At 40.5% G+C, this 60,948-nt stretch overlaps 1 protein-coding gene and 1 pseudogene across 1 annotated transcript; one reads left to right on the top strand and one right to left on the bottom strand.

Annotated features, from left to right (window-relative positions):
• The window catches only part of LOC121437403, a 6,178-nt pseudogene extending 1,500 nt beyond the window's left edge, over window positions 1-4,678 (bottom strand).
• Window positions 4,679-11,419: 6,741 nt separating this feature from the next.
• LOC121437399 (hypoxanthine-guanine phosphoribosyltransferase) lies at window positions 11,420-48,334 on the top strand. Its single transcript, XM_041637280.1, has 9 exons — window positions 11,420-11,602; window positions 23,335-23,441; window positions 26,586-26,769; window positions 33,163-33,228; window positions 38,183-38,200; window positions 43,007-43,089; window positions 46,545-46,591; window positions 46,758-46,834; window positions 47,704-48,334. Exons 1-9 carry the CDS (start codon window positions 11,561-11,563, stop codon window positions 47,749-47,751), a joined length of 672 nt encoding a protein of 223 aa, XP_041493214.1. The 5' UTR covers window positions 11,420-11,560; the 3' UTR covers window positions 47,752-48,334.
• The last annotated feature ends 12,614 nt before the right edge of the window (window positions 48,335-60,948 follow it).

Genomic DNA, 60,948 nt, shown 5'->3' with positions numbered 1-60,948 from the left:
CATCCGGCAGCATAGCTGTCTGGAAGTCCATCCCCTGGGGATCTGGCACCTCTGCTTTCTTTACAGAAACATCATTAAAATTAAAAAAAAATAAAGGAGAGAGGAAAAGAATATATAATAGGCTGGGGGTATAGCTCGGTGATGGAGTACTTACCTAGCATGCAAAAACACCACCACTAAAAATAAAAAGTTACTCCCGGCACACTCCTTTAATGACCTCGCTCAGGAGGCAAAGGCAGGTGAATCTCTCTGAGTTTGAGACCAACCTGGTCTCTGTGAGTTCGAGACCAGCCTGGTCTACAGAGCTAGTTCCAGAACAGGCTCCAAAGCCACAGAGAAACCCTGTCTCGAAAATAAAAAAAAAAAAAAAAAAAAAAAAAAAAAAAAAAAAAAACCACAATAAGTTCGGGGCTACATAGCAAGAGTTTGTCTCAAAAAGCATATATTGTAATACCATGCCTTTTTAGTGTAGTGATAAGGTTAGAACCCAGGACCTCGCACATGTTCAGTACTGACATCATGGGTCATGGAGTGGGGAAACAAGGCTTGGGTAATAGTAATAAGGATAGCTGCAAAGACGGGAGGAGCATGAGATAACACAACTGAAGTTCATTAGAGTCTAAACTCTTTAAAAAATATATGTTTAAAAATGTATATGAGTAGCCGGGCGGGGGTGGCGCACGCCTTTAATCCCAGCACTTTGGAGGCAGAGGCAGGCGGATCTCTGTGAGTTCGAGGCCAGCCTGGTCTACAAGAGCTAGTTCCGGGACAGGCACCAAAGCTACAGAGAAACCCTGTCTCGAAAAACCAAAAAAAAAAGTATATGAGTGTTTTGTCTGCATGTATGTCTGTGTGACGTGTTCGTGATGTGCTCTTGGAAGGCAGAAGAAGGCACTGGGTCCCCTGGAACCGAAGTTACACGTGACTGTGAGCCACTGTATAGATGCTGGGAATGAAACCTGGGTTTCCTGTAAGAGTAGCCAGTGTTCTTAACCACTGAGAAATCTCTCCAGCCCCATAGTCTGTACTCTGCACATTGCACAGCATGCTTTGGTGGACAGATGCTTGGGAAAATCCCCACGTACCTAGAGAGCCTGCTAAAGATAACATCTGGATGTTCTGTAACTGGAAAAAGCAACTGACTTCTCAGGTCTCAGAGGGCAGAGATAATGTCAGTAACTACAGATTGGAGATAGATAGCATCGGAGCCTCCGTACAGGTTGAGGGCTCTGTCCTACAGACTCCTTCCCACTTCAGGTGCCAATTCCAAGTCCCAGGCTGTGGCCTGTACTTCTGACCAACCAGCAATTAAGCACGTGTTCTCAAGATCCCCTCCTCAGATTCAGTTATTACTACGACAGTTCACATGGTTCAGGGAAATGTGTATGCTTAGCAGTTTAGTCTAAATTCTAATACAAGATCTACAAACATCCAGATGGATGGGAAGTAGGGTGGGGTATGTGGGTTGGGCCTTGGAATGTACATGCTGTCTCTGGTCACACTATTCCCCTAGCATCCCAGAAACACATGACATTTTATTGTTCAAAAGTCTTTATTTCTTCCTCCAAACCCTTCCATATACTCCTCCCCACTCTTCTTCAAAATCATGCTTCTTTCTCGCAAATTGTTATTGACTGCATGTGTGTGTGTGTGTGTGTATGTGCGCGCGTGCACGTGTGTTTGTGTATAGGAATATAATCACCTGCTCTGTGGGGCAAACAATTGGTGTGCTCCTCCCTGGGGGAAGACATCAGACAACCTCTCCTGCTTCCAGCTTGCCTGTTTCCTATATTGGTTTGTGTAGGGCTGAGGCCTCAGGAGCTTTTCCCCACGCACTCGGGCATATCTGCATATCCATTGGTGCATCCTTGCAGAGCTCATGTATAAGCAGTCATGCTCGCGAGACTTTCTGGATCTAGCTTTTGGCAGTACTAGATGACGTCTAATCTCAGAGCAAACTCCCTGAGCTGCCTAGGAGTCTTTCTAGAGCAGGCTTTCCCCACATTCCAGATGCCACACGTGGAACTCAAATTCCAAAGCTCTAACTACTTATTCTTCCTGTGACAAGCGTCAAGGCTACCTCAGGTCCTAAGCTTACAGCAGAGGGGGACTACACACCCTATTTGACCTCATCCTGGTTTATACATTTTCCTAGATTCTGTCCAATTTAGAATTTGGCCTAGATCCATCCATCCATCCTCCCTCTCTCCCTCTCTCCCTCCCTCCCTTTCTTCCTTCCTCCTGTCCTTTACTTCTTTCCTTCCTTCTGGGAGGGTCTTGCGTAGCTCAGGTTAGCATCAACCTTACTGTGTAGCTAAGGGTGACTTTGACTTTCCAATCCTTCTGCATTTACTTTCCTTGCGCTGGGATTCTGATGTGGACCACACAAGGCCAGAAGTGGGTATCATATGCGCCCCTCTAGCCTATCCACCGTCCTTTTGGAAGCACAGTCTCTCACAGAACCTGGAGCTTGTGTTTCAGCTCGACTGACTAGTGAGCCCTTGGGATTAGCCTGCCTGTCTCTCCTTACCCGGTACTGGAATTATGTCAGCGCTGATGTGAGTGCTGGGAACCTAAAGTCACTGAGGCATCTCCCCAGTCCAGATTTTCTGTTTTCTAACTACTAATATAAATGTTGGAGTGAAGAAAGTCAGGATGCTAGATGCTAGATGCCAGACAAGGATCTAGGACTGCCCAGGACAGGAACAGCTGGAGAACCTTCATAAACTGGCTGCCCATGCGTGCTTAAGCATTGCCAGGGCATACATGAAATGAAGTCAGGATGGGTCTGGTGAACTGTAACTTCTTAATTCTATCTTCTGCTTTGGCCTTAACTGCTACAGTGTTTAGAACAGAGACCAAGAGTTCTCATTCCAACAAAGAGTTAAACACAGACAAACAAAAATAACCCTTACCCCTTTCCCTAATCCTTTCCAAATATAAGCTAACTAAGATTCCTCTCTCAAGGACAGCATGCAGAGAATTCACCGATAACACAAAACACAAGGAGTGTGACGCAGACTCTGACTTTAGGAGTTAGGGACCTGAAACTCATTCCATTCCCAGGAGGAGGTGAAAAGAGTTACAGGCCACCATGTGCCTTGCTGAATATCTGCTGTGCCAGCCAATTTTACACATGCCAAGGACTGAGAAATACAAGTAGCGGCTACATCATTAGTCCCGAGGCCAGTCCACAGAGGATACCCCATAGGTACATGTTTGGAAAATACATTCAGGAGACAAAGAGAAAAGAATCTTGTCAGAAAACATGTAGCTGGTAGTCTGAAGAGAACAGGTCTGACTGCCCTTGGTCCAATGGTTGTGCCACGCATCATAGGGTACACATCTCAAACTCATTATTTGACTGGTGGGTAATTTTCAAAATTGCAGTAGAATATTTTAGTACAGAAGTTCAAAAGCAGCTGTGAGCTGGTGGGGCATGCCCTTTATCCCAGTACTCAGGAGGCAGACACAGGTGGATGGATCTCTGTGAGTTCAAGGCCAGCCTGATCTACAGAGTGAGTTCTGGGACAGCCAGGGCTACACAGAAAAACTCTGGCTCAAAATATAGGAGACAGCCATGATAAACTAAATAGAAACAGACCACCCAAAGGAAGTTCTTTACTTCCAACCATTATCACCTGCCAGAGTAGGACTCAGCCATGGTAAGTTTAATAGAAGCCTGAGTCTCAGTAGTTAACCCTGAAGCAATCCTGGCTGCAGGAAGAACCACAAACTGAGATTACCCGAGCACCACCCAAGAACAGACCATCCAAAGGAAATGCTTAACGTTCCAACTGTTGTACATAGATCACCTGCCAGCACACTCACAAGGACACCCCTAGACAAATGTCAGCCAATCCGGGGACCTAAAACCTCAGAAACCCCTCACCCTCACCTTTACTGCTATAAAAACCCAACTCTAACTGAGCTCGAGGCTCTTCGTTTATTCCAATACCTTGGACATGTGGAGAGACCAAGTTTGCAAACTTGCATAAAATAAAGGCTTTTTGCTTTTACAAACGGGAGGGGCTCAGTCTCCTTGTTGATTTTTGGGGGACTTCATGGATCTGGGCATAACAAATAAATAAACAAAAAGAAAGGAAGGAAAAAAGAAAATGAAAAAGAAGAAAAGAAGACAGGAAAGCTATGAAAAATGAAAGAAAAAAGAAAATTTTTTTAGAAGCCTAGGTGGTGATGGAGTATACCTTTAATCCCAGCACTTGGGAGGCAGAGACAGAGAAACCCTGTCTTGAAAAGGAAAAAAAAAATTCAAAAGCACCTAAATGATAAAAAGTTAACCACTAAATTTATTTCTCATTCAAGTTGATGAGAAGCTCATAAACATTAACATTTATCATCTACCTTTTGCTGACCACATAAACACCAGAAAGAACATATCTTAAGAGGAAAGGGGATATATTAGCAAACGCCTCAAGACCTGAAACTGTTCGCGCCTGAGGGCCTGTGGTTATTTGCAGATGGGTATACCCAAAGACAATGATTTCCAAAGGGGCTACCACCAAGAGGATTCTTACACACCACCCTGGTAATCACGTTTGCTTAGATCAAATAACTCTTCGTCCTGCTCCATTTCCATAGCAAGTTTCCTTGGCACGTAATGAAAGGTGGCACAATACTTTTCAACGAGTACCACAAGTTTGTCACTGAACTTCATGGCCTAGGTCTTCGACATTTCAACTAGAAAACCAGTTCTATTAATTTATTTGGAGAGAGAGGAGGTTCAGGATTAGAGCATGTTTTTTTTTAACTTTTTTTTTAATATTTATTTTATTTATTTCTTATGTATACAATATTCTGTCTGTGTGTATACCTGCACACCAGAAGAGGGCACCAGACCCCATTACAGATGGTTGTGAGCAACCATGTGGTTGCTGGGAATTGAACTCAGGACCTTTGGAAGAACAGGCAATGCTCTTAACCTCTGAGCCATCTCTCCAGCCCTAGAGCATGTTTTAAATTTGGCTGACGTTACTCTAAAGGCCTGGTGAGTCCCAGAAGGGGGAATCCAGTACATTGGAGACAGCTGACCTTCTGATTCAAAGGCAGCCTGCTGGGAGGATTCCTTCTCACTCAAGGAACAGCAATCTTTCTTCTCTAATAGTCATCATCTGAGGAGGCCCATCCACCCAATGCAGGGTGTGATGGGAAAATATGCTGCAGATCCCTGGCGGCTGCAGCGACAAAAATGCTGCAGGTACCCAGTGGCAGGCAGTGGGCCATGTGGTGACAGGGAGGGGGCAGCAGGTCCGAAGAGCAGCCAGTCCCAGGCAGGTCTCCGAAGGTGGCTGGTCCAGGGCAGGGAGCCAAGTGGACACAGCAGGCAAGAGATAGACAAATAGGCACGCCAAGCAGAGTGAGGTTGGATATATTTAGTGGGTTATGGAGAGGGAAAGGTGAAGGGGAGAAAAGCAGAGAGGCAGAGGGAAAGAGAGAGACAGAGATGGGGGAGACCTAAGCTGCCTCTGAGATGGAAAAAGGAGGAGACTCAGGCTGCAAGCAGGAAGAAAGATCTGCCTGCATCAGCAGATGGAGGAGGGAGTGGGCGTGGCTTGTCTCTTAAAGAGACAGGACAGACCATTACACAGGGCAACCTGCTTTAGTAAAAATCCACTGAGCTAAATAAATGTTAATCTCCTGCAGAAGCACCTTCACATAAAACACCCAGAATGATGCCTGACCAACTACCTAGGGACCAACGGCTGTATGAGCTGACACACAAAATTTATCATCACTTTCTTTTATGCCACTTTATGCCACTTTCTTTATGCCAATTTAGCATCTAATTCATGTAGCTAAAGTTGTATGTTTGTACTGATGTAAGATGTATTGATGTATTCTGATGAAGGTCATTTTAAATAGTTCAACGTCATGGGTTAGAGCACTTGCTGAGCAAGCAAGAGGACCAGAGTTCAGATCCACGTGCTCTCCTGAGTGTCTGCAACCCTAGGGCTTCTGGGGCCAGGAAAAAGGGGAGGATGGGGGATGTTAAAACATGGGACTGGACAGGACTGAATGGAGACAGAATTGTGAAGCTGTATGGCTGTCAGTCTAGCTCTAGGATCAGTGAGAGATCCTGCTTTAAGAGAATAAGGTAGAGTGTGATAGAGCCTCCTCTAGCCTCCATGCTCACAGACACACATATTAAATACACACACACACACACACACCACACACATACAGAGTAAACTATTTTTGGTTTTTTGAGACAGGGTTCGCTGTAGCTTTGGAGCCTGTCCTGGAACTCACTCTGTAAAGCAGGCTGGCCTCGAACTCACAGAGATGCTTCTGTCTCTGCCTCCTGAGTGCTGGGATTAAAGGCATGTACCACCACCACCACCACCCGATGACAGAATAATCAATAAAAAAAAACAATGTTAAGGATAAGTATTTTGTATAATATTTCTTATGGAAATATATGTACATAAATCCATCTTTTTTTTGTTTTTGAAATAAGGTCTTCTGTAGCTCAGGCTGTCCTAAAATGTGCTATAGCCAAGACCAGCCTTGAATTTCTTATCCTCTTTCTTCACCCTCCCAAATGTTGGGATTACAGGTGAGCTCTCACAGCCAGCTCTAGAAATTTGAAGGACTATAACGCTAAGGTTAAAAAGAAAATAAGATTCATGAGAACTGGAGGTCATGGCTTAGCGTGTTAAACACTTGCTACACCAGCATGAGGACCAGCATTTAGATCCCCAGCACCCAGATAAATGTTGGTAGTAGCCATTTGTAATTCCAGATCACATTAGGGAGAGACTGGAAGGCCCTGGAGCGAGCTAGTTAGACTAGCCAAATAGGAGAGCTCTGGGTTCAAGTGAGAGACCCTGCCTCAGTACATAAGGTGGAGTGTGGTCGAGAAAGACACCAATATCAACCTCTGACCTCCACATCCACACATGTGCACATATTCCTCCCAACACACACACACACACACACACACACACACACACACACACACACACACACACACACTCACCAAAAAAGTCGAGGCTCTTGCTTGACATAGGGACCCATTTCTATAATCCTAGCACTTCAGAGTGCAAAAGGAGGAGATGACCCTAAGTTCAAGTCTAATCTACATATGGAGTTACAAAACAGAGAGAGGTTTAAACTAAGAGAGAGGTCTTGTCAAAAAAAAGAAGAGAAAGAAAGAAATCAAAGAAAGTGAATAAAAGAAAAATAAATCTAGAAACTTGTGGGGCAGGAACATATATATTTGGAAATGTGTATGGTGCACAGATAATTCATAATTGTGTACAAACAAAGGCATAAGAGACGTGGTAATTTTTTTTTGCAGTGCTTGGCGTCAGTCCCAAGTCTGGTGCCGATTGGACGAGTGCTCTACTACTGAGCATAGCTCCAGATCCAAGGCAGCGGAATTTTGGTATCCATTGACTCCAAATGACAACATTATTTTCAGTAGATCATATGAGAATTAGAAATAATCACTTCATTGATTTCATATTAAATGGGAAAACAAAACCTTGAAATAATACACTTAAAATTTCAATTTTAAAGATAATGGCTGATTTCAGTAAAAGCACTTTATATGTGAACCAGATGGTTCACTTTCCAAAAAAGCATTGTCTTTCAGCTTGCAGTCTGTGGGGTGTTTTCCACTGCACAGAGGCAGGAAAGTTGCAAATTCCAGGCCAAAAGGGACTACATAGTGAGACTCTGACTCAAAACCAACAAAACCTCATAATCCATTGTTAAAAAATTAGAAGAAAAATCAGCTGTCTTTAATACTAGCACTCAGGAGGCAGGGGCAGGCAGATGTCTTAAGTCTGTTCTACATAGTGAGTTCCACGCCAGCCACAGCTATATAGTGAGACTCTGTCTCAAAAGGGGCTGAGTAGGGGGCACTATGAGATGGCTCAGAAGTTAACAGCAATTGCTGGTTTTGCAGAGAATCCAAGTTCTGCTCCCAGCACCTACAAGAAAGCTCACAACCATCTATAACTCCAGTTCTGGAAATTCAACATACTCTTCTGGTTTCTGTAGACACTAGGAGGATTTACAACAGTTCAAGGCTAGTCCTGACCTACATATTGATACTCTACATCAATTTACAAAAAGAAAAATATTAAAAGAGCAAGCCATGCTTAGTGGAACAAATATTGGAAGCAACAGTATCAGAAGTTCAAGTCCAACTTCAGCTACATAATAAGTTTGAGGATAGCCTAGGCTACATGGGACTCGTCTCAATCCTCCCTCTATATATGGGAATATTTTTATACATGATTTAGGGAAAGAAACAGTAAGTCTGAATCAGGCTGGAGAGATCTGAGTTGTTGAATATATATAATTTAGAAACAATGTGAGGGCTGGGGCTGTTGTTTCACTGTAGAGAGTGTGTTTAGTATGCAGGAGGTCCTATCTTTTATCCCATGCATCTTCAAAACAAGGAAAGAAAGAGAGGTTGGGGAAAAGGAAGGGGAAGAAGGGAGGGAGGGAGGCAGGGGAAGTGAATATCATGGTAGGGAAGGGATGGAAAGGTGGGTAACTGAGTCCATGTGTGCTGTGTGCTAAAATATAACTACAAGTTCCCAGAAGTAACTATCAGATAGATACTATTTCTTAAAAAAAAAGAATAAAAATGTACTAATATGAACTTCAATGTCTGTACCAAATGGATAGGCATTCAAAAATATTCCTATTCTAAAATATATATCAAAACGTTCATAGTAGCCCTGTTTGGAATAGTCCACAACTTGGAAACTACCAACATGTTTATCAACAGAAGCGTGAAGAAGTCTTAGAGGCCAAAGGGATAAATTGTAGGAAGAAATATTTAAGGCAAAACTATGGAACACATGACATTAGCATGACCATATGTTGAGCCGAGGACTCTGCTAGGAATTGTTGAATATATTGTTTTGTTTAATCTTTTGTTTTAAGGCAGGGTTTCATATCGCTCAGGATGTCCCACAACTGCTGACCCTCCTGCCTCGACCTCCTAAATGTTGACATTATAGACATGTGCCGCCATGCTCAGTTTGTTTTATTTACTCTTTACCACATCCTGTGACAGAGACTCATTTGACTATGAAGAAACTGAGGCACACGGCTATAAAAATATTGCCCAAAGTCACGGTGGTAATTAGGAATGAATGAAGTACTTCGACATAGATTTTCCTCAGACCAAGTCCTGATGGGTCTTTTCTGTCATAGCCTCCCGACTCCGCATGATAGACAGGGAAGGCAGGGAAACTCGGGAGGTATGTATGGAGTTCACACATCTACACACACTGAAATTCTACCAGCTAGTGTTTCTTGAGCACCTAATATGTGGGAAGTCCTGTGGCACGTACTTTATTAAATAATTTTTACAACTCTCATACTAATAATTCAGTGTAGTGAAAGGGCCGCATTCAGAGCCAAAATTATTATTCCTAGTTTTAATTTCACTGCTTTATCATTTAGCTTTGAGATGCACTCTCGCCGAGGCTGGCCTAAAACTCCTGGGCTGATGTTCCTATAGCCACCTCCGAGTAGCTGGGACTATAGGCCCAAGTCAGCATGCCCATGTTATTTACATTTTAAATATCATAAATGTTCATTTGTGTGTATGTATGTATATGCATGGGGGGTGCCCTCCTGGTGGATGTGTACATTTATGAGTCGAGGCCAGAGGCTGATGGCTGGCATCTTCCTGTTACCCCCACTCCTTATTTTTAAGAACATTTCACTGAATCGAAAGTTCGCCATTTCAGCTGTATTGGCTGGCCAGCGAGCGTGTAGGTCTGCCTGCCTCTGTCCCCACCAGGGCTGGGCTTATAGACAAACACCATGCCAGGCTTTTCCATGGGTGTTGGTGCCCCTTGTGCTTGCACAGCTAGCTCTATACCCACTAAGCCATCCTCTTAGAAGAAACAGACTTAGGTTCTGAGAAGTACAATGACTTGCCCAGTTTCAAAACTCTGCCATCGCGTCTCTCATACCAATGTCTTTACTAACAGGGAGGCCACTGACTGTGACCGAGAGCACAGTGATGGGCGCTGGAGATGTAAAAATGGGGCCGTTAGGAGTAGTGTTAGGGGAAGCAACTGCTGGCTGCTTTGGAAGGTAAATAGCGGCAGATGTTGTTTTCTGGTTCCACACTGGAAAGTCAGCTGCCTGTAATTCCGGTACTTGGGAGATGGAAAGAAGAGGAAGAGGGGTTCTAGGCCATACTCAGCTACACAGTAAGTTTGTGGCTAGCCTTGGCTATAGGATGGCCTGTCTCAAGACAATCCAATAAACAAAATAGAAGGCACATTCCCCGTAGAGAACTGTAGAGACAAATATAAACGTTAGTAACAGCCACAGTTCCCATACACTGTGGATTATACATATTCCCACACAAATGCATGTGTAATTCTTTAATTCCCACAAAGATTCTGATTATGTACTGTTAATATGCTCATTTCACTTATTCTGTGTTCATTCATTCTTTCTTGCGGTATAGAAGATTGAACCCGGAGCCTCCCACATACTGCGCCTGCACTATATCCCAGGCTCGCTTATTTTCCCCAATCCTTAGCTTGTTCCTGTTTAGTCAGGGTCTCGTAAGCCAGGCGGGGCTGGAATTCACAATTGCAATTCTCCTACCTCTGCCTCCACAGTGCTGGAATTCCAAGCGCGCTTCACCGCACCTGCCTAAAATTGGCCGCGTAAGCAACGTCAATACTCTCTTTGGTAACAAGAACCTCTCTCAGCAATGCTTTCCTTTTACGTGCGCGTTTTGCAGTCATGGGCAGGTATGGAGGCCAGAGTTTAAGGGCGAGTTTTTTTTTTTCTCAATCCCTATTCCACCTTATCAAATTTTATTTTGAAACAAGTTCTTACTAAATTGCCCAGGTGGATGGGATATGCGATCCTCCTCGGTAGCTGGGTATATAACCCTTTGTTATCATACCCAGCTTAAAAATGTTCATTTTATGTAAAGGCAAAAAGCAGTTTGGGGTCCATTTTACAAGGTTACAAAGCAGTTTTTCCTCTTGGATTTGTACCCTGATCTGGCAATTGTAGGGTTGTAGGTCTCAGTTCTTAAAACTAAGTAAGAAGTTTTTGAAAGAACTGGTCCTAAATCAGGAAAATGGAAGCCAGTCACCACGTAGGTCTTGGGAAGGGGACGCCTGGCTCGGGGAACCACGTGGTGAATGGAACCTGAAGAGGGGTCCATCAGTTTAAGGGTCATGAGGAGGGAAACATGCGGACTGAGGTAGGTTTGATTATTTGGAAGTCTTCTGGGCTACTGGAAGCGGGCTGGAGGCTGCGGTATGACCAGCCTCGGAATTTTCCAGAAGAAAATTCCCACGGCCACCTGGCCAAAACAGCCACCAGTAGCCGCTTGTGGAGGAGCGCAGGAGAAACGCCTAGCAGCGCCGCTGGGGGCGGGGCCTGGGCGGGCCGAAGGGGGCGGAGCCTCGGCGGCGGCGTTCCTAAGCGGTTCCCTTGGCGGGCTAGAGCGTTGGGCTTACCTCAGGGCTTTCCCGTGCCGTAGCGCCTCCTCCGCTGGCTTCCTCTTCAGACTGCTTTTTGCTCGGGCGAGATGACCGATTCCGTCATGGCGACCCGCAGTCCCAGCGTCGTGGTGAGTCCCGGGACGCTTCAGCAGAGCCGGCCCAGCCAGGCCCACGCGGCCTTGTGAAGCCGGCCGCTCGGGGGCCCTGAGGCGCCCAGGCCGGCTGTGGGTGTTGGGGCCGAGGGGAAGCCCGGGGGCGGGGGCGGGCACAGGTTCCCGGAATCTTCCCGGAGGTCCCTAGAGGGCGGTGGGCTGCACGGAATGGCGGGGTTCAGGGGTGGGCCGCCCCTCCAGTGAGCCCCCCGAGAGGGCTGACTGCGTGTGGGCCAGGAAGGTGGAAATGGCGTTGGGCTTGACATGTGTGGCCAGAGGGCACGAGGCGGACAGCTACTTCGAGAATGATTCGGCGTGGGGAGGGCAGGGGAGCTTTCTCAGGAGAGACCTGGAAGTTTGGGGCTTGGCGGCTGGGGAGCGTTTCGGAGCACCGGTGCTCCGGCATCCAAGACAACAGCATGGGAGGGCATGTTCGGGCCTGGGCTTTGCCTCTAATTCTGCGTATGTCATAATTCATTTTTATGGAATGCGCAATTGCTCCAGTGGATCCGCGCTGCGGCCCTGGTAGTGAAAAATCACGCTCATTTTCCACCTGCAGAGACTGGCGAAAAGGCGGCTCATTTTTCCCACGACCCATATTGGATTTAGATACATTTGACTTGATGCCCTTGATGCGGTGTGGAATTTGAAAAAATATATGGATTTAGTTGTTAGGCTCAAGGAGATGCTTTTTTCCACAGTCAGCCTCTGATATCTTACCTCATCGCTCATTGGTTCCGGTTTTTTAACCCACCAAGCTGCCCCCCCAACCCCGCTCCACTGCCTTGTTTGCTAAAGTAACTTAAAGCTACTGCCTCCGATTAAATACCTTAGCCTGCTTTTATTGTGAGTATTGCCCCCGCTACTAGTTAAATGCCACATCCTGCTTTCTTTATGTCAATGTTGTAGATTTAGCGTTACCTGGTTACTTGTTGATTGTCTCTCCCACTTACACAAATTGTTTATTTTGATGTTTTCAGGAAGGGTCTTACTACGGAGCTCTGGCTGGTCTGGAATTGGTAGTACAAACCCCCAGGCTGAGCTTGAACTTGTGACAGTCCTGACTCTTGCCTCCCAAGTACTGCACCACTGTGCCCTGCTGGATTTTTCTTTTCTTTTTTCCATGCTAGGAATTGAACCTGCTAGGTGGGTTGCTGGTCCTTTATAAGGTCCTTTATAAGGGCAGGAATCACCACTGTAGCTTTAACACATAGCACAATGCCTGGGTTGTGGGAAAGTTTTCATTAGTAGTTTGTTCAGTGAATTAATAACCATTTGAGCCCTAAAAAATGCTGTCTCATAATCGTGTTAGGCCTTGTGACTTAAGGCAAAAACACTGTGTTCTTAATGACCCGGAATCCTGCTGGTTTGGAATATGTTGTGTGTGACTTTCAGAATCTTCAACTAGGCTCAAGCTTTCCTTTTTCTTGCTGCGTAGCCCTTGATGCCCTTAAGTAAACCAGGCCTTGAACTTACAGCCATCTTCTTGCTTCTACCTCAGTGTGTGGTTTACAGGCAAGCATGTGCCATCATCTGGTGCTGGCTGCTGGTGATGTTGCAAGGACTGTAAGACAATTTATGCAAATAAATAACGGTTTCACAGTCCCTAGGTGGGAATAGCAATAATAGCCATCATTGTGTTTACATTGATAATCCTAATTAATTTTTGTAATAACCCTGTAACAACGGTATGTTCCCATTATCAGACATAAGTCATACAGTTATTAAGAGGGGGAAGAGAGCCCCCCCAATTAAGTACTAAGCCCTGGTTCAGGTCAGCACCAAAAGCAAGGATAAATTTTAGAAGGTGGAGCTCTGCATCAAACCTAGCTCTGTCTCTGGAGCCTATGTAAGTAAGTACCACCATAAGATCTAGTAGATGCTCAACAAATGGCCCTTACTTTTATTCACTTACTGAGGAGTTCTACAGATGCTTTTAAGTTTTGAGATATGGTATTTATTCAGTGTAGAGTTAATTAGTTTTTACTGTTACTTTTATTCACTTACTGAGGAGTTCTACAGATGCTTTTAAGTTTTGAGATATGGTATTTATTCAGTGTAGAGTTAATTAGTTTTTACTGTTAGGAGTGACTATTCTTCGTTTTGTTTGAACATCAAGAAATTCACTATATTTTTAGTTTGTAAATTCCTGTTCCTTTTTTTTTAAGTTTCCTTCCCCTAAATTGTCTGCATGTTAGGAATAACAACAAACATTTAAATCGTGCTTACTATGTGCTAGTTGCTATTCTAAGCCCTTTAACAGACTTGATTTTTCTTAATTTCTAATTTTTTTCTGTATATGTCTGTTTTGCCTGCGTGTACAGCATGTGCTTGTCCTGTGCCTGTGGAGTCCAGGAGAGGTCATCAGATCCTCGAGAACTGGCATTACAAGATGATTGTGAATTGCCATAAGGGTGCTGGGAATCGAACCTGGGTCCTCTGGAAGAGCAATAAGTGCCCTTAACTGCTGAGCCATCCTCCAACCGTACCTGATGTAATCTTTAAAAGTATTACACGGAGGAGTTAAGCAATTTGCTTAAATCATTCAGTGCTACTTCTTTTTTACTTTCATATTTCCTTTTTTCTGGCCCCAGATTCTATCCTTAACCAGTAAATTTAAGTTAGGAGTTGTAGTAGATTGAATAAATATTATTAAATACTTTCTCTGTCTTAGGCATTGACAAATGTTTTTGCAGATTTTATCTAATGTCAATACCCTAAAGTTGTGTAATATGTGACCTGTCGTGTAGACTAACATGACTGTGGTGACACAGGGAGACGAAGAAGTAACCATATGCTAGATGCCCTTCATGCAATTGGCCTCTAGATGGGCTTGGAACTATCTGCTAGAAAAAGCATCTGGCCTTTTGCAAACTAATATATGAAACATCAGGTGTGTTTCATATATCATATCTTTGAATATCAAAATGGTTCAGATAAAAGTATGCTATACTAACTGAACTTTTACCTTGCTAAATGATTTTTTTATTGATGTTTTTTGAGACAAAGGCTCACTATGTAGCTTAAAAAGTGGCCTGGAATTCACTATGTTGCCCAGGCTGGCTAAATAAGCTAACATAATCCTCCTGCTATATAGTCTTCCATGTTCTAAAATTACAGTCATGACCCACCACACTGGCTTAAAGGGGTTTTTTTTTTGTTTTGTTTTGTTTTTTTTTTTTTGTTTTTTCGAGACAGGGTTTCTCTGTAGCTTTGGAGCCTATCCTGGAACTAGCTCTTATAGACCAGGCTGGCCTCGAACTCCCAGAGATCCGCCTGCCTCTGCCTCCCGAGTGCTGGGATTAAAGGCGTGCGCCACCACTGCCCGGCAAAGTGTTTTTTTTTTTTTTTTTGAGATAGAGACTTTGTATGCAGTTATAGGCTGGTCTCCCAACTCCCAGTCTTCCTACTTAGCCTCCTGAGTGTGGGGATTTGAGATAGACATATTCCACCATGCCTGGTATGCTACTGAGAGAGGAAGAGAGAAATATCTAACTCCTTGGTGATCTTACTCAGGGTCTAACATGTATTAAGCTTATGCTTTACTACTGAGCTATACCTTTATCTACCCACTACTTTTTTCATTTGTTAGGATTTATTTCTGTTTTATGTGTATGGATGTTTTGCCTGTATGTATGAATGTGCATGATTAGCATGCCTGTGGAGGTCAGAAGAGGGCATTTGATCCCCCTAGAACTAGAGTTAGAGAACGATTGTGAGCCTTCATGTGGGTGCTGGGAACCAAATTCAGGTCCTCTGCAAGAGCAACAATTACACTTAAACACTGAGCCATCTCTCCAGCCTGTTTTTTTCCTCAGAATTGGTTAAAGTGCTGTGGGTTTTTTTTTTTTTTTGCCTGTCACCATTTTATTGTTATCAACAGTATTTAAAATAACATTCATTTATAAGTAAGACCAAAATTAACTATTTATGATCACCAAAAAATGGGAACAGTTCCTCTTAGAGGTTTCTTTCTGTAAATTTTATGCTGTGTTTACCTATATATCTATCTTAATTATTTTGTATCCCAGTTATTATAACAGGAAAAGAACTAGTTATATCAGAAAAAAAGATGTCTACAGTTTTATTATTGTTGCTTTGGGCAGGGTGTCTTTATTGGGCAGTTGGTTTATTTTAGTTTGAGACAGATTTTCTTTACATAGGCCAGGCTGATCTCAAACTTGGAATCCTCCTGGCTTAGTCTCTTTAAGTGTTGGGATTATAGGTATGTACTGCCTTGCCCAGCTCTTGTTGTTTTCATTTTACTTTTTTATTTTGAACTTTTTTAGATGTAAGAGGGGAAAAATCAGCTAATTTGTTTTATTATTATAATGACTGTCATTAATTGAATTTTCATTTTCTTTATTTTTGTGCAGAGTTGATAATTCAGACACTTTACAGGTTTCTTAATTTCCATCTGTTTTTTAAAGTTTTCACTTTTATTTTGTCTTTTGAGACAGGGTCTCTCTCTACATAGCCCTTCCTGTCCTGGAACTCACTCTGTAGGCCAGGTTGGCCTTGAACTCAGAGATCTGCCTGCCTCTGCCTCCCAAGTGCTGGGATTAAAGGTGTGTCATGTGTCACTACACTTGGCAAATTTCTACTTTTCAAAAATTGAAATAGAATTATATCACTTTCCTCTTTTTCTCCCTCCAGCCCCTCTCATTACCCTCCCTAGGATCCCTCCAATGCTCCCACTCTCAAGTTGATAGCCTCTTTTTTTATTGTTATATGCATATATGTATGTATTCATATGCATACATATATATTCTTGTTCGTGTGTAAATGGTTACAAGATTGATTGCTTGGCAATAAACAACCAATAAGGGGGCTCTTCTCTGGGAGCAGCCAATTTTCCCAGCAGTTACTAGTTGCCTGTAGTTCTTTGTCTAGGGGTGATACCCAGAGAAATTTCTTTTTTTTAGTATTTATTTATTTATTATGTATACAACATTCCTTCCATGTATGTCTGCAGGCCAGAAGAGGGCACCAGACCCCATTACAGATGGTTGTGAGCCACCATATGGTTGCTGGGAATTGAACTCAGGACCTTTGGAAGAACAGTCAGTGCTCTTAACCTCTGAGCCATCTCTCCAGCCCCCACCCAGAGAAATTTCTTAAACTTGGAATCCTCCTGCTTTACTCTTCTGAGTGCTGGGATTATAGATATATACTGCCATGCCTAGCTCTTATAGTTCTTATTTTTATTATTATTATTTTTTTTAATTTTTGAGACAGCATGTCATTATTTAGCCCTGGCTATCCAGAAACTATGTAGATAAGGCTGGCTTCAGCCGCAATGGAAAGTCAGCTTCCTCTGCCTTCAAAGTGCTGGGATTAAAGGGCATGCATTACCACACTTGTGGTTTTTAAAGATTTTAATTTTTTATTTACATGTGTGTTTGCGTCTGTATGTGTGTGTGCAAGCACGCACACTTGTGCTTTTGCCACTGTGTGTGGAGGTCAGAGGACAACTTGTTGATTCTTTACCTCCATCATATGAATCCTGAGGATCAAACTCAGATCAAGTTTGGCAGCAAGTGCTTTTATCCACCATGCCATCTCAGCAGCCCTTAAATACTATTTTTGAAGAGATGGGATCTGGCTTTGTTGCCAAGGCTTTAATTTTCCACTTAAGTTATTTTTCCATAATTAATTAGTCAATGTTCCGTGGCATTCTTTTCCCCTATAGTAAAAGGGGAACTAAAATGCATTTGTTCATATGTGGATTCACTAACATTTATAGAGCATGTAAAAGTGTTAATTACTACCAAATAATAGTAATATTGAGACTCAATTGTTACTTTCCTGTTGGGACTGCCAAATTATTAACTTTTTAATAATCTGCTAATATGAATTCAGATATTTCAGATTGATGTGAAACTACCTTCATTTTTTTTAAAAATTATTTATTTATTATGCATACAACATTCTGCCTCCATGTATGTCCACACGCCAGAGGGTGCCAGATCTCATTACAGATGGTTGTGAGCCACCATGTGGTTGCTGGGAATTGAACTCAGAACCTCTGGAAGAGCAGCTGGTGCTCTTAACCACTGAGCCATTTCTCCAGCCCCCTTCATTTTTTTTTTTTTATCCAGAGTGAACATACCTATTATTTTACCATGCACATTAGTAAAATGAAAAATTATGATATTAATTCATGTCCTTACAGATATAGTAGTTACAAGACCTATTTGCCTAGAGTGGTTATAATATATTCTTGGGCTGTAAATGGAGACCGCTTTTATTTCCTGGCCACCCAGACCTAAATAATCACACAAAAACTATATTAATTACAACACTGTTTGGCCATTGACTCAGGTGTATTTCTACCTAGCTCTTACATCTTAAATTAACCCATTTCTATTAGTCTGTGTATCACCATGAGACTGTGGCCTAAGGTTCAGGCATCTTTCTCCTTCAGCAGCTACATGGCATCTGCCAGATTCTAACTTCTTTTTCTCTGTGTTCAGTTTAGTTTCCCTGCCTAGCTCTATTCTGCCATACCATAGGCCAGAGCAACTTCTTTATTAACCAATGTTAATAAAACATATTCATAGCATACAGAGGGGAATCCCATATCACTGAGCTGAATAGTCAGTCCACTTCCTTATTTTAAATTTCTTATAGCTTTAACCCTTGGAAGGAAAAGAAACAACATATGTATTTGTAGGATTGATAAAAAAAATTGGAAGACCAGCATAGTACTAGTTTAAGTTTTCACATTTAGGAATATCTTAGCAATATACTATAATAGTGGTTTAATCATAGCCAGAGATAATATAAATTTTCTCAAGAGGATAACATATCTGCTTTAATGTTTTTGGAGAATTTTAATATATTTAAATTAAGCTAATGTCTCACTATGTAGGCAAGGCTGGCCTCAAACCTGGGACACTTCTGATTCAGTCTTCTGAATGCTGAATATAGGTAAATGCTACCATGGCCACCACAAAATCCCTATTATGTACACATTTATAAAAATGGCTGGGGGCTGGAGAGATGGCTCAGTGGTTAAGAGCATTGCCTGCTCTTCCAAAGGTCCTGAGTTCAATTCCCGGCAACCACATGGTGGCTCACAACCATCTGTAAAGAGGTCTGGTGCCCTCTTCTGGCCTGCAGACATACACACAGACAGAATATTGTATACTTAATAAATAAATAAATAAATATTTAAAAAAAAAAAAATGGCAATCACATGAAAATTCTTGGGGTTTACACATGAAATTTCTTGTTACATGGATACATGACCAAAAAAAATGAAAAGGAAATGAACCCCAGCTAATATGACCTTTGGAACACCAAGGATTGTTTAAGTCTCTTTGTATTAAAAAAAAACCCATTGTTCTTGAGTCCTAAAATGAACTATGTGTGCTGAGTATGGTTGTGAAGGCTTGTAATAACAGCACTTGGGAGGCAAAGGCAGGAAGATGCATTCAGTCATCCTCAGCTACATAATGAGTTCAAAGCCAGCCTGAGCTCATGCAACTGTCTCAAAAAAGAAAACTATTGTGAATGAAGACTTGGATAATAATAAATCAGGTGTAGTGGATCACACTTGTAATCCTAGTATTTGGAAGGTAAATGCAGGAAGATTGCCACGAGTTCCAAGCCAACTTAGGCTATGTAGTGATGAGACAGGAAAGGGAGGAGGTGAGAATAATAGATAATAGATACACCATTTAATTTTATAACTAGTAATCAACATGTCCAAACTTCTAGAATGGACAGAAATTACTAGGTGTGGCCTCCACATACGTGCACCTGTGTTCACATATGCATACACCCACATGAATACAAACACGCAAAAGTATCTCAAATGATAGGGGTCGTAGACTTAATTTTGCCTTTTGGGGAAAAATTGTATCAATATGGTTTTAATAAACTGGATATGATGGCTCATACCTGTAAACCCCATCATTTGAGAAGCTGAGGAAGATTGCCTTAGGTTTGCAGGTAGCTTGTGCTATGCTGTGAGCTTCAGACTAGCCTGGACTACTACAGAGCTGAGACCATCTGAAATCCTCAAAAACAAAATTTTTACTTTTCAAAGAACAAAATAAAAATTCTCTAACATATAAATCTTTTTATTGGACATCATAACTTTTGGATTAGAAACCAGTTTGGTATGTTGACAGAAATAAGATTCCTATTTTGGACTAATTCCTGCTGATCTGTTTGGATACTTAGAATACATGACTAGGAGTAGAGTGTGTTGGTGTACACCTGTAATCTCAGCACTCAAGAAGCAGAGGCAGGAGGATTATAGCAAGTTTGAGGCAGCCTGATCTATATATCTAGTTCCAGGACAGCTGGAGTTATATAACAAGACCCTGTCTTAAACACATAAAAAAAAAACTGGGATGAACTTGGCAAAGTTCACATTGAATTTGTCTTTGAACCAAACACACCTTGAAGTTCTTAGGTTACTTGTAGAACCTGTAACAGTAGTCTGACGAATCCTGGGTGTGATATGGTTAAAATTTATGCCAGAAACAGAGTGAATGGGTGGATGGGGTGATTATGCCTCAAAGAAGTAATTATATTCTAATCTTGATTCTAAAGTACTTTGAAATGATCCAACTTCATTTTTTCAGATTATATAATGCATCCGTTCTGATGAGCCTGGAAGGAATGTTTGTTGTATTAGCTGTTAAAATTGAGTAGTCTGTCATCCTTTCCCAAAAGATGAACTAAATTATGTTTTATTAAACTTACAAAAATGCTTTCTTGTAAAATGCTCTTTGAATGATCCATTTTTTTTTTCCTTTGAAACAGGGTTTCTCTGTAGCTTTGGAGCCTGTCCTGGAACTCACTCTATAGACCAGACTGGCCTCAAACTCACCGAGATCCACCTGCCTCTGTCTCCGGAGTGCTGGAATTAAAGGCGTGCACCACTACCACCTGGTTTGAATGATCCTTTTTAATACAAATGTCCAATTTCCATTTTTGTTAGTAAGTGTGTTCCAGTGAAGTATTAAGTGAATGTTAAGGAGATACATTAGCTTCTTCTATTCTTTTAGACATTGCCGGAGCAGGAGAGATGGCTCAGAGGTTAAGAACATTGGCAGTTCTTCCAGAGGTCTTAAGTTCAATTTCTAGCAACCACATGGCTCATAATCATCTATAATGAGATCTGGTGCCCTCTTCTGGCGTGCAGGCATACATACAGGCAGAACACTGTATTCATAATAAGTAAATTTTTAAAAATTGCTATGTTTTTTTAAACATTTTTTCCGTTTATGAAAAAAATGCATTTATATTTAGGAATAATTCAAAATTTACTTCAGTATGCTGCAGACCTGAAAATAAATAAAATTCTACCAAAGATTGAACTCAAAATAGATTTTTAGGGACCGAAAACAGAGAGACAGAGACAGAGAGAGACAGACACTACCCAAGCTTTAATTTTTTTCCTCTGGGAGAAACTTCAAAATATAATTAAATTCTGAGCTTGGTGTTTATAGTTCCAGCACTTGGGAAGTAGAGAGAAGGGTTATGAGTTTGAAACCAGCATAAGCCTATACACTGTGATTTTGTCTCAAAAACAATAGCAACTGAATTTTACAAAGAATGTAAATTTATGTATTTTTAACTCCTTTCAAAGTCAAACCACTTGTCAAACCACCCAATAAAATGTTAACTGAAAGAGAAACTAGGAATTAACTGATACGAGCTTTAGTTATGATTTGACCTGTATTCCTTGAAAACTGCCAGAGCTTATACAACCAGGTTTTCTTTTCGTCTTCTTGGTTTGGAGGATTTTTTGGGTGGGTGGCAAGAGTTCACTATGTAGGCCACCTTTGCCTCTAACTTGTGATAATCCTCCTGCCGTTGTCTCCCGAGTGCTGGCTTTAGAAGTGTGTGCCACCATGTGCAGATTAATGCTCTAGTTCCTATGACACCATTCCCGGTACTACCAGCTTCTTAGATGGGGTTTGAATATCATGTAAGAATGAGTGTTGTAATTCTTCCCTCCTAGCTTATTTCTCTGAATAAGTTTGTTTGTTAGATTAATTTATGATTTGTTAAAGGTTTCCTGTAGTTTTTGGTATGACGTGGTTTTTTGTTTGGTGTTGGTTTCACTGTAAAGAGGACTGGTAATGTAGCTTAGTTGATAAAGTGCTTGCCTGGTATGCATGAAGGCCTGGGTTTGACATCTAATACATAAACTGGGTGTGATAGCATATGCTTGTAGTCGGCGGGAGAAGCAGAAGGTTCAAGAAAATGTAGGTCGGTTGCATAGTGAGTTTGAGGTTAGCCTTGGGATCCATGAGACCCTCCATCTCGCTGTAATACTCCCTGTCAAAGATAGTTGCTTTTATGATTTTGGAGTTTCAGGGTACTTTTTAAAAAAATTTAATTTTATTTCTTTGGTGTTTTGAGAGAGGGTTTTTCTGTAGCTTTTGAGCCTGTGCCTGTGCAGGAACTAGCTCTTTGTAGACCAGACTAACATCGAACTCACAGAGATCCACCTGCCTCTGCCTCCCGAGTGCTACGATTAAAGGCGTACGCCATCACTGCCCAGCTTTAGGATACTTTTTAGGATACAGGGGTTTTTTTGCCTTGTAGACCCTAGCTGGCCTGGAACTTACCATGCTGGCCTCAAACTCAGAAACTTCTATCTCAGCTCCCAAGTATTGGGTGTCCTGAACAGGTGTATTCAACAGATTTACCCTGCTTTTATGATTCTGCTGTACTTTTTCTGTGTATATAGGTACATGTATATTTATAAAACTGTTATAATAATTTTTCCACCAAGGGTACCATATCATTAATGTTATTAAATGTTTTATGTCCTGGGTTCTGGGCATACTAGTAGAACCAATATGATACAACTCAAAATTATTTTGGAGTATCTTCTGTATAATTACCTTATTAGTGAATTGTAACCATCACATACTATGGGAGTTTGGATATTTAAAGGATCAGTTGGTGCAGTTGGTGTTTGGGTGATGCCCCTCGCCCACTGTAAGATAAGTACTCTTAGGATTTGGATGGTTAACACCAGTTTTCATTTTCTGTATGAAATTTTATTTAAACTTATTAGAACATACTGTGTTAAATTGAAAAATGTTTTAGGGTATTGGGGATGTGGCTTAGTCTATAAAGTGCCTGCCATGTCATCTTCAGGACCTGAGTTTGGAACCCCAGCACCTGGATATTAGTAGCACATTCTAATAACTTCAGCAACAGGGAGGCAGAGACAGGGGGAATCCTTGGGGCTTCTTGACCAGCTAGACTAGCCAATTTGATTAAACAAGTTCAATGAGACACCCAGTCTCAAAACAAACGAAGTTTTAGACCCAGTTTCAATCTCTGGACTCCACACACATATGCACATGCATAATATGCCCCCACAAAAGAGTGTTCAAATATGCTCAAAATGTATCGAGTGGAAACTGCATATACTAGTCTTTATGTTTGAAATATTTTTACCACATTTGTCATACCTCTTTAAATTTTTATCTTTTTCTATTGTGACCTGAAGGAAAATTCTGTCATGTTTTGCTTCTCATTCTTGACCCTCTTTAGCAATAAGATCATTGTTTTGTTAGAGAATTATAGTTTATTACAAAAATATAAGATTAACTACCCTTCATACCGTCTCACACGTACAGTTCTCTGAACTAAGGCATATTTTCTAAATTTAATGTAGGTATCTTGTAATGCTCTGATTTGAAACAGCTATCTTTCTTTTTCAGATTAGTGATGATGAACCAGGCTATGACCTAGATTTATTTTGTATACCTAATCATTATGCCAAGGATTTGGAAAAGGTCTTTATTCCTCATGGACTGATTATGGACAGGTTGGTAAGATCTTAATTGAAGTTTTGTGGGTTTTTTTAGGTCTCTCTGTGTGTATATTATGTATGTGATGTATATGTACAGTGTATGTATTTATGTGAAAGCAAGAGAAGGACAATGGGTGTCGTACTCTGTTGCTCTCTGTCTTCTTCTCTTGAATCAGTCTCTCTCACTGAACCTGGGTTTTTTTTTGTTTTTTGTTTTTTTTTGAGACAGGGTTTCTCTGTGGTTTTGGAGCCTGTCCTGGAACTAGCTCTTGTAGACCAGGCTGGTCTCGAACTCACAGAGATCCGCCTGCCTCTGCCTTCCAAGTGCTGCGATTAAAGGCGTGCGCCACCACCGCCTGGCCTCTCACTGAACCTGGGACATGCTGATTTGGGTAGCATGCCTTGCTAGCAAGACTCAGGGTTTTGCCTGTTTGCCTGTCTCTGTCCCCTAGTGCTAAAGTTACAAGCAGGTGCTACTTAACCTGGTTTTTATATGGGTACTGGCGATCTGAATTTAGGTCCTGATGCTTGCACAAGTGCTCTTATTCACTGAGCCACCTCCCTAGCCTAAAATGAAGGGTTTTTTTTTTCTTGTAATAATTCTAACTTAGCAACTGTTAAGTAGTTGATACTTGAATGTAAGCTAGGCCAACTTATTGATGAACAAAGGTTTTTTTTTTTATTTTTTTTTATTTTTTTTAATCCATTTAATAAATAAAGATTTCTGTCTCTTCCCCGCCACTGCCTCCCATTTCCCTCCCCTCCCCCAATTAAGTCCCCCCCCCCAGCCCGAAAAGCAATCAGGGTTCCCTGTCCTGTGGGAAGTCCAAGGAACCCCTACCTCCATCCAGGTCTAGTAAGTTGAGCATCCAAACTGCCTAGGCTCCCACAAAGCCAGTGCGTGCAGTAGGATCAGAAACCCATTGCCATTGTTCTTGAGTTCTCAGTAGTCCTCATTGTCCACTATGTATAGTTGTTATTTTATTTGTATATGTGAGTGCCTTCATGCATTAATATGCAAGATATGCATTTCAGGAGGCTAGAAAAGTGTGATGGATCTCCTGGAACTGGAGTTACAGACTATTGTGAGCCACTGTGTGGGTGCTGGGAACTGAGGCCCTCTGCAAAAACAGCAAGTGCACTTAACTGCTGAACTATCTCTTCAGCCCCAATATTTTCTATTTTTAAAGTTCTTTTCATAAAAAGAAAAACATCAGGAAGTCTTATTAATTAATTACCCAGTTTGAGACATAAATAGTGGGTATCCATAGTGAGTACAGTAAACATTGAAGAGAGGTGGGAAGAGCCTCTAGTCTGTGTGTAAATGAGATTATAATTCTGTTCTGTCAGCTTTCTATACACATTTCCTACCTAGATACTACTAATGCACATATACTGTATCACTGTATGTAAAGTGTATACATACATACACAAGTTACATACTATGATATAGTACTGAATTTTTGAACATTTCGATATTGATACATCTATAGCTATCAAATGCTTTTATCTTTTAAAAATTATTTTAAAATCTCATGTATGTGTAGATGGGAGTTTCTGTCCTTCCCAGTCCTGCAGCCATTCAGTCCCAAAGAAACACATAGAGGCTTATTTTATCTTAATTATAAACTGTTTGGCCTATTAGCTCAGGCTTATTATTAACTAGTTCTTGCAACTTAAATTAACCCATAATTCTTGTCTAAGTTTAGGCACATGGCTTGGTACCTTTTCTCAATAAGGCATTCTGTCTTACTACTTCTGCATCTGGCTATGACTCACTTCTACCTTTTCTCTTCCCAGAATTCTCCTAGTCTGATTGCCCCACCTATACTTTCTGCCTGGCTACTGGCCAATCAGCATTTTATTAAACTAATACGAATGATAAATCGTTACAGTGTACAAGAGCATTATCTCACAGCATGTGTGTGTGTGTATAAACTATTTTCTCTTTGAGATAGGGTCTCACTCTTTAGCTCCGTGTGGCTTTAAACTTCTGTATAGCCCAGACTCAACTCAGCTGTTCTCCCTGGCAGCCTCCCATGTGTGGAGATTAAGGTGTGTGCCACCATGCCCAGCCCTATATGTTATATGAAATGTTTTATTTCTAGGGTCTCAAATAGCTTAGATTGACTTCAGACTCACTTAGTGTAGCTGAGGGTGACCTGAACTTCTGATCCTACTGCTTCAGCTCCTGATATGCCATCCAGTTTGTACAGTTCTGAGAACAGAATTTAGGACCTCCTGTGTGTACTAGGCATGGACTCTACCAGCTAAGCTACATTCCCAGTTCCCCCACATTTATTTTAAAGGCAATACTCTATCCTATTCATGGATGTATCATAACTGGTTTGACTCTGTACTGTTGGTGAACACTTAAGATCTTCATTATTTTGCACTTAGCAGAGTATGTTAGAGGAAATATCCTATATACGCATTTTGGCACTTGCTCAGCATAAGGTAAGTAGAAATTTTGGGTCAAGGAAAAGATGTTTATTGAATGTTTTAATACTGTCAAATTAACCTCTAGAAAGTTATATCATTTTATACTTCTAGAGGTATATGTGTTCATTTTTCCTCACAATATCTTCTAATATTTTATACAATTTAACCAAAACTTACCAATCTAGTAAGCTTTGAAAATTATATCTTGTTTTTATTTGTATTTTTTAATTTTATGATAGATATAATAGTATACCTGTTTTTTCTTTTCTTTCCTTTGAGACAGGATCTTATTATGTAGCCCTAAGTAACCTAGTACTTATTCTGCAGTTCAGAATGTTCTTTAACTTATAGCAATCCTTCTGCCTCAGCCTTCAGAGTGCTGGAATTATAGGCATGTATCATCATGCCTAGAATGTACCTGGCTTTAATTTTGGTTGAGCTGTGTGCGTTGGTATATATCTATAATCTCAGCACAGGGAGGTAGAGACAAGGATTATGAGTTACAGTCCAGTCTGGGCTACATAGAGGGATCCTGTGACACTTCCCCACTTTACCTTTGGCATATGGAAGAAGTTCCCAACTTTATTTAAAAAAAAATGTGTTATGAAGTAAGAATTCCCTTCATGGGAACAAAGGATGTGTCATGCTTAAGAGGTGTTTTTTATAAAATATAAATATTTGGAATCTTCTTTTCAATTCCTTATTTTATTTTTGCAGGACTGAAAGACTGGCTCGAGATGTCATGAAAGAGATGGGAGGCCATCACATTGTGGCCCTCTGTGTGCTGAAGGGGGGCTATAAATTCTTTGCTGACTTGCTGGATTACATTAAAGCACTGAATAGAAATAGTGATAGATCCATTCCTATGACTGTAGACTTTATCAGACTGAAGAGCTATTTTGTAAGTATACTTAATCTATAATTAATTAAAAATATATGGCCATTTTAGTTTTGTCTGTATTTTCTTTGAAGTTCTGCAAACTATACTACATAATCATCTCACTTGGTTATTGTAGAATTACTATTATTTGTTTGTTAATTTTTCTATGCTGGGGATGGAACCCAGGACCTCAGTAAGGACTACAATTGAGCCTCCTCCCAGTCATTTTTTAGAATTTTAGTTTGAGATCCTTTCTCACTAACTTGCTTAGACTGTCCTTGAACTCATTATATAGGCTGGTCTTGAAATTTCAGTCATCTTGCATCAGCTTCTCAAGTAGCTGGGATTACTATCAGGTGCTGCCACTTCAGGCCATGATTATTGTTGTTGTTATTAATTCATTGATACTTTACATCACAACACAGAATACTAACCACTGTAGTTCATGACCAACATCGAGGTGAATATTGCCTGTTATATAGTCACCCAAGAGGGATATGAACTTATTTTGGACAATTTTTCTACTGTCTTATTTTGACTTGGATTTTGGTTTGATTTGTAATACTGCTCAGGCTAGTCTCAAACTCTGTGGCTCAACAGTCCTGTCTTAGCCTCCTAAGTTCTGGGAGTCCAAGCATACATCACCACTCTGGCTGTGTTTTGATATTTTTCAAAAAAAAAAAAAAACCTCTTAAGAATAACTATTGAGTAGAGCTGGAGAGGTGACTCAGAAGTCACAAACACTTGTGGAGAGATCTGGGGTTTAGTTACTAGCAACCAGAAGATGTCTCACAACTATGTAGCTCCAGTTCCAGAGGTTCTGATGTCCTAGCCTCCAGATAAAATAAAAAATAAGTCTTGCCGGGTGGTGGTGGCTCACACTTTTAATCCCAGCACTTGGGAGGCAGAGGCAGGCAGATTTCTATGAGTTCGAGGCCAGCCTGGTCTACAAGAGCTAGTTCCAGGACAGGCTCAAAAGCTACAGAGAAGCCCTGTCTTGAAAAACAAAAACAAACAAATAAATAAAAATAAGTAAGTCTTAAGAGAATTATGGAACTGGTGAGGTGGCTCATTGTCAAAAGCACTTTTCTTCCAGAGGACCTAGGTTCAATTCCTAGCACCCCCATGGTGGCTCATAGTGGTCTGTAATTCCAGGCCCAGGGATCTGAGGCCCCTTTTTGGTGTCCAAGGGCACTAGGCACTCACATGGTGCACAAACAAGCATACAGCCGAAACACCCATACACATATTTTTTTTTTTTTTTAAAAGAATTGCTCTGAAGACTTGGTGTTTTCCTGACTGTATGTGCTGGTAGCAAATAATTTTTCTGGAACTAAATTTCTTTGAGAGGAATCCTAAGTTATTTGAAGCAAAGTCTGATTATTAAGTAAGGTTAACAATTTTTCTCAGACAACAGAAACCACTTCTGACCTGGGGCCACTTTACCTTTGTCAGAGTCTGAAATGGTTTAGAATATTTACAGTGTGATAAAACAAAATAAATGTAATCTTTACATGTAAATTCCATCATTCACAGTTTTGATTGTGTAGTTTATTTTTTTCTGTTTTTATTTATTTTTTTCAAGAATCTATGAAGCTCTTGCTGTCCTGGAACTCAGTATGTAGACATGGCTGGCCTTGAACTCAGAGATCCAACTTCCTCTACCTTCTGAGTGCTGGGATTAAAGGTGTGCACTACCATTGACTGGCTAAAATAAATATTTATTTTTATTTATTTTTTTTGACTGTCCATTAATCTGTAATTTTATTTATTTATTTATTTTAAATTTATTTATTTATTAAAGATTTCTGCCTCCTCCCTGCCACCGCCTCCCATTTCCCTCCCCCTCCCCTGATTAAGTCCCCCTCCCTCATCAGCCCGAAGAGCAATAATGGTTCCCTGACCTGTGGGAAGTCCAAGGACCACCCACCAGATATTTATTTTTAAAACAAAACTGCAGAAAATTATAGAGGAACTAAGCCATTCCAAATTCTACTTTTAAAAAAGGTTTATTTCTATTTTATGAGTGTTTTGCCTGAATGTATGTATGTGCACGGTGTAAGTGCTTCATGTCTGTAGAGGCCAGCAGAAGACATCAGATGCCCTGGAAGTGGAGTTTCAGATGTTTGTGAGTCACCATGTGGGTGCTGGGAACTGAACCTGGCCCCTCTGCAAGAATAGTACATACTCTTAACTGTTGAACCATCTCTCCAGCTCCTGTCATCACTTTTTATTTTGAGTATTTTAAAGAGTTTTCTCTATATATACATGTATATACATAATACTATAGTTTACATAATCAGTGTCATTCCAGATGTTATTTAACTACCTAGGTGAGAAAGAACCTGGGGGTTCCAAATATCTATTTCATTAAATGAAAAAGTCCACTAATTAAAACCACTATATTTTTTGTGCTTCTGAAAAATAAAATACCCCCAGTTATAGTTGTATGATGCCATGAATTACATTTTCAGAGGTATTAAAAATGAATGTGCATCTTAAAACAGTGAAATACAGTGTTACATATTTGGTGACATTTTCTGTTTCCAGTGCTCTGTAACCTTCAGGAAAATGAAACATTTGATAAGTACACAAATGTGTTTCTTCTATTTTGAGTTTTATTTCAATTTATACAATTCTACTAAAATAGTTGAAAAAATAATGAGATTTTGGGAGAAAGGGTTGTTAGTAAACAAGTATTGTTTTAAATTTGTAATTTTGAAAGTTGGATGAATCCAAGACCTCAAGTATATAAGCAAATATGTTCTAAAGCTCTTGTTGCTACTTAAAGATTTTCAAAAATCATAGGGATGGAAAATTAGGAATAAAACTTCTTTCCTGTCATCCCAATTAAGAGATAGACAAAGTAGAAACAAATGTTAAGGCTGTATTTAGACCCCTTAGATTCTTTGGGAATTAAAACACTTCTATATGTATGAGTGTTTTGCCTACATACATGTCTGTGCACCACACGTGTGCCTGAAGTCTACAGAGGCCAGTAGAGAGTGTCTGACTTCCTACAATTGGAGTTACAGACATCTGAGAGCTGCCATGTGGGTGCTGGGAATTGAAGCTGGGTCTTCTGGAAGCCGATTTCAGCCACTTCTTCAGCCCCCTCTGGGAAGTTTTGATTACTAACAGTGACACCTGAATAAAGGATACCTTGAGCACTTCTGTTTAATGAAGTGGTACGAAAGGGGAAGGGAGATAGAGCAGATCTGGAGAGGACTGTCTTTTTATTCATTCCAGTCATGTCTCCATAGAATTTACTATAATAGTTAAAGATGAGGCCTCTCTGAGCGGCTCTAAGTTCCAGTTCTAAGTACAGTGAGTTCCAGACAGTGGGAGGTTGCTATAGTTTTTGTAACTCAGGTAATTGATTCATGGATAGCATTTATAAACAGTATAGGCACTCACATATAACAACTATTAAATGAACCTTTTTATTAGCCCCATTTAAAAGGGGGCTCTTTTCCTTGAAAAGAAGTTTCAAGAAAACATAAGCTGAAACACGTGGAAATTGAACAATCTTAGAATGTCAGTGTTCTGTGTGCTTTGAATTCTGTGTCTTGGACCCTATAATCACAGCTCCAAGGAATTGGTGTTGAGCTGTAATACCACTTTTCTACAGAAGATGTCAGTATTTACCAAAGCTTGTTATTACTATGTAGACCTCAGCATAATTCCCTCTAAATTAGTTTCAGGTTTTGTACAGTTATTTTTCTTATTGTCATTAATCAGTTCTGTGTGTTTGAAATTCTGGGTTTCAGGCTAGACTAATATGAGAAATAATATGCGAAATTACATTAAAAAGCGAAACATTTAGTTTACAGCGTGTACTAATAGTACACTTTTAATTTTATTCCTCTCTCTCTCTCACGTCCCTTTACACATGCTAGACAAACATTCTACCAAGGGAGCAATCATTTTTGAGGTAGAGTTTCCTCTGTGGAATCTTAGTTTTCCTGGAACTCACTCTAGACCAGGCTGGCCTTGAACTCACAGAGATCCACTTGCCTCTCCAGTGCTGGGATTAAAGGTATGCAGTGGCACCACTGACTATCTTTTTTTAATGTTAATTTGAGATAGCCTGTTGTTAGGTATCCCAGAGTGATTTCAAACTCAATCCTGCTTCAGCTTCCGTAGAGCTGTGATTACACACACGTGTATATAATCAGTACCTGCCCCAACATACTTTTAAATATAGAATAAATATAGTTTTTGTGTTTTGTTTTTCAAGACAGGGTTTCTCTGTAGTTTTGGAGAGCCTTTCCTGGAACTAGCTCTTGTAGACCAGGCTGGCCTTGAACTCACAGCGATCCACCTGCCTCTGCCTCCTGAGTACTGGGATTAAACCCAGCTTTAAAAATAGTTATTTATTTATTTATTAAAGATTTCTGTCTCTTCCCCGCCACCGCCTCCCATTTCCCTCCCCCTCCCCCAAAGGTAGCATATTGGTCTGCTTCTTGGTATTATTAGTTAGTATTGGTCCATATAAGTATATATTAGATTTTGTGATGATTCTTTTTAATAGCTCCATAATATTATTGTGTATACATTAACTTCATTAATTTAGTTAATTACCTGTTGAAATACATGTTGATTCTTTTTGATGAGTAACAGATATAGTGAGCATGTTCCTTTGTATGCTTGTGAATGTTTTTGTGACATTGATTCTTGGAAATGGGTTTGTTATACCAAAATGGTGTGCATGTTTACAATTTTAATAAGCATTTACTATATTCTTTTCAAAAGATGTTGTATTGGTTTCTGTTATCCAACCAGCAACTTGAGTATTTGTTTCCCCTCAATGTGTTACCGGGCGTAAGTTCTGTAAATGTGGACAGATGGGTGAACACTAGAATCACATTTTTCCAGAAGTTCCCGGTTTTTGTTTGTTTGAGATAGGGTTTCTCTGTGTAACAGTCCTGGTTACCCTACAACTTGCTCTGTAGGCCAGGCTGTCCTCAAACTCATAGAGATCTGCTTGCCTCTGCCTTCCAAGTGCTGGGATTAAAGGCGTACACCACTACCTCTGGGCTCTAGTAGTACTTCGTAAACTTTAAAAAAGGATGCATTTGTCTTTATGTGTATGTGTGAATGCCAGTGTATGTATTTGTGCCCTATGTGCATGCCTGATGCTTTTGAGGCTAGAAGTGGGGATCAGATCACCTGAAACTGGAGTAATAGGCAATTGTGAGCTGCCATGTGGGGTCTGGGAACTGAACCCAGGTCCATTGCAAGATCAGCAAGTGTTTTTAACTGATGAGCAATCTCTTCAGTCCCATTTGGTGGGTTCTTATTTTGAAGTGTAATATGAATAAGGAAGATTCTTTATAGAACTTTTCAGTTGGAGTTCATAACTAGTTTTTTGCTCTTTCTAAGAATGCAAGGAAAAATACCTTCCTACATTTTCTTCCATTCCACTTATAGTTTTATTTTTTACATTTAGATTTTAATCCATCTGGAATTTATTTTATGTATGGCATGAGGTAGGGATCATGCTTTATTTTTTTCTCAAATGAATAAGTAATTGATCAAACAACATTTGTTGAATAATTCATCTTTTAATTACTGACTCAAAATACCATCTTTGTCATATACTAAATTGTCATATGTTTTTGGGTCTGTTTCTGGATTTTACTTGGTTCCTTTAACTTTTTGTCAACCACTGTGTTGGTTGACACAAGGTAATCGCTGTAGCTTTATAGTACTCATTACTGTCCCAGTAGAACAAGGCCAGGCTCTTTTATTCATCTGTTTTCATTCAGTTTTTTGTCTTGATTCCAGCACATCCAAATTATAGTTATTCTCACCAGCTATAGTGAGTGTTAAGTGCTCTCCTTTGAACCCCCTATAAGGGTTTCTGCTAATTTCTATGAGAGCAGAAAGTGAGAACCTAAGAAGTATGTTACAACAGACTAGTTTATACCTGGTTTCTCAGTTCTGAAGATGACTTGGATATGGGCTGGACTTTTAGGGGGTACCCTCAAGGTTGGATGTGACCCAGACCAACTCCTTATGTGACTCACAAGAATGTTAGAGGACCAGAAGCAGACACCTGCCATGCTAATAAAATGTCCTTTGTGACCTGAGAAGTGCCTGATTGATGATGAGTAGCTATAATATCCCACTCAGAAATGCATGTACTCTATTTTTAGGACTCTTCAGAACATCAAAAATCAGTAATGGTCAATTAGGATTTTTAATTTTTACTAATCTATATGTGCAATTTACATAGTCATTCATTTCTAGAAACCTAATTCTTATAATTCATTTAATTTAGAATACCATAATGTTGTGGCCACTAGATAGCTAACTTCTTAAATCTTGTAGTTTACATAAGATAATTTGAGAAGTTTGTATGTACACAAGAATATGCCTATAAATGATTCAGATTTTTTTTTAATTTAGAATGACCAGTCAACAGGTGACATAAAAGTTATTGGTGGAGATGATCTCTCAACTTTAACTGGAAAGGTATGTATCTTGAAGGGGGAAGGGAAGAATCTTTTTTTATACCAAGAATCAATTAAATTAATAACTGTACTGTCAATCACACACTCAAAGGTACTTTATTAGTATAAGATAAGCAAGTGTTGCTTAACTCTTGGAAATATCCCCTGGACTGTATAGCCAAATGATTGCAGAAGCTTACATTAATCCCAAAAATCCATATTGCTAATTTTTTCTGTAATACTTCTTTGGAAATCTAATTTCGGATCCTTCAGAAAATACATATAGGGAGAAAGAGAAAGGCAATCTTCTTCTTCTTTGGGTTTTTTTTTTTTTTTTTTTGAGATAGGGTTTCTCTGTAGCTTTGGAGCCTGTCCTGGAACTAGCTCTTGTAGACCAGGCTGGCCTCAAACTCACAGAGATCTGCCTGCCTCTGCCTCCCGAGTGCTGGGATTAAAGGCTTGCACCACCATTGCTGGACCAAAAGGCAGTCTTTAAAAAAATATTCACAGGGGCTGGAGAGATGGCTCAGAGGTTAAGAGCATTACCTGCTCTTCCAAAGGTCCTGAGTTCAATTCCCAGTAACCACATGGTGGCTCACAACCATCTGTAATGGGGTCTGGTGTTTTCTGCTGGCCGGCAGGCATACACACAGACAGAATATTGTATACATAATAATTAATTAATTAATTAAAAATATTCACATGTAGTTTTATTTTTAAGGTGTGTGTGTAGTGTCTGCCAGTATGCAAGCTTGTACGTGCACACAGAAACCAGAAGAAGGTGTTAGATTTGTCAGAGCTGTAATTACAGGCATTTGCAGGATACCCTGCTTGTTACATGGGTGCTGGGATCTTAGCTCCAGTCCTTATGATTGTGCGTCAAGCACTCTTCACATTCTTAACCACTGAACTATTCCTCTAGCCCCTACTTATATCTTTAAAGGAAATAAAATCAGTATTGTATGGTGTCTGAAAGTGTGAGTTGTGGAATCTGATAGTGTTGATCAAAAATCTGCCTTGGCATTTTGTAACTCTGTGACCTTGGGGAGGTTGTTTAACCCTATGCACCTCAGAAGCAGGTAGAGCTAAAATGTTAGTGGTAGCTATCTCAGAGTTAAAAGGATTAAGTAATATAATATTAGTAGAGCTATTACAGCAGTTTCTGGTAAATAAATATTTTAACATTGGTTTATTTCTATGTGTGTGTGAGAGGTACATGAATGTGTGGAGGTCAGAGGACAACTTATAGGAGTCAGTTCTCTGCTTTCAGCATGTAGGTTCAGGGAATTGTGTTCACATTATGAGACAGACTCGGCACCAAGTGCCTTTTGTTTTATTGAGACAGTCTCACTTTGTAGCCCATACCATCCTGACATCTCATATGTAAGCCATGCTGGTCTTGAACTCGTGGTGATCCTTCTGCCTCAGCCTCCCAAGGGCTGGGATTGCAAGCATGAATTGCTATACTGGATTGAATATGTTTTCTAAACTGCTAGTTATTGTTTACTTTTAGACACCATTCCATGTATAAATGTATTACTTTAGTAAATTTCACAGTAATCTGGTGAGGGAAGTTATTCCCAGTCTGCAGATCAGGAAATTAAGCAATAGAGTTACAGTTTGAAAAGTTACTTGGGATTACAAGATGAAAACTGTCTCACAATCTCAGAGTCACACAACAAAGAAGTAGAAGAGCTTGAATGCAGACACCAAAGCTCTTCCTTTAGCTCTTAGATTTTAGTACTCTCTGTTTACTTCATTGAAAATCTGTAGAGGAACTTTAGCATAAAACACTTGTGAAATTCTATAGTTCTGTCCTGTATTGGGGTCATGCCAAACTAATTCTGCCATCAGTGGTGTTTGGAAACTTCAGAGGAGAAATTGTAATCTGTTGGTTCTTTTTCTATCCTGTCCATTTGGTGTACAACTTGCAGACCTCCTCCCGTTTCATCGTGCTTTGTCCATATTTAGAAGCCATTCGAAACCTGCACTTCTATAATCAGTTTTCAGTGCTGGAAGGGGCCTAGCCTTCAAGGCCTGTGTGATTTAGTTTGACCTTGTCTTTTTCACCTAATGGCTCTGCCCCACTACAGAGCTCCATGATCTTAAACAGATCTTTGCTTCTAAAATAACTTTTTATGACAGTCACAGTAGATTCTGTTTATTGTATAAAAAAAATCAAGGAATAAAAATTAAGCGGAGTTAAATCTTGGTGATGAGATTATGGGTTTATTTGAAATTTTTTCTTTTACAGAAATTTATGTGTGTGCAAGTACAGATACATGTAAATAGTTTCACATTAATTTATAGTTGAGGATATTTGCTTTAGATCTAAAATCTACCTTTATTCTAATCATTCCTCTTATGCTTGTCTTTGTTGACTACTTTAGGTAAGTTGTTTGACTCCTGAGCATCATTGTTTTCATTATTAAGTAGACATGTAGCAACTTGACATAAAATAAACTCTCAGTGGTAGCAATTCTCAGTTTCTGTATGGCGCAATAATCTAGAATTGTATTGATTGGACAAATTTTTGATCTTTCTGGACTTTGTTGATTTGTATAAGCTCTCTTATGTTAAAATCTATAGTTAGGGTCCAGCAAGATGTCTTGGTGCAGGAAGACACTTGCCACTTAGCCTGATGACCTGGGTTAAATAGCTCTGACCTCCACATTCGAGCTGTTACAACTTCCCTAATGAAGCATAAAATAAATGTAAAGAATTAAAATATGTACTTACGACTCAACCACGGGTATTTAGTATTAGACACAAGATTAGAATTCAGTAATTCAGTCTCTGTCCCAGAAGCCCATGCTGTTTACCAGTCTATAATTCTATAATACTGCAGCAGCTATCACTGCTGCTGTGAACCACTTATTGATGGGACTGGTATCTTTCAAATGTTCAAGGTAGGGAACTAGGGAAGCAATTTCTAATTCATGAGTTAACTATATATTCAGTTTTGCTAAAGACTTGCATCTTATGTTTATTATTTCATGTAATCCTCATAGTTGCCCTGTAAGAGAGTCATCATACCCTTTCCATATAGAAGGATGTTGATGTTTAGTCACTATTAGGTGACAGAACCACAATTTGAATAAATCAATGTAATTCATTTGCTCTGTACTCTGTGCCTCTAGATTACCCCAAATTTTTAATGTCTGTTTTATTTTCTATGCATATCCTGAGCTTTACTTTAAAGTGACCTTTTTGTTGTTTATAGAATAGGTTGCAGTTGTGAATTGCTTTCCAGAAGTTCTGGGCTAACCTTGCTTGATTCTATTCTTAGACTCACTCATGCAGGACTGTGAGATCCTGCCTTCTATGATAAACTGCTTTGAGACATGGACATATTAGAAGTTTTTCTTGGTTACAATTTACTTTTAATGCATAAGCTATGATTCTCCAAACTTTGATTTTCATACCCAGTCACAAAACAGTTTTTCAAGGATTTACCCACAGCATATGTATTTGTAAATTATGTATGAGTTTAGGTAGTAATTTATGTTGTAAAGTACTTAACACTGTAGGTTAAATAAGATGAAGTATGTCTGTAGTTACTTTTCTATTGCTTTGAAGACCCACCATGACCAAGGCAACTTATAAAAGAAAACATTTAATTGGGAGCATGGTTACAGTTTCAGAGGGTGTGTCTATGAGCATCCTAGGCATGGGGTGGGAACGTGGTGACATGCTGACAGCATAGCACTGGAGCACTAACTGAGAGCTTGTATTTTATCTGCAAATTGGATGCAGAGAATACTAAAGACTGGGGCTGGCGTGGACTTTTGAAACATCAGGGCCCACTCCCAGTGACATACACCCGCCAACAAGGCCACACTGACTAATCTTTCCCAAAGCAGTTCCAGCAGCTAGGGACGAAACATTCAAATGTAAGAGCCTACATGGGGCATTCTCATTCAAACCACCACAAGGTGAAAAGGTCAAATTTTCATGAAACCCAGTAGATATTATATATTCTACCTTGATAACCACTGGCTTAGAATAATATAGAGGACATTAAAATTCTAATGTTATGGTTGTTTGACAGAGTGCATTGAGAGCTGTAGATGAACAGTATAGAATAAATCTGTGCAGTGAATATTGTAGGCTTGTGAAATGCTGCCTTGTTCTTTCAACTAGCATAAACACAGAAAGTGGCGTGAGTGAGGACCCAGTAGACTAACATTCAGTAGACTAAAACAGGAATGTTGCTGCCAGTTTGAGGCCAGAGTTGGCTACATAATGAGTTCTAGGCCAGCCTGGGCTACAGAATAAAAGGAAAGAATAACATAACTATGTTTTTATTATGAGGTCTATATAAATTCTAAGTAAACTGAAAATACATTAATATACTGATTTAAAACAATGTAGCTATTCAAATAAATCTTAGCATAGTGTAAGAAACACAGTTTGAGGCCAGAGTTGACTACATAATTAGTTCCAGGCCCATTGGAATGGGTTTAGGGGTTTATGTTGGTATTTTTCCTTAGTGTAGTCCCTCAGATATGTGTGCAACCATTCTAGTTTTAGCTTGATGTGAAAATAAAATGCTAATTGCATTTTCAGTTATGTTAAATACCTGATTTTGGGAGGCATTTGTACAGATTACAGTTCTTGGAATATTAGAGTCAAGATACATAAATGACCAGCTGGTTCAGGTTTTTCAGTTTACATGTGGGACACTGAGATCCAGAGAAATTTCACAAGTTGTCAAAGATCTTGTGTTAGGGATTAAAAGCTTTTTTTTTTTTTTTATAAAAAATGAACATATGGGTCAAATATTCTTTATGAATGATTTAATATTAAGAACATCTAAGTTCTAATAGCACACTTGTTTCAAGTAGGATTCAGTATAATCAAATAATTATAAGCAAGAGTTTGGGTAATTTCTTAGAGTTTGTTATCTGATTTCACTGATAATTGGAAATATATCTTACTTCATATACTAACTTTCATTTCTCTTTTTCTTCTAGAATGTCTTGATTGTTGAAGTAAGTTCTGCATTTACTTTTAATATACTGTTTAAAATTTTCTAAATTAGCATGTATCGTAATAAAGGTAAGCAAGGGATAAAAATCTTTTTGTTTTAATGGGGGACTTGTGGGTTTTTTTTTTTTTTTTGGATTTTTTGAGACAGGTTTCTCCGTAGCTTTTGGTTCCTGTCCTGGAACTAGCTCTTGTAGACCAGGCTGGCCTCGAACTCACAGAGATCCGCCTGTCTCTGCCTCCTGAGTGCTGGGATTAAAGGCGTGCGCCACCACCACCCGGCTGGGACTTGTGTTTTCTAATGACAGAGAAGTCATGTACAGTATGACATGCCTGGAATCGCACATACTCAGGAGGCTCTTGAATTCTGCTTAGGTTAGCCTGGGTTACATAATAAATTTGAAACCAGAGAGTCCTTGTTTTTTTTTTTTAATATTTATTTATTATGTATACAATAGTCTATCTGTGTGTATGCCGAAGGCCAGAAGAGGGCACCAGATCTCATTACAGATGGTTGTGAGCCACCATGTGGTTGCTGGGAATTGAACTCAGGACCTTTGGAAGAGCAGGCAATGCTCTTAACCACTGAGCCATCTCTCCAGCCCCAAGTCCTTGTTTTTAAAAACAACAAAATAACAACAAAAGCACAAACAAAAAAGGATAAGTGATGTTATTTGCTGCTCATGAAAAAGTTACACACTTTCTATTGGTTTTGATTTTTTTTTAAAAAGTAGCTATAACTATATAGAGGGGTATGTGTATATATGTGATTTACTATCCTACATTTTATTTTATGAAACATAAGATTCTTATTTCATCTTAAATAATGAGTATCAAATATTCTTATAAAATATTTATAGTTCATGTGTTATTTTCTGTTTGCTATTATGTCCTTGAGTATTTTGTATATAGTATCAGTAAAGTTTATCCAGTGCTCACTTTGCCAGTTAACTACTGTAAATGATGTAGAAACAAGCACAGGAAGGGCAAACAGATTACCAAGTTACCAGGTAGTGAGTGAAGACTCAAACCATCACTTTCTGAAGCCCATTGCTTTTCAGTGTGATCCCTAAAAACCAAAAGCATCAGCCAAAAACATACTGATGAAAACCAGCGAGCTTTTCTTGAGCAAACCTTGAGCTGATTCTGATGCATGCTAAGCTTTAAGAACCATCGATTTACTCAGCAGTCACTTTCTTATTAAGACCTTCTTTGCCTATCCTACATAAAATCTTACATTTCCATGTCAGCTTCCTATCCCTTTCAATACTTTTTTACTTACCATTGTCTAACAGCCTACACACATACCCCTTTATTTTTTGTGGCCTTCCTATTTCATATCTGTCTGCCTTACTGAACTCTATACCTGTTGGTGATCATCCTTCTACCTTGACGCTAATCCTCAATTCTTCAGTAAACATTTTAATAGGTTTTCCCATGTGGTTTCAGAATACATAACTAACCTTGTTTCCATTATTTTTCATTTTCTTTATACTTTCTACATTTTCCAGAACATTTTTCTATCATTTTTCTGCCCCTAGTTGCTTATTCATTTTTGTAATCTCTTTGTTTCTTTCTGCTTTTTGTAATACTTATTTTTGTGCATGTGTTTTGAATGTCTTGAGTATATATGCATGTATGTGCAAGTATGCATGCCTGTGCACAGATACAGAGACCAGAGAGGATGTGTGCCCTTTCTGTTGCACTGTCTATTCATTTGAGACAGGGTCTCTCTCTGAATCTGGGGCTCGCATTTTCTTACATCTGCTAGAAGCCAGCAAACTCCAGCAATCCTCCCACCTCTTGCCTTCTCAGACCTGGGTTGCATCTGGGAGCAAGATGCCTGGTTTTTATGTGAGTACTGAGATCCAAACTCCAGTCCTCATGATTACACAGCTAGTATACTTAACCACTGAACCACCTCTCCAGCATGTATTTTGTTTTTTAACAAAGGAAATTTTATTTCTTTGTTTTTACGTGTGGTGCTAGGAATCAAACCCAGAGCATGCTAAGCAAATGTTCTACCACTAGGCTTCACCCTCAGTTCTTTGTTTTGTTTTTTGTTTGTTTGTTTGAAAAAGAGGTAGCTAAATAGCCCAGGCTAGACTCTTAACTCCTATCTGCCTGCCTGCACCTCCCAAGTCAAGTGCTGTGATTATAGGCATCTACCATCATCTTCATCCCTTCACTCCCTCTCTTTCCCTTATTCCATCTCTGCTCCCCTCTTCCCTCTATCCTTCCTTCTATCCTTCCTTCTTTCCTTCAGCAGGATCTTGTTGTACAGTTCAAGATGGCTTTTTTTCTTTTATGACACTAGGTCTTAGTGTAGCCTCATCTGGACTGGGTCTCACAGTGTGGACCAGGATGACTTGCCTCTGCCTTCTGAATGCTACCATTACAGTTGTGTGCCACCATACTTGGCCTCCAAGCTGGCTTTTAACCCATTGTGCAACCTGTGCTGACTTTGGACTCATGCTTCTCAGATGATAGAATTACAGGTGTATACTACCATTGTTCAATTAGTAATTCTTTTCTAAATTTTTTCTTTAGTTTTTTATTTTTATTTTTTTATTTTTTATTTAGTTCTTTGAGAATTTAGTGCAATGCATTTTGATTATGTTCACTCCCTCTTCCCACTCCTCCCAGATGTCCTCCCTTTTCTATCTACCCAACTTTTTGTGTCTTTTTTTAAAAATCCAAGAGTGCTGCTCTTGGATGTGTGGCCTTCACCAGAGAGTGGTCAACCCACCAGGAGCCATGTCCTTAAAGAAAACTGACTCTCCTCTCACAGCAGCTATCAGTTGCTAATAGTTCTTTCACTGAAGGCGAGACATGATGCCCACCTCCTCTCTCCACACTGTGATTTTGTCTGGCCTGACCCTGCACAGGTTTGGTATATGCTTTCTCAACTGTGATAAGTACAACTAACTGCTATACTGTGTCAGAAAACATTGTTTCCTTGTACTTATCCACCACTTTTGTCTTTTCTTTAATGAAAAATGTTTGTTGCCAGGCGGTGGTGGTACATACCTTTAATTCCCAGCACTTGGGAGACAGAGGCAGATGGATTTCTGTGAGTTCGAGGCCTGCTTGGTCTATTAGAGCTAGTTCCAGGACAGCTGGGGCTGTTACACAGAGAAACCCTGTCTCGAAAAACCAAAACCAAAAAACCAAGAAAACAAAAACAAAACAACAGCAAAAGTTTGTTGCCAAGTGGTAATGGCACAAGTCTTTAATCCCAGCACTTGGAAGGCAGAGGCAGGCAGGTGGATCTCCATGAGTTCAAGGCCAGCCCGGACTACAAATTAAGTTCCAAGGTAGAGAAACCTACACAGAATACCCTTATCTTGAAAAAAAAGTTTGCATGGTACCACATTATGCTCATGGAGGTCAGAAGACAACTGTGTATAATAGGTTCTCTCCTTCTACCTTTTACGTGGAAACTGGGGGTTGAATTTAGATCACTAGACTTACATGGCAAATGACTTTCCCCACCAAGCCATCTTAATGGCCCTTACTTATTTTTTTAAGCACTATAAAAACATCTTCATTTCCCTACAGAGAAAATCAGTCCCCTTAGCCTTCATTTCTTATTTCTTCCTTTACCATCTCCACTTTCTAAGATTTGTCTATTGAGGACTTAACATATAAATGAAATTACATAGTAATTGCACTTTGTGTCTGGCTTCTTTCACTTATTTTCTTATTTTTTTAAGGTAGGGTCTCACTCTGTAGCCCTGGCTGTCCTGAAACTAGCTATGTAGACCAAGCTGGTTTTGAACCATAGCAGGTGTGTACACACACACCGCACAAATAAAAATATACTCAGGATTATATAGCTCCATAAGTTCCTTGTGTGAATGTCCAAATGAGGGACAGTTTCATGTCCTACTACATAGACTTCTCCTAGCATGACAGCTCACTTCTTCGAAATCAGCAGGAGAATTCTCTTTTTAGCCTGCTGAAATTATTCTATATCTTGTTACATTCATGGATCCCGATCACCTCCAAGAGGGAAAAGTTCTTCCAGTGTGTACTCCAGGGGCCAGTAATTTTGGTGCCCATCAATATTCTGCCCGCCTTACCATAGAATATTCATTTTCGCAAGTCTCTAATCCTGATATTTCTTGTGGTTCACGTTGCTTTATGGATTTTTATTTGTTTTCTGATACTGTTTTTTAAATAGTACTCAAGATCTGTGGCTCTGCAGATCTTAAACAGATGCTTTACCCCTGATAAAGTCATTTTATATAGTAAAATTTAGTAATTTGGATGCCTTAAAACATAATACAAAACACCTTTTCTCCCAGTATCAGAATTTTGGATGAAAGAGTCCCTATCTTGAAATTACAAAGAAAAAAATCAATATACTTTTACAGAATTGTGCATGGTGATTTATGCCTGTCATCCTTGCTATCAGGAGTCTAAAGCAGGAGGATCTTGAGTTTAAGGCCACCAACATGAGCCATATAGCTAGACTAGACCCTGTGTGAAAAACAACAGAAATATTTGTGTATGTGTGCTGTGTTTACTTGTAACTATTTTAAGTCATTGTTTTTTACCTTGCTACACCTGTGCAATCTAGTTCTTGGACTAACATTCCCACTACTTGCTGCGAGCCAGATGGTTACAACTTCCAGACTATCTCTTTGTGTGAATTGTTAGGTTTTTTTTGTATGTGCTGAAAAAATGATGCCATTGTGCCATGGAATAACAGAACATTGGGGCTCTAATATTTTGTGTTTGTATAATGACTAATTTTAAAATTGTGCTGGTTTTATTTATCATTAATTGTCTCTTCTTTTTGAAAGGATATAATTGACACTGGTAAAACAATGCAGACTTTGCTTTCCTTGGTCAAGCAGTACAACCCCAAAATGGTTAAGGTCGCAAGGTATGTATGACATTTTAAAGTAGAATGTTTTCTTCATTTGGAGCACTGAGTAGTTGCTTCTTTGTAAGGAGAAATGCTTTCAGCTCTCATTTTATCATTAAAAAGTAATGTGATCTTAAAACTTAGATAGCATCCTTTGTAATTTTATTGTGTTTTAATAAAGCCCTTCATTATAGTCAACTCCTTGTCTAATACAGTAGATATAAGGCCTTGGTTTCAGAACCACCACAGACACTAAGCTCCCTAGATATTCAAGTCCTTCATGAGAAAAATGTCAGAAGGACTGGTGAGATGGCTCAGTGGGTGAAGTCAACTACTGCCAAGCCTGATAACCTGAGTTTAAACCGTAGGACCCACATGGTGAAAGGAGAGAGCTGACTCCTAAAAATTTTCCTCTGACATCCATGTATATACCACGACACATGACCCCAACCCACATACAAATAAATAAATGTAATTTAATTTTTGAATGTCAAGAGTGTGTGCACAGAACCTATGCATATTTTCCCATATACTTTAATACATGTTACAGTGTTAGTTAATGTCATATAAATAATTATGCTGAATCATGTAGGGAAATATTTATGTTTTTAGTATAGTTAGAATGTGTGTGTTTGTGTGTGTGTGTGTTATGTGCAGTGTATAGGTGAGTACACACGTGCACATACGCAAAGTCCAGAGCAGGACTGGATATCTTCCTCTGTTGCCTGAGACAGGGTCTCTAGCTGAGCTGTAAGTTCAAAGTTTTAGCAATGCAGGCTGTTTGGTGGGTGAGCTTTTGAATCTATCTCTAACCTCACAGCTCTGGGGTCACAAACACATACAGCCATGGCCAGCTTTTCAGGTGAATACCGGAGGCAAACTTGAGTGCCTGTGGCTTGCAGACCAACTTGATACACAGTTTTTAGATACAGAACTCTCACACATATGTAGAATCAAGTAACAGTTGGTTTGCAGTATGTTATTTATGTCAAACTTGTGCTCAGTAGCATGAGAGGATCTAGAGTCACCTTGTGAAATGGAAACCAGTGATACCAAAGGTGATACCCACAAGGGGTGGGCCCTGAACATCTGGATCTCCTGGAGTCGAGTGATGGATAAGGCATTCTGTTTTGTGTCATTGAAATTTTACAATGCCTACTTCTTTTTCTGAAGCAGTACCACATCTTCCTTGCTATATACCTGGATGTTTGATTTTTGCTTTTATAGTTCTTTCTGTTTTTATCCTTAGTTATAATTTGATCCTATAGCACTTGTTATATCCACTTTACAGACGAGAATGTTGAAGCATTGGGAATTGCCCACAGACACAGAGCTAATAAGCTGTAGGGAGATGATTTGAATACAGGGAACCTGCTCAGTTGATGCTTCTGTTATTTTAAGTTAGATTTTGTTGTTGCTAAAAGTAACATATTTATTTTGTTGCTGTTACATTTTGCTTTGTTTTTACTTTTACAATTTCATTTTGATTTAAAAAATCTTGGACTAATCTGTGGTTTTTGTGTAGAAGAAAGTTCATGTCTTTTTTCTTTTTTCCCCTGATTGATTGATTGTTTCTTAAAATTTTTTAATTACACTTACTTATTGTGGCAGAGATGTGGGCATGTGGCACATGTACTTCTGTAGGTCAGAGAACAGCCTGGGGAGTTGATTCTCTCTACCTTGTTAGTCCTGGGTGGTGGTGGGATACAGTTGGCAGACTTGGCAACAATAGTCTTATCCACTGAGCCATCTCTGGGGACCAAGTAACTGGCTTTTACAAAGTCTTTTTAAAGGATCAAATTATCTGAGTAAAGTCTTTGAATCTCTATAATTCTAATAAAGCCTATTAAGGAGTTTATGTTCATGAACTTTTCTGATAGATGGTGGAAATGAACCTCAGTGAGATTTTGTTTTGCTGGAGGTGAGATGTGCTCATAGAATACTTAGGTAATTTTTTTGGATAATGTAGTTGTCTTTGTTTTTTCCCAAAATAAAAATTAGAAAGTTGTTACGTGATATGAATATAAGATAGTATGGCCACTCTAGAAAAGTTTCTTTAAAAACTGTACACGTGCTGGCTGGTAGTGGTGCATGCCTTTAATCCCAGCACTCGGAGGCAGAGGCAGGTGGATCTCAGTGAGTTCAAGGCCAGCCTAGGCTATAAGAGCTGGCTCTAGGATGGTCTCCAAAGCTACAGAGAAACCCTGTTTCGAAAAACCAAAAAAAAAAAAAGAAGAAGAAGAAAAAGAAAAGAAAGAAAGAAAAAACCTGCACACGTAACTACTAGAAGGCCTTACAGTTTGTGCTGAGTGCTTATCCCTGAGAAGGGAAAATACATGTTGATAGCCAGGTATGGTGGTTCACCCCTGTGATCCCAGCATTTGGAAAGCGGAGGCAGGAGGATCACATTGAATTTGAGACACACAGCCTGAGCTTTCATGTCTGTCTCGTACTACCCTACTCAAATTTGTACATATGAATGTTCATAACATCATTTTGTGATAGCCCAGAATTAGAAGCAACAAAACTTTAATAAAACTGTAGTACACCTATACCATCAAATCAGCAGTAAAGAGGAACTATTGATATACAACAGTCCAGATGACTCTTACTGGAGCTGTACACTCTAAGCAGTACATAAAGCAGGCATTTTGCTCTGTTTAAACTGCTTGCTTACCTGCTCCTGTTTCAACATACCTAAAATCCCCTATTTTTCAAGGGTATTATAATAAGACACCCCCCCAGAAGCAAAGTAATAAAACTGTATGATTCTACTTATATAACCTACTTTGAAATGGCAGAGTCATACAGATGAGAACAGATTAGGGGTTGCCAGGGGTTAAGGGAATATAGGAGGTAGCTTTGCATGATTCAAAGTATCTTGATTATGGTGGTGATTAGATAAATTCACGTGTGATTAAAATTGCCTGAACTACACAGAAAGAGATGAATTTATATAAAATTGGTGAAATCTGCACGCAGTCACTTAGTTCATCAGTGTCTGTGTCTTGGTTTGATAATCAAGTCTCTGGGTTCAGTCTCCACTGGGGGGGGATAAAAGGTTTTTTAAACGCATTTGTTTCATAGGCTAAAGTTCCTGTTTGTGAGCCAGTTATTAAAAGTCTTGATGAAAGAGCATTTCTTACCCATGCCCTTTAAAGTTTAGGGGTTGTATTTCAAGGATTCTGGATCTGGATCCCTTATCTTTTCATCTTTGCTTATTGGCACCCCCGCCCATTCATCCTCCTCAGTAGCTGTGTTTCAACGGACAAGTGAGTGTTAGTATTCTGCTCTTAGAAACATCTTGCCAGTTTCCAGGTAGAGATCAGTCAGGTCCTTGTCTTTCATGTGAACTCTCCATTTCTGTCTTCCTAACCATATTCTAAATGTAGGCGGTACTACTTAAGAACACTTTTCTTTTGTAATGCTCTGTTGTCTTTCCATATCTCACATGTAATATTTGTAATTAACAGCTTGCTGGTGAAAAGGACCTCTCGAAGTGTTGGGTATAGGCCAGACTGTAAGTAGATGCTCTTTGGTCAGTCATTTTTCCATCTTATAACTGAAAAATTGTGAAATGTCTTAGAATTACTTTAGAGAACATGTGTAAAAAAGGCATATTTTCAAGTATTAGATTTGAAAATGCTATTTTTTCGTATCTAATTAGTAACTGTGATTCTTTACAGTTGTTGGATTTGAAATTCCTGACAAGTTTGTTGTTGGATATGCCCTTGACTATAATGAGCACTTCAGGGATTTGAATGTAAGTAATGCTTCTTTTTTTTTTACTCACTCTCATTTTTCAAAAACCCACATAAAAATTTAGGAAAGGGAAGAATTTTTTTCTCCCAGCATCTTGTAATTTGACCAGACTGCTGGTTCCCATTAGTCACAAAGCTGTATGTAGTCAAGTGCAGACGTCCTTAGAACAGGAACGTGGCCAGGTTAGGGTGACACTTCTTGCTGGCTGAAATAGCTGAACAGCTTTAATATACAATAACTGTCTCACTGTTACATGATAAAGATGGTCATAAGTGAGAAATAACAATTCTATTTAAATCTTGTAATTGACTCTACTTTAGATACCTGCTTCCCACTCTGGAGGCAAGAGCCCCTTAGGTGAGTTTATGAACATGGTCCAGGAATAGTTAAGACTACATGGATAGATAGCATTATCTAAAATGCGGGTTTTATTTAATCTTTTTAAAATTACTTACCCTGAACCCTATTTTTTGGGGAGGGGTTCTTTGAGACAGGGTTTCTCTGTATAGCTCTTACTGTCCTGGAACTCCTTCTATAGATCAGGCTGGCCTCAAACTCACAGAGATCCACCTGCCTCTGCCTCTCCAGTGCTGGGATTAAAGGCATGTGCCACCACCTGGCTACACTGGCCCCATTTTGATATGCCTTCAATGCTCAGCTTTATATGTTTTTCAAAGTTATATAGTAAGAAAGAAAAAAATCACACTAATGGAACATATTTCTGCTTTGTTTTCAAAATGTGTTCTCTTCAAGTTACTGTTCCAAATTACCTTGTTTGGTAGGAACCCAGACAATGTAGTAGTATTCTCTAATGCTGTTCTTGCCTCTCCAGAATACATTTTTCTAATATGAATTTCTTTTATTTTATAGCATGTTTGTGTCATTAGTGAAACTGGAAAAGCGAAATACAAAGCCTAAGACAAGAGTTCAAGTCGAAATCTGCAAAACATAGGAGTCCCATTGATGTTGCCAGTCAAATTTAGCAAGCATTCTAGTTCTGCGGCTATCTGCTTAGGAAAACTTTTTGCATGAACCTTATAAGAATTTTATGGTTTTTTTTATTTTTAGAAATGTCAGTTGCTGCATTCTTGAAGTTTTTATTTGCACTATGAACCTATAGGCCAACTATTGGTTCTCTTTGGTAGATTGTCACTTACCTTGTGAACAAAATAAATCTCTTAAATTACCACTATTAAATAGGACTCAGATTGTATGTGTAAGAAGCATTTAAAGAGAAAGATATATTAGTTTTTTAATTGGTATTTTAGTTTTTATATATTCAGGAAAGAAAGATGTGGTTGAATATTGTTAACTATACCACCATGTGTTTAGAACAGTCTGAAGCACTCAGTTTCATGTCAGTAACCATCTAAGAAGTTTTGCTCAGTAGAATAAACGTATGTTTCAGAAGTGTTGACTGTATTTTCCCACTTGGATTAGTTTAGTGAATCGTTGTCAACAGTTTCTTTTAAATGCAAATAAATAAATAAATTCTAAAAAATTACCGCTTTTTGAGTTCTTTAATGTAAAAGTTCTTAAACTAAGGTCTGTCTCTTATAGAGCTCTACGTGCATATCATTTCCCTATAAATTAACTTGATACAGTTTTCCATTGGTTACCTTTTCCTTAAGTTTTAGTAGCTAATGTAACTGTAATCCTCACTGAATATTGCAAGTAATGATTATCTGGTAGAATGGTTTGGTAGATTTAGGGAAGCTCCTACCTTCTTGAGATTGTAAATTACAGACACTCAGTACTATTTACTACACTTTCCTCTGTTAAAAGAATACGGCTCTTGGATTTCTGAGAGGTTGTTCAGACTGCAATTTGACCTACAAGTTTGTTTTCAGACATGTCCTGTTACCTTCTTTGTGTAGATAAAGCTTTATTAACCAAAGAACAATAACAATAAAACATTGTTTTGATTTTTGGGAGTAAGAGAAATATTTTAAGCCCCAAGTGCTATTTGCTTTTCTGCTGTAGTGAGATATGAAGTAGGGAGCTTTAAATACCAAGTAAGAACTTGCTGCGATCAAACTGGTGGGATGGATCAGCAGGTAAAGGCTTGCAGGACCACCTGCATGGTAGAAGGAGAGGGCGCCTGCAGGTTGTCCTTCCACCATCACAAGTGTGGCTGCATGCACCTACTAAGCTGACAAAACAAATGTAACTAAGTAAAAAAAAAAAGCCACAGTCCTAGAGCTTCCTAGTTTATTAAAAACATTACATTTCTGTTTTCTCATTCGTTCTTCATAGCCTGCTGTTGCCATTTGCAGTTGCACTGTCAAGAATAACTGCTGAGCCCTTTCCTCCCTCAGGTGTCACCCCTTGAGGACCACCTGGCTACTCCACACCCACCCCCCTCAGCTGAGCCTTCTTACTTTCCTTTATGTTGCACTATCACCTCTGTTGGTTGAGTCATGCGAGATGACCCTTTTTTGTAGGTAAAACAACACATCCCTATTGGCAGTTTGAAGTGATGCAAATGAATAACATGCCCCATAATTTATGTTTGTGTTCATATTCTACTGTTTGTCCAATCCCCTGCTAGAATTAAGTTCCATAGGAGGCAAACCACTTTTAGACCAGAACTCCCAGAGATCCACCTATCTCTGCTTCCCTAGTGCTTGGGTTAAGGGGGGTGTGCCACCATGCTCAGCTCACAAAACAGTTTGATCTAGCTTTTTGTCTGTACCGAGGCAGGGCTCTCTTATCCCATACTGGCTTCAAACTCACCACACTTCTGCCTCTGCCTCCCAAGAATGTGGATTACAGCCCAGCTGCCATCTGTGTCATTCACTGGTGTGTATTAGGTGACTTTATCAGTGCCTAGAGAATAGGAGGAGCTCACATGGTTGTTGAGCAAGTAGGTAGCTAAGATCTCTGGCCCTTACGCTGGGCTAGATTGTCTAGTCCTTAATAGTGACTTGGCTTCAAATTACTTAGCTTTAGAACCTGATAGTGGGGGTTGGTGCTGTATTTTCTCTCTTTGTACATTTTTGAGGGGGTTATACTCATGCCATAGAAGGTATATGGAGGCCAGAGGACAACTTCTGGGAATAGGTTATCTTCCACTGTGTGGATGTCAGGACTCGAACTCAGATCATCAAGCTTGGCAGCAAGAACCTGCTGAGCTATTTTGCTGGGCTTATTTGAAGGATTAATTAGCTACAAGTGGAGGTGAGACAGAACAGTGACTGGACACATAGCAAATGCTTCAACAGCATTAATTGTTACTGGAAAGCAATGAATGTAAAGAAGTTTTGTTAAACTGTGACAGCCCAGATTTAAAGCAGACCTGCCTGAACCTGCTGCATTTCATCATGAAGTAGTTTCAGTTTTTGGTATAATGTTTTAGCTCATTGCCCAACTCATCCAGAACCATAGCTAACATCTGGGAAAGAAATGCCTCTTTGCATTTGCTAAACCTAATTTTGAGGGTATATAATTCTAGTAATTTTGTTGAGTCAGAGGTTTCTTGTGGCCTAGGTTGGCTTTGAACTGAACTCTGTTGCTGAGGGCGACCTTGCACTTTTGATCCTCTTGCCTTCACCGCTCAAGTTCTGGAATTACACCCTATTTATGTAGTGCTACGAGTTGAACCCAGGGCACTGTGCGTGTTAGACAGTCTACTTCCTGACCTACATCACCACCCCCGTTATGTCATTTTTTAAAAACCAACTTTCTACAGATCAAATATAGACAGTTTGTAAGACAGGAAAGGGGAGTTACTGAGAGGAACAGCAGCTATTTGTAGGGGAACAGTTTAAGATATAGGAAAAGTAAAATTTGAAAGATCACAGTACTTTTCTGTGTTTGTTTAGTATAGGAGCAAATGGTCACGTGTCCTATCCCAATTCTATGGGGCTGCACTTTCACCGTAGTCCTGTAAAATTATGCTGATGAAGAAAGCAAAATTTCACTGAAGTTGTGGAGGGACATAGGGAAGCATGTGTCCATTTTAGGAGTTATAATGGAGTTTTTTTGAGGAGGCACAGAAGCCTGGGCCCTAGCAACCCCAACAAGTTAGGCTCAGCCACCCATCCCCAATATGCATTAAAAAGACAAGTCTTTGTGAGAAGCAGAAAAGGAGATTTATTTAATGTTGAAAAGGGTAAATAAAAGTGTCCAGTGATTCCAAGATAATCCTTCCAGAGTACCAGCATGAGGTTTAGGTTGCAACAGAGGAATCTGGGGAAAGAATGTAAGAGAGGCGTAGTTAAGCCGTCCTGATAAAGGCATGGTCACGTTGATAGTTATCTCAGTTTTGGTTTTGCAAGATGAGCCCAAGCCCTTATCCCTGTCATTTTTTCTTCTCTTGCAGGAGTTACCTTTGTTCCTACAAGTATCTCTCTGCTGCAGGGGTATGCCCTCATGGATAATTGCTTCCACCTGTCCTCCAAGATTCTGTCCCATGATTCCTAGGTAATGCAAGGAAAGGTTAAGGCTGACTTAACTCTGCCCTTTCAGCTGAAGTATACAAGAGACAGAAAGTGAAAGCAGAGATGCCAGGCTTTTATACTGTTTTTGGTTATCTTGGTTGGGTCCAAGTGAGGAGTGTGTTTTAACAGAAACACCGAATCACTTGTTTCAGGAATATTGCTAACCAAGAATGTGTTGGTGGTTTGTTATATAAAAGCTTTTGCAGTCCTCCGTGACAGATGGCTAGAATCACATCTCTGTATATTGGTAGGTCACTGTTTTAATTCCCTACACAGAAGATTCATAGATATTATCGGAACTACCATTGTGTTAGCTTGTAAGGTTAGTCAGTTGTGTCCTTCCCTGAATTTGAGGTTCTACAGTCTTCTCTCTCCCATGTGTTGGAGAACTCAAGCTAAATTCATTCTAGTTAGAGAAACAGTAAACAAGACTTTTTATTTCATTTGTATTATTTTGTTTTATTTTTGCAATAGGTGTCTTGTAGGCCAGACTGATATTACAGGCATGTACCCACTGCCACATGAGGCTGGGAGAGTTGGGTCATAGTGGCGCACACCTTTAATCCCAGCCCTTGGGATGCAGAGACAGGTGGATCTCTGAGTTTGAAGCCAGCCTGGTTTACAGAGCGAGTTCCAGGACAGCCAGGGCTACACGAAAAAAAACCTGTTTCAAAAAAACAAAACAAAATAACAACAAAAAATATTAGACCGGGCCTTTTCCTAGCCAAGTCCTCTACCACTGAGCTCTACTCAGCCCTAAGACAGCCTGTGGTGGACATGAGAGGCAGGTCCTCTTCCTTAGGGTGATTAGGAAAGGTGATGGTTGAGCTAAAAACAGGGAACATCTAGGGGAAAGAAAGCAGAAGAAAGGGAGATGGTGACAAGCCATGGGGAGTTGCTTGGGGGAAGAGTGGTAGGAACTAAGGCCAGAAAAGAAGGCCAGAGCTGGGCCATGAATGACCTTGAAAGCTATGGCAAGAAGTATGAAGTTTCTGCATTCCACAATGGGAAGGCCCTTGAGGGTTTTAATGCCAGCAATGAGAAGACTTCGTTTGCATTTTAAGAGCACATGGGCTTCAGGGGAAATAGTGGCAACGGCAGCTAGCTACTGTTTGCTATGGTCAGATGCTATGCAAGTGCTTTCTACACATTATTTTCATGTGCAGCACATTTCACAGAGGAAGGCCAACTCGGGTGCTCTGTGGAAGTTGGAACTCTTCCACCAACCTGGAAAGGAACCCAGGCTGATAGGCGTGGTGGCAAGCGTCTTTGCCCGCTGAGCCACCTCACCAGCTCTAGTTTTGTTTATTTTTACTATTTTTTAATTTTTATTTAATTTGTTTATTTTACTTTTGAGAGGAAGATGATCTTTTCAAAATATAAATCAGATCACATCACCTTCTTAGCACCTCAGAAAACCAACTGCCCCGAGGCCTACAAACCCATGTATAGACTAGCCCCACTCACGGCTCTAAATCATCCCCATCATACCCTTAGGACTCCTTTGCTTCCACCATGCCACCGTTCTACCAGTCCTTGAGCCTGCCTCCTCCTTGCCTCCGGATCCCCGTAACTCCTGCCCCTTCTCGCTAACACTCTTCCCTGCCACTCAGCAGGGTCACCTTGGTGAACCCTGTCCCCTCTTTAACTACCTCAATATCCCTTTTCATCAATGACTTCAGTAATTTTCCTCATCGTTCTCAGCATTGTTGGGGCCAAGCAGTTTTTATATAGTTAACACCAACAGGGGGCAGCTTGGACTCTGGCATAGATTTGGCTGAGAAAGAAACAGTATAGATAGTGTTTTAGACCAGGGAAGCCAACATGGGGTCTGCTCCCTACACCCCTGCTCTCACAGTGAGTTGCTCTGTCATGGGGTCTGCTCCCTACACCCCTGCTCCCACAGTGGGTTTTTCTGTCGTGGGGTCTGCTCCCTACACCCCTGCTCCCACAGTGGGTTTTTCTGTCGTGGGGTCTGCTCCCTACACCCCTGGTCTCACAGTGGGTTTTTCTGTCGTGGGGTCTGCTCCCTACACCCCTGCTCCCACAGTGGGTTTTTCTGTCGTGGGGTCTGCTCCCTACACCCCTGCTCCCACAGTGGGTTGCTCTGTCATGGGTCAGTTCCAGACCCCAGCCTAATGATTTTATGGCTGCAGATGTACCCTTATTGGGGTGGCGAGGTCAAAAGTCCCATGCCTTTCCAGAACCTGGGAGGCAGCTTCCAAAACTAAGTTCAGGGAAGGATCTGAGGGCGTTTCTTCAAGACGGGGCAGGCTGCATTGACTTTCTCAGTAAGTCTGTCGTGATACACCTCTTGTATACTTTAAATCATCTTTAGATTACCAGCAATACATAGTACAGTGTGAAGCTGGAGAAATAGCTGTTACCCTGTATTGCTGAGGGAATGAGACACAAAACACAGTTCAATGTGGGAATGATTTTGTTTTTCAAAAATTTATCATTTGATTCTGTTTGAACCCAAATATGCGGAACCCGCATGTACAGAGGGAAAACACTTGAGGGGGTTGAGGGATAAGAAACCTTAATTGTTGGTTATGAAGAATAGCTAACATTTTTAACATTATTATGTGTATGTTAGGCAACAGAAGTGCTCTAAGCACTTTCAAAATCTTCTGATAAGAAAGTCGGGTTTGCTTTTTTTATGTCGTCCCAACCTTAGAGATAAAGAAATGCGGGTCCAGAGAGGGTTGCACGATTTTCCCAGGTCACGTAGCTCGTAAGTAGCAGATAAGGAACTTAAACAGAGGCAATTTTATTCCAGAATCTTCCTGAGTAATTCACGGCCACTTAAGGCAGCTTTTCTGTAGAAAGAAATACACTAACAACGAAGCAAATGCATGAAGCTGATTGCAGGGTTCAGGGAATAATCAGGAATGACTTGACCATCTTACATGGCATTTGGAGGCCCCAGCTGAACTTAAAGCATGCCTCTTGACTTCCTGGGGCACTAGGCAGCAGTTTTAAAGGCCTGCAGACCTTCTCGCCAATGTACTCTTCAGATTTTTTCTTCTGGCCTATTTTACGATCTTGTGGGCAGCTTCAGACAAAATAACTTCTAGCATGAAGTATTATGGGTGCTCTTTGCCATTTGTAAATGTGAATTTTATAGACACTCCCAGCCACTTGAAAGAGTAATGCGTTTTAAATGGTTTTTTATGATTATTTGTAACCTCAAGTGTTACTGATAAACTGTCAAATTAAATTTCAAGTTTTTGCTTCATACCACATGAGTGCAGTTTGTAACAGGCTTCCTCATTCTAATTCATGGCCAAAGTGACTTTCAAACTTGGTAGTCGTTCAGCAAAACTTCCATTCCTGACTTCTTTTCCCCTCCCCATTCAAAGGTTCAGTTGTAGCACACATGGCTTCCTCTACCTAGAAAGTTTACTTTGTATCTGTACGTGGTGTGCTTAATGTTTGCAGGTATATGCATGTGTGTGCATGTGGAGGCCAGAAGTTGTCATTGGGAGATTTCTCCAAGCCTTCACTTTATTTACTCGAGTGTCTTACTGAATCTGGAGCTTGCTGGTTAGGCTAGTCTAGCTACCCAGCCTGCACTTGAAACATGTTTCACCTTCAGGACGAGAGATGGGACTGCATTTGGGCCACCATGCTACCAGATTTCCTTCCTTCCTTCCTCCCTCCCTCCCTCCCTTCCTTCCTTCCTTTTTCCTCCTTCCCTCTCTCCCTCCCTCCCAACTTCCTTCTCTCCTTCTTTCTCTCTTCCTCCTTCCCTCTCTCCCTCCCTCCCTCCCTTCTTCTTTTTCTTCCCTTCTCTTCCATCCTTCCCTTTCCTTCTCTTTTACATTCCTCCCTTCCTCCCGGCTGTCCATCCCCTTCCTTCTTTCCTCTTTCTTTCATTTGCTGGTGATGGAGCCCAGGTCCTCACACTGGCTAAATTCACCTTACCACAGGATCACACCTCTAATTACATATTTTTTTTCCTCACATTTTCTGGGTCTTTCTAAACCTTGGCACTTCGAAAGTCACCTTTCTGCAAGCATTCATATATGTATTGAAGGCTTATGTGGCTACTCGGGTAGTCTTTGGTTGGTACTTGGGAATAAATATTCTCTTCAATTGGTTCCTGCCTCCATTTCTTTTAACTGTGGAGTTGCTAATCCTTCACAGAAAGCACTTGTTAAAGGCCACATAAGCAAAAGAGCCACCAAATTCAGTAGATAATAATTTTAGGGCTTCCTGTGTCTTGAACTTGGCACTAGTTATCTTGGGGCTTGAAAAGAGCATACTCTCCCTGTCCTTGAGAGACTTAAGGTCAAGTATCCACAGTGACATACACCTTTGATCCCAGCAGTCTAGAGGCAGAGGTAGGTATCTTTGATTTTGAGGCTAGTTTAGTCTATATAGTGAGGTCCAGACTAGCCAGAGCTACAAAGTAAGAACCAGTCTCAAAGAAGAAGGATGCTATTCAAAGGAAGACACAGCTAGAGTTGGGGGGAATTAAGCCATCAGGAAGAAGCTACATTAAGAAGGAGCCTTGGAGAAAGATCTGGCCAGGAAGACAGGAGAGAAACAGAGGGCAAGCTTTTGCCATAGGATCTGCCTTAGCAAAATGTTAGGTTACAAAAAAATAAATCCCAGGGTGGTATGAGAAAATGTTGATTTCCCTAATTTTGGAGGTGACATAGAGGAGAGCGAAAAGGAATAAAAAGGACGCTCCGGATGACAGGTGGGTCAGGTCATCGTAACAACCTCCAGACCAGTCAGACTGCCAAGCTGCTTTCAGAACAGGAGCTAATCGGCTACCTGAGGGCAAAGTCCAGAGATGTTTCATCCACTGCTCCACTGTGATGCCAAGTACCCACGTGGTTTCCGTTGTCACTGCTGCTCAGAGGCTGTCCCTGGCCTGAGAGTGTAGCTCAGTAGTGTGTGCTAGTTCCAAGTCCTAAGAAAGAGGAGACAAGGGAACAGAAGGGAGAGAAAGGGGAAAGGAAAGTGGGAAGGAGGGAGAAGGGAAAAGTGAAAAAGAACATCAGTAGTCGTCTGTCTTTATGGTCACACAAGGGCTGCTGGTAGAAATCCGAGTGCAAGCTTCCTCAAAATGGACTTCTGTGTCAACTGCCAGAACGGAAGCTCGTGCCTGTAGTTTTAAAATATATATCATGGTGTTTAGTTATTTTGACAGTCTCACCATGTAGTCCTGGCTAGCCTGGATCTTGTAGATTAGAACTGGCTGTGTAGGCTAGGCTGGCCTCAGACACCTAGAGATCCACCTTCCTTGGCCTCTTGAGTCCTGGGATTAAAGGTGTGCACTGACACACCCAGTCTTAAAATTGATTTTTTTAATTGTGGGACAGCTTCCTCCACGTATGTAATTAATTTTAGCACTTTTCGCCCCGTAGTGCTCTATTTCTACCTCCCTTCCTTTTCCTGAAAGCCTTCCTGTGGGTCTGATGAGACGGCGCAGCTGGTAGAGGCACTTGCTGCCAAGCCTAATGACCCGAGTTCTAGCCCCGACCCTAACATGGTGGAAGGAAATGATTGATTTTGAAAAGTTGTTCTTGGACCTCTACACGGGTACTGTGTAGCACACTCACACTCATACACGTAGACACACTACAAACACTGAATGAACGAATGAATGAATGAATGAGACCCATCTTGCTCCTAACAAACCCACCCTTCTAATCCTCATATCTGTTTTTGAAGCAGTCACTGGCAATTGAGTGCCCACGAACGCTCGTTTACAAAATGAGCAAAATACAAATGGAGCAAAAATACAACTGGACTTTGTCAGGATTTGATAAGGGATGGCGGAAGGGGAGAACTCTGGGGGAGAAACAACTAGAACGACTGGTGGAGTCTCCAGTATTGACAAAGGAGAGTTTGGGGCTTGTTGAGGCGAAGGGATTCATGGAAACAGTTTTAGCGGGGACTTTGGGCTTTCTGTATTCGAGAGGCTAGTGTGGCCTGGGATCTTCTCAAACTCTTTACATAGCTGACTGCGGCCTTGAAATCCAGCCCCTCTGGGAGGACTGGGGAAGTTACAGTTCAACCAGTAAACTGTTTCCTTAAGTCCAGTTCCCAGAACCCACAGAAAGAAGCCAGGCTTTGTGTAGCTCAGCTGGAAGAGTGCTTGCATGCACAAGGCCCTGGGTTCCATCGCCAGGCCCCACACGGCGGAAGGAGAAAACAGGCAGCTGCAAGTTGTCCTTTAACTTCCGTGTGCTCACTATTAAGTGTGCACTGCCCACTACACAGTAAATAGATGTACGGATATTGTTTTCAATATAATAGTTTCCATATACTTGAATCCTAGGTGAAAAGGTAACAGTTTAACTTGCATTAGGAAAAACTGCTGAGTCAGAGCCCTGGAAACTGACAGGTGTGTTCCTGTCACCTGCTTTCCAGGGTGGCTTCTGCCCCAGAACCGGCAGCCTCTGGCCATGGCCATCTGCTCCTTGAAAGCAGCCCTTATCGTTTGCTTTCCGCACCAGATAACATTTTCCCTGATTTGAAATAGTTCGCATTTTTGAACTGGACATGTTGAGTTTGAGTCCACCTTGGGCCACAGAGAAAGATGGTCTCTAAAAAACAAAGGAAAACAAGCTATGCAGCTTCAGACAGGGGATCTGGAGAAATAAGAGAACTTTTTGAATTAGAAAAATGCAGACTAAAGAGAAAGTCCAAGCAGCGGCATTTTCTGCGCTCTGTGCAGTTTACGTGTACGACGTGAGGCTTTGTCTCACCGCTGCCTCCCGACTCACCCTGCTCTGTTCCCCACAGTCTTCCTGCTCCTGAGAGCCCCCCTCGCCCCTCTGGGTTTCCACTTTCCTGTCTGTTTCTTGTTCTTCCCTGGTACAGAGAGAAAGCAGGAGGAAGTCAGTTAGTTTGATATAGAGGGATCACAGTTTGGGGCTAGAGTGTTTTTGGAAGAAAGGTTTAGTAGTTTACTTAAACAGGAATATCAAGTTTTCGAAATAAAATAGTCATCAGAAATCATTCTGATAGCCGCACACTGGTGGCTCACACCTTCAATCCCAGAAGCAGGGGGGATCTCTGTATGTTTGGGGCCAGCCTGGTCTATAGCACTAGTTCCAGGACCGATGCTACACAAAGAAACCCTGTCTTCAAAGAACAGAAAAAAAAAAAAAGAAATCATATTCATGGGGCTGGAAAGACCGTTCAGTTTGCCACTAAGCCTGCCTGTCTGGAACACACAGAAAATAGAGAATTGACTCCGGTAATTTATTCCCTGACCTCCACGTGTGACATGGAGACACACACAAAACAAATAATGTTTCCTAAGGTCATCGGTAATAGTTTTATAACCCCTTTGTAGCCCACTGACTGCCTCGTCCTGCAAAGACTTCATGTGCACCAAGCTGAATCCTGACACTAGTCCTGTGTAGGCTAGGACATCAGGGGAGCTGGGCTTCCTTAGCTGTACAGCCCTAGAGGAGCAACCAGCTTCCTTGTCTCTATGCATCCCACTCGCGAGAACAAGACTCCCACTAGCACTTATCTCCCAGGGGCTCACCTTTCCATGGGCACAGGACCTGGTATAAGTGCATAGTAAATGTCTGGTGTCACCAGACAGGTGTGCTGATAGTTTCACAAGGATAAAGATCAACTCATGCCAGTACCCAGAGAAAACGCTGGAGAACAATTTTTATCACTCTGGATTAGGTAAGACTTCAAAAGATTATTTATTTATTTTTATTTCATATGCATTCATGTTTTGCCTGCATATATACCTGTGTGTGAGGGTGTCAGATCTCCCGAAACTGGAATTACAGGCAGCTGTGAGCTGCCATGTGGTGCTGGGAATTGAACCTGGGTCCTCTGAAAGAGCAGCCAGCGCTCTTAAAGCACTGAACCATCTCTCCAGCCTAGGTGTAAGACTTTCTCTTGTTATTTTGAGATATGGTCTTATGTCTTACAGGGTGGCCTCAAAATTGGTATTTAGTAGATGACCCTGGCTTTCTAGTCCTCTTGACTATCTCCCAAGGGCTGGGATTAGAGACGTGTGCTACTTACTATACCTACTTCATGTAGGGCTGGGGCTTGAACCCAGGACTTCGTGTATGCTAGACCAGCACTACACCAACTTAGCTACATTTTTGACCTTTCTAAGATTGATATCCATGGCCAGAACCAAATGCAAAGCACAGAAAGAGTTGAGTATACATTAAAAACTGCTTCTCAATGATAGAAAACACAAAACTAGAGCTGGAGAGATGGTTCAGCAGTTAAGAGCACTGACTGCTCTTGTAGAGGACCTGGTTTGAATTCCAATCACCCACATGGTGGCTCACAACTGTCTGCAATTCCAGTTCTAGAGAATCTGATACCCGTTTTTGGCCTTCATGGGCAGCTGGCAGACATGTGGTACACATGTAGGCCAACATAAAATAAATAAGTCTTAAATGTGGGGGCAGTCACCGGGCGGTGGTGTGCGCTCCTTTAATCCCAGCGCCTTTAATCTTGGGAGGCAGAGGCAGGCAGATCTCTGTGAGTTCAAGGCCAGCCTGGTCTACAGAGCTAGTTTCAGGACAGGCTCCAAAGTTACAGAAAAACCCTGTCTCAAGAAACCAAAACCAAAAACAAAAATGTTGGATCAGTTAAGAGGAATATTTCTACAAGTACAAATACAACTAAAAAAAGAAAGAAACTCATTTGAAGATGAAAATAAATAGAGAGAAAAATGAAATATTTTTATAGACAAGATTTTTTTAATATACAAAAATTGAAAATATGCAAAAGGAATTTTCCTAGAAAAATAGGCAAAGAACATAAATAGTAAAGTAAGTCATTTGGATGTGGCCAAGTTATCCATGGGGACAGAGCCCTTTTGACCCAGGTACTACCTACAGCCACTGTGGGCCAGTAGCCCTGCAGAAAACACGTAGTTCCTGGCTCTCTCTTCCTAAGCTCTAGTCCACGTGATCTGGGCTTTCTAGCACACAGTATTCTTTTCTCATTTTTTAGCGGCCCTTTGTAAATATATCTTACTTTTGATCAGGAACAAAGAGAAAAAATCCTACAAAACAGCCTCTTCTGATGGCCAATCCACTTAGTGAAATCTAGAATCATCCACTATGAGAGTGTCAATGAGTGCTTGGCCTGTGGGCACATCTGTGGGAGAGTGTCTTGATTGCCTTGATTCACACCGGAAGTCCCAGTCTGAAAGTATCTGACACCATCCCCTCATCTGTTGTCTGATGTATGGAAGAGTAGAGAAAGCCACAGGACTGGAAGGATGACTGAGAGGTTAAGAGCACTTGCTGCCCTTCTGAAGGCTCCAAGTTCAGTTCCTAGCACCCACATCAGGTGGTTCGCAACCACCCAGAACCCTAGCTTCAGGGAATTCAATGTCTCTGGCATCTGCGGGTGCCTACACTCATGTCCACACGAAGACACCCACACCTACACATAATTCAAGATAATAAAAGTCCTTAAAATGAGACAAGAACAATGGTGGCCCATGCCTTTAATCTGAGAAGTCAGGAGGCAGTGGCAGGGGGACAGCTATGAGCTGGAGGTCTGCCTAGGTTATATATGGAGTTCTGAAGCAGCAAGAGAACAGAGCAAGACCCTCTAGAACATCGAAAGTCAAACCACATAAGAAGAAGAGTAAAGAAAGTTGTCTGAGCACTGGTCATCTGTGTGTTCATTTAGCTCTCCTCTT

The sequence above is a fragment of the Microtus oregoni genome, unplaced genomic scaffold (genome assembly GCF_018167655.1).
Source record: "Microtus oregoni isolate MIOR12 unplaced genomic scaffold, Mior012 000052F_004, whole genome shotgun sequence".
In the NCBI taxonomy this organism is placed as follows: domain Eukaryota; kingdom Metazoa; phylum Chordata; class Mammalia; order Rodentia; family Cricetidae; genus Microtus; species Microtus oregoni.
Note: the sequence above shows the minus strand (reverse complement) of the source record. Positions and strands in the feature narration are given on the sequence as shown.

Excerpts from the sequence above, each read along its gene's own strand:
- LOC121437399 (XM_041637280.1), top strand. The coding sequence starts at position 11,561 with ATGACCGATTCCGTCATGGCGACCCGCAGTCCCAGCGTCGTG. Across the intron at positions 26,770-33,162 it reads TCAGACTGAAGAGCTATTTT|AATGACCAGTCAACAGGTGA; the intron begins GTAAGTATACTT and ends TTTTTAATTTAG. Across the intron at positions 46,592-46,757 it reads TGTTGGGTATAGGCCAGACT|TTGTTGGATTTGAAATTCCT; the intron begins GTAAGTAGATGC and ends GATTCTTTACAG.